The 60,948-nt window shown below is 41.9% G+C and overlaps 1 protein-coding gene across 1 annotated transcript; it reads left to right on the plus strand.

Moving 5' to 3' along the window:
- The first annotated feature begins 18,948 nt into the window (after positions 1–18,948).
- On the plus strand, positions 18,949–60,547 carry LOC124283090 (protein FAM114A2-like). Its single transcript, XM_046719116.1, is given in 14 exon segments — positions 18,949–19,030; positions 22,274–23,096; positions 23,644–23,731; positions 26,232–26,342; positions 26,931–27,169; positions 28,376–28,658; positions 28,941–28,958; positions 28,961–29,095; positions 30,748–30,836; positions 32,372–32,455; positions 32,713–32,852; positions 56,495–56,567; positions 57,947–58,003; positions 59,028–60,547. Coding segments are annotated over 13 exon segments (2,220 nt in total). The 5' UTR covers positions 18,949–19,030; positions 22,274–22,292; the 3' UTR covers positions 59,127–60,547.
- Positions 60,548–60,948: the final 401 nt, after the last annotated feature.

Genomic DNA, 60,948 nt, shown 5'->3' on the forward strand with positions numbered 1-60,948 from the left:
TACATTACTATCCCCGATCATAGGACACTATCGTAGTTTCCGATACTTTTTCAACTCCCTGGGGACTGTACAGCCATGCTGCCTGTTAGGCGCAATGAACTAAACACTCACATTGCCAGCACATACTCACAGGTACTCATTTTACCAAAATCTATTAATTCTTTCCTAAGTTCGCGGCTATCAAGCTTGGCATGTGCAAAACTGTTACACCTTCGCTGTGACCTTTAAAATGACCACAAGGTCACTAAATTCAAGTGGTGTCCCTAAATCTCGTCAATAAACCATGGTACCAAATTTGAACAAAATCCATCATTTCTTTCTCGAGTTCTTTCAGTAAACCGAAGGGGGAGTCATTTGAACAAGCGATTGTAGTTTCAAATTGCCTTTTTGTGCAGTTTAATATCTAAGTTTGATTCTAGCCGACTTCTACCAATCTCAAACATACAAAATGTTTCTTGCATATTTTGTTTCCTGAAGTTTAATTTGTGATGCATTTCATTGCTAGTCAGCTAGGCTATTCCATTTGTCCGAACCACAACATACGGAGACAGATCATTTAGCAGACCGGGTGCTGTACTCTGGAATTGATTACCTGAAAATGTCAGAAAATCGGAAAATATCAACAGTTTCCGATCTTGTCGCAAAACCATCCTTTTCAAACCAGCATTCGACTAAGCGCACATGAGCAGGACTCTGGATATGTAGCGCTATACAAATGTCTAATTTGATTTGATATACCCGTTAGAAACCCACCCCACTTTATATTTATACATATCAAAACCTCAAAAGATATTTGCGAAAAGACATGATACAGAGGACAGTTTATATCGATTATATATCAGGACGAATATCATTTTCGTCATTTAGCTAAGATTTGTCAATTCTTTCTTGGGTTATCGCGCTAACAATCTTTATATTGTCAAAACAGTCAGATTTTTGCTGTGACCTTGAAAATTATCTCAAGGTCACTCCATTTCACTTGTGTCGGTGAATCTCGCCAATATACCTTGGTACCAAATTTGCACAAAATCCGTCATTTCTTTCTTGAGTTATCGCCCTAACAAGCTTATTTAATGTATGAAATGCAACGAAAAACAAACACCCGCGTATTTACGAGTGATTAAAACTGTTATTACAATTTACGTAAATATTTATTACATTTTACCGCAACGAAAATTATTACAATTTACGTCACTTTTTATTACAATTTGCGTATTACAATTTACGTCAATTTTTATTACAATTTACGTTTTTATTACAATTTACGTCGTAACATGGCCTAATACCAGTTTAACCCATCTTGTCCACACAGCTGACTGCATACCTCATGTTGTTAAACTTTCTCAGCCTATATTGTCCTAACACTCTTCTTACATATTCAACACGTAACATGACAACATGATATTTGTTACTTATTTCATAATTTGTCAAAAGTTCCGTGGAGTATGTCCTGAAATCATACTATTTAACAAATGGTTTAGTTTGTTAGCTAGAGTAATTTGAACTTTATCTTCACTCAATCCCTCGCTCACTAGGAGTTATCCGTTGGATTCATGAAGCTTTGTCATGTGGCGGTTTACTGTATTGTTAAACAATCTTGCTTTATTGTCTGGTCCAGACTTCAATATTTACAGACCGCCGCCATATAGCTGGAATATTGATGAGTAAATCCAAAATGGTATGGACTATTCTGGAATTATTTAGACTATCTACGTGGGCAAGTGCATCTGTGTATTATCTCATATTACATTAGGACCAACGGGTGTGTAAGATAAATATACTGCAAACAAAAAGAAAGGGAACACCCTAAATATCGATAGTCATATATAAACTTAAACGTGGTGAGGTCAATTATCCTCTGAGGTAAATGCAACGTTTTGTGTGCGTAATTGGCACTTTAAACTACATGTTAAAACTTGCAGTGAAGCATCTGATTCAATATTCGTTAAGGGTGTTCCTATGCTTTTTGTTTGGAGTATATATTTCACTCTGGATATTCAGGGTAGGCATGTGTTGGACACACACACGCCCACGTATATTGTTTTAATCGTTATACCATAGCTCACTCACTGTTTTAAACTTAATATCTTGTTCCAGGCTCGCCTACGTGTCCAACGGTGAAAGGTTATCAATACGATAGACCTAGCAAGTTTTGTTTCAAGGTAGGGACAGCAACGGAAACGTGGATGGAGTCTGTGCGTCTGTGTGAGTCATGGTTTCGCCACCATCTAGCCACTCTGGACTCGCAATCGAAAAACGTGGCTTTGAAAACGTTCATGCAGAAAAACTGTAAGTTAATGTTTAGAAATGGTTAATTCTTATCATTGAATCATAGAACTACAGCTTCATAGTTGGTGGACCAATACGATTATCTAAAATTAGCAGCAAGCAATGAGATTGAGTACCCAGTATCCGGCTTCCGGCTTAGAATTGATCTTCAGCAACCCATGCTTGTTGTAAGAGGCGACTAACGGAATCGGGTGGTCAGGCTTGCTGACTTGGTTGACACATTCCATCGTATCCCAGTTGCGCAGATCAGTGTTCATGTTGTTGATCACTGGATTGTCAGACCGCCGCCATATAGCTGGAATATTGCTGCGACGTTGTTTGTTATTTGTATACACAGACAATGAAAGCATGAAAAGCATGAAAAGAATGATGAATATTTTGATATATTTCCGGGGAAAAGTAAATGTGTGTATGGGATAACATATGGTCGCAAGGAGATGTTAAACTGCTTCAGCGTTTGTAGAAATTACGCAAGTCTGGATTGACTTCAGCTACTGGGTTCTTCAAAGTACGGTATGGAAAAAATTGCCCAGCACATATCACGTGACCAATGACCAAAGTATAACACAGATGCCAAGCATCGAAAACTGTTTAACATCCAAAACATGTCAAAATATATATTTTAAAAACCCATTTATCTGCCTTTAAATTGTGCTTGTCATCTTAAGTCTTGCTGGTGACATGTTAATGCAGAATCGAATGACTGGTACTTGTTTTGACTTGCCTGTAATGATACACCGTTAATACAAACCTTCCATTCCGGAAGAAGGATGTATATAATTTAGGTGCATTTGCCTCATATTTTGTTAATCAGGATATTAGTCACTCCGGATGACCGAACGTATTAAAGCGCATTTCCACGCGCATCTCTTTGCAGTTGCAAATAGCAGCGTCTGGACTGGAGGTCAAGCAATACACGGATCTGAATGGAGGTGGCCGGACAATGTGACGTTCTCGAACACAAACTGGGCGCAAGGCCAGCCTGATGGATCTGCCTCCTGCTTAGCGCTGTATAACGGTTTTGATCACAAATGGGATGACCTGATTTGTACGTTTCAAATCATATCCGCATGCGAGTTAAGGCTTGAGGCCTTACCGTCCGTTCAGCTGCTGATGACACGCTGTCTATGTAGGTGCTTCTAAATACGTAACTTTTTTTTTTTTTTTTTTTTTTTTTAAATCTTTTTATTTGTTCCCATAATTAAGGTACAAGCATATAAAGTAAAGCAATAAATGCATAAATACATGATCAAAGTTCATTGGGTTCAACACAAATGTTAGGTCAACTGATAGCATAGAGAGAATATACTCCAGTAACAATTATTCCCCTTTCATTAAAGATTACGTCAGAAATTAAATATTGAGAATAAAGGAAACCATTTGTCTGAAAATTGATCAGATTTATTGTTCCTTCTGGATATGAAATTTTCAACCGTATAAATGTCTTTCAAAATTTTTAAAAAATTATTAACTTTTGGAATTATTTTCTTCAAAGTGCAAGTATATATATATTTTTTAGCAGATAAGATTATATGATTTAGTAATGGCTTATTACCCAAAATTCCAAACCAAACCAAGGTCTTTGTTATTTCAAATTTCTGTATATTTTGGATTATCCAGTTTTCAAGTTCCTTCCAGAAGGTTTGGGTTACAAGACATTCCCAATATACATGACATAAAGTTTCACTATCAACATTACAAAGGCTACATACTGCATTGTCAACCAGTTTCATTTTCATAAGTTCTTTTTGTATAAATAATTCTGTGCAAAATTTAAATTGAAAGTCTAAAAGTTTTACATCTTTCACATTCCTTCTGCAAATATTAAAAATCATACGCCAATCAAAATCAATATCGTAAAATAAGTTTTCCCATTTTAGGCAAATATGAGGTTTAAAATTGTCAGATAAGAGTTTATCATAAAATAATCTTGAACCTTTTTCGAATCCATAAAATCTTTATAAAGAAAGTTATCATCCAGATCATTGTTATATATATTTCTGTATTGTTTTATGGTCAATTTCCATGATTCAGGTATGATATAGAGAACATATCGAAGATCCATATATGTACCTCTAATATCAAATTTGAACTTCAGATCTTCAAGAGACCTAAAACCATCTTCATTACAAAGGTCCTTAATTGTTAAAATTCCAAATACGTAACTTCCTCTGAATTGTTTTACAATTATGTTTAATAAACATGCCATACTGGCATACAGAATGACAACTTAACATGTAACACTGTTTTCTAGATACGTTTAAGCATGTTATACTGCTCTCTTGTCCTCTGTTGGTTACCCAGCCATGTTGGAATTTCTGGTAACACAATAGCCGATTCTGCTGCTAAGGCAGGGCTCAACAAATCTGTAAAATACCACTTCTCATCCCGTACTCTGATTACAAAACATTAATTAGATCTTACATCCGTGATCTAATGCAAAAGAAGTAGGACACCCAAGTAGGTGTAAATTAATTACTTGAAATATAACCAAGTTTGAAGAAATCATTGTGCGCCGGTGTTTTATAACTGGTGGTTTAAATTAACAACTGAGATTGGAAGTGGCTGTACCCTGCGGGGGTAAAACAAGTCCCAAAACATTCAAATTGAATTTAAATTTACCAATGTTTCAAACGTAGTATCGGTGGGATTTTAATCGATTGAGTATTATCGCCAGCGGCTGAACTGATGCTGTATATGAAACTAGGGTCAATGCAGGCAGGTACTGCAAGGCCCATGGACCCTACTTTGGCGATATACGGCCCTTTTTATCTTGTATCATTTTCAGTAGTGATACATTTTATTATAACATGCTGGTTTTATAGCAAATCTGTGATACTCTGGTGGTTCTACTGTATTGCCATAACATACCATACTGTTCTTTCATTACGTGTAAACATGCCATATTGTTCTCTCATTATGTCTAAACTGGTCATACCGTTCACTACGTGTCTAAACACATCATTCTGTTCTCTCGTTATATCTAAACATGCCATTGTGTTCTCTCGTTATGTCAAAACATGCCATAACATTCTCTCGTTATGTCTAAACATCCCATATTGTACTCTCGTTGTGTCTAAACATGTCATTATATTCTCTCATTACGTCTAAACATGCCATTCCGGTTTCTCGCTATGTCTATACGTATGTCATACTGTTCTCCCGCTATGTCTATACGTATGTCATACTGTTCTCCCGCTATGTCTATGCGTATGTCATACTGTTCTCCCGCTATGTCTATACGTATGTCATACTGTTCTCCCGCTATGTCTATGCGTATGTCATACTGTTCTCCCGCTATGTCTATGCGTATGTCATACTGTTCTCCCGCTATGTCTATGCGTATGTCATACTGTTCTCCGGCTATGTCTATGCGTATGTCATACTGTTCTCCCGCTATGTCTATACGTATGTCATACTGTTCTCCCGCTATGTCTATGCGTATGTCATACTGTTCTCCCGCTATGTCTAAACGCGCCATACCGTTTACTCGTTATGTATAGACATGGCATTGTTCCTTGTTCTATCTAAACACGCCATTATGTTCTCTCATTATGTCTAAACATCCCATACTGTTCTCTCGTTTGTCTAAACATCCCATACTGCCCTCTCATTATGTCTAAATATGCCATACCGTTCTCTCTTTATGTCTAAACACGCCATAATGTTCTCTCATTATGTCTAAACATCCCATACTGTTCTCTCGTTTGTCTAAACATCCCATACTGCCCTTTCATTATGTCTAAATATGCCATACTGTTCTCTCTTTATGTCTAAACATGTCATAATGTTCTCTCATTATGTCTAAATATGCCATACTATTCTCTCATTATGTCTAAACATGTCATAATATTCTCTCATTATGTCTAAATATGCCATAATGTTCTCTCATTATGTCTTAATATAGACGGTCATAATATTCTCTAATCATGTCTAAACATGCCATAATGTTCACTTATTATGTCTAATTAAGCCATTCTATTCTCTCGTTACGTCTTAACATGTCATAATATTCTCTCGTTGTGTCTAAACATGTCATAACATTCTCTAATTATGTCTAAACATGCCATACTGTTCTCTCATTACGTCTAAACATGCCATAATGTTCTCTCATTATGTCTAAATATGTCATAATATTCTCTAATCATGTCTAAACATGCCATAATGTTCACTTATTATGTCTAAATATGCCATGCTATTCTCTCGTTACGTCTAAACATGTTATAATATTCTCTAATCATGTCTAAACATGCCATACTGTTCTCTCATTACGTCTAAACATGCCATAATGTTCTCTCATTATGTCTTAATATAGACGGTCATAATATTCTCTAATCATGTCTAAACATGCCATAATGTTCACTTATTATGTCTAATTAAGCCATTCTATTCTCTCGTTGCGTCTAAACATGTCAATATATTCTCTCATTACGTCTAAACATGCCATACTGTTCTCTCGCTATGTCTATACGTATGCCATACTGTTCTTTCGTCATGTCTATACGTATATCATACTGCTCTCTCGCTATGTCTATACGTATGTCATACTGTTCTCTCGCTATGTCTATACGTATGTCATACTGTTCTCTCGTTATGTCTATACGTATGTCATACTGTTCTCTCGCTATGTCTATAAGTATGCCATAACGTTCTCTCGTTATGTCTATACGTATGTCATACTGTTCTCTCGTTATGTCTATGCGTATGACATACTGTTCTCTCGTTATGTCTATACGTATGTCATACTGTTCTCTCGCTATGTCTATACGTATGTCATACTGTTCTCTCGTTATGTCTATAAGTATGCCATACTGTTCTCTCGTCATGTCTATAAGTATGCCATAATGTTCTCTCGCTATGTCTATACGTGTCATACTGTTCTCTTTATGTCTATACGTATGACATACTGTTCTCTCGCTATGTCTGTACGTATGTCATACTGTTCTGTACAGCAACACATTATGTAACATGGCGTTCATTACATCCATGTTCAGTATGAGAACTACATGTGAGACCTAAAGGCTTCTGTCCACTGTTTGTTTTATCAACATCTGATGCCTACAGTACAAATCTTACAGTTTATGTTATTTATCTGTGTCTATTCGTGTCTCTGTCAGATGAGAATCAAACATGCCCGTCTCGTCAGGGCTACAAATACTTTCCAAATGGGGACCTTTGCATCAAGCCTCACGCCATGGCAGTGAACTGGACCATGGCCAACTCCCTGTGTCGGGCACATGGCGATCGACTTGTCAAAGTGGATTCTGAGTGGAAGGCTGCGCATATAACATCATTTGCTGAACGTCATCTGGGTAACTATTGTCATTCACAGAAGCAGTTGGCTAGCCTACATTTTTGTTCTCTTCCCTTTATGTCTGAGTGCAATGTTACAACATTTGAGTAGAATTCTAGCTGCCCCCGACGTGCGATTAAATATGGTGTAATACACGCACGCACGCACACATACACACATGCGAGTAGTCTTCGTGTTAGCCGAAAACACAGGGTTCCGCATGTTTACACAAATTCATGTTTGCTAAATCAAGATGGTGTAAGAGTGACGATTACGAAATGAAATCAACTGTAATGTTTCAAATGACTTCTCGCCTTGAAGGGTTTGTCTTTCAGTGCGTCATCGCCTCGGTGTCATCAGTTCTTCCCTCTTGTAACCGTTCCTCCTTCTGCTTCTATACGGTCAGTTAGATCGTACTTTTCAGGACGCCAGGTGCACTGTACGTTATAGTGACATACCGTCTCCGTGGCCTGATGGACAGAACTTTTATCTGCCGGACGCCAGGTGCGCTGTAAGCTATAGTAACATACCGTCTCCGTGGCCTGATGGACAGAATGATTATCTGCGGGCGCCAGGTGCACTGTATGTTATAGTGACATACCGTCTCCGTGACTTGATGGACAGAATGTTTATATGCAGGACGCCAGGTGCGCTGTATGTTATAGTGACATACCGTCTCCGTGGCCTGATGGACAGAATGTTTACATGCAGGACGCCAGGTGCGCTGTATGTTATAGTGACATACCGTCTCCGTGTGGCCTGATGGACAGATGTTATGTTTGGCATGTGCAGGACGCCAGGTGCGCTGTATGTTATAGTGACATACCGTCTCCGTGGCCTGATGGACAGAATGTTTATCTGCCGGACGCCAGGTGCGCTGTATGTTATAGTGACATACCGTCTCCGTGACCTGATGGACAGAATGTTTATCTGCCGGACGCCAGGTGCGCTGTATGTTATAGTGACATACCGTCTCCGTAGCCTGATGGACAGAATGTTTATCTGCAGGACGCCAGGTGCGCTGTATGTTATAGTGACATACCGTCTCCGTGGCCTGATGGACAGAATGTTTATCTGCAGGACGCCAGGTGCGCTGTATGTTATAGTGACATACCGTCTCCGTGGCCTGATGGACAGAATGTTTATCTGCCGGACGCCAGGTGCGCTGTATGTTATAGTGACATACCGTCTCCGTGGCCTGATGGACAGAATGTTTACATGCAGGACGCCAGGTGCGCTGTATGTTATAGTGACGCCACGACTGTTTATCACGGTGCGCTGTATGTTATAGTGACATACCGTCTCCGTGGCCTGATGGACAGAATGTTTATCTGCAGGACGCCAGGTGCGCTGTATGTTATAGTGACATACCGTCTCCGTGGCCTGATGGACAGAATGTTTATCTGCCGGACGCCAGGTGCGCTGTATGTTATAGTGACATACCGTCTCCGTGGCCTGATGGACAGAATGTTTACATGCAGGACGCCAGGTGCGCTGTATGTTATAGTGACATACCGTCTCCGTGGCCTGATGGACAGAATGTTTATGACATGCAGGACGCCAGGTGCGCTGTATGTTATAGTGACATACCGTCTCCGTGGCCTGATGGACAGAATGTTTATGTGCAGTACGCCAGGTGCGCTGTATGTTATAATGACATACCGTCTCCGTGGCCTGATGGACAGAATGTTTACATGTAGGACGCCAGGTGCGCTGTATGTTATAGTGACATACCGTCTCCGTGGCCTGATTGATAGAGCGTTTATCTGCCAAACGGAAGGTTGGTCATTCGATCCAAAAATAAATGTTCTTGGTTGATAACACGCCCTGCGGGGAGGAAAAATGGAATGACTGGCTTGGGTTGAGTACACGGACTGATTGACAGCAGTTCGAGTCCCATGGGGTACTGGTACTGCTGTCAATCCCTCTTCAATGTGCTTCGCCGGGTGGCCCTCGAGGACTTTAAGCTTTAAGACTGCTCTGTACTCAAGCTTATCCATAGTGACAGGATCAAGCTGTTATTTACTCACACAAGACACAAAGTCAAGTTTCTATTCATGGACTTCTCCAACATATGTTTAGGAAACTTTTTTGCTAATAACCCATGCACACACATGGTACCACTCACCAGTGGTGTAAAATACATTAATTTATTTCAGACTTTTTATTATATCGATATTTATCGATAATCGATCAATATATAGTTAAACATTATCGATCTCTATGATTTATATCGATAGCTAGTCCTAATGGACAGTGCTGATGTACTAACAGACAGATTTTCTTGATTTTAATTGATTTTCTTGTCGTATTTATCTTCATTTCGGTGTGATATAGATTGAATATTTATTGAAGTATTTCTTGACATTAATTCATTGACCATTTCCTATGCAGGGAGTCGTGTCTTCTTTATTGGAGGATCCAGACAAAACACGTCATCCATGGCCAATTCTCCTTCTGAGGACTTCGTGTGGACGGACTGTTCCCCCTTAGGTAGCAGCTTGTGGCGTGTGAACGAGCCCAACAGTCACAATTCCAGAATCGAAAACTGCGTGCATATGAATGATGAGAAGTTGAATGATATTTCATGTGCAATTAAGTACGGGTTTATTTGCGAAAAGACAGGCGAAACACAGCTTGTGTCTGACGCTTACGATGGGAGCTGTCTTGGTAAGAACAACAACTCGTAATCTGAATAACACAACTCATAATCTAAAATAACGTAACCACTTCAAAAGTTTAAAGACAACATGATTCTGTCTTTGTGCATGTTAGAGATATTTTATAGATGATTTGATATTTGAGTGAGTTGGGTTTTACGCCGCTTTTAGCAACATTCCAGCAATATCACGGCGAGGGACACTAGAAATGGGCTTCACACATTGTACCCATGAAGGGCATGGAACCCGGGTCTTCGGCGTGACGAGCGAACGCTTTAACCCCTAGGCTACCCAATCGCCCCTACTTTACATGAAGCTTTATGTACTCGGAAAAGAGATTCTTTTAACCAGGTGTGATTTGTAAACGTTCACACTACACTAAAACTTCGAAGTCTAATTCGCTAAATCATAAAGATTTTTATTTTTTCCACAATCCGTTACTACGGAAACGTTGCAGTATACTTGTGTATATTCCCAGAACTTAATCAGAATGATAAGCAAGACTGTTATCACAAACCGTTAGGCAACTGAAAGGACCACGAACTTTAACATTCTTTAAATATTCTAAGAATCGACAGACCCCTTTAACCCTGTTACATATTAGATGTTGGTTACCACGCATGCATAACCTTAGATGACTTTTCGCCCTCGCCACGTATCTATAACAATTCTGGATTAACCAGCGGCAAGTATTGCCTTGACAAATTATAATTTTTATATGAGTTCCTTAAATTTGTGGGACCGCCTCCGTGGTGTAGTGGTTAGAGCGTCCGCCCGGAGAGCGGAAGGTCGCGGGTTCGATCCCCGACCGCGTCATACCAAAAGACGTTGAAATATGGTACTTGTTGGTCCCTGCCTGGCGCTCGGCATTAATGGGTACAACAAGGACTGGTCGGCTCGGAGTTAGTATAATGTGTCTGAGTGGGGTATTGATGCTTCACTGCGGCATGGTATCTCAGTGGGCTAGCACTATAAAACCAGCTTAAGTCTGGGCTAATGCAAGCAGCCGCACATACACATACACACGCATGCACGTCGTCATATGAGCGAAATATTCTCAAGCACGACGTAAAACCCAATTTCACCTCACCTCACCTTAAATTTGTGCCTCTGTCTTTCCAGACCAAAGATCGAGATCATCCAGTTCTTACTCTGTGGATCTTCAACCATCATCTTTGTCGGGTGGTGATGGAAGTATTTCCGTATCTAGTGACGCTGGTATTACACCTCACCAAGGTGCCAGTTCTGTGACGGTTTCTACACCTCCCATACCTGTTACTGTATATGGGACCTTTTCCTCAACATCAGCAGATGCTGTGAGCCTGGTTTCCCCAGACACTGCCTCTTCAACACCGTCCACAATGATGGTTCCCGCTACACTAATACCAAAAGGTTCTGATTCCAGTGTGACTATCGGTAAACCACATTCATTATTCCTATGCTCAGTTTTAATAAAGTTAAAGATAAATCTTTTTCAAACAATTTCAAAATAAGAAATATATTTAATGTATATTTGAATAGCCATATGATACAAGAAAAAAAACACATTTCAGCCATAAGAAAAGTACCCAGACTGTTATAGCTTCCATGTGTGAGGTTGTAGTCTGAAATACATCCATACATTGTATGTGAATATACAAGAGTTGTTCTATTTGGAACAGGAACTGGTTCTATCCCGGTGTCTCCTTCTGATCTCGCCACCAGCAGTACCACTTCTGCTGTTGCTGCTACTGCTTCTACAACTACTATAGCAGCTGGTCACACCATTCTTACGACAGCACCTGGTCTCACTCCAGTTTCGGCAGCAGCTGGCCTTGCCCCTCTTACGACGACAGCTGGTCTCACACATTCACCTACAACACCATCTGGCAACACAACTACTGCCATGGCACCTGGTTTCTTACCTACTACCACAAGCACCTCTGCTGCTCTGCCTACCACATCGATAACGTCAACTTCGGCGTCTCCTGACGTGACTCCCCCAGGTGAGTGGAACATCAGCTCCTGGGACAAGGACTGGGTTTTAAACTTTGGACCTTGGAAGTCTGACGGAGTGTCGGGCAGATGGAAGAGACTGGTTTGTCGGTGTGCCTGCGTTCCGAAACGTCTTAAGACTTTGTCTCCATCCGGTGTTGAAGCGGTGAAGGAAACTATAGAGAGGAAACTTTTACTGGACAACAAGAACCTAACAAAGAAAGCGGCAAAATACAGCAGTGCGAAGGATGACAGGATATCGGCACGTGGCATGGGATACAGCGTCATATGCTTGATAAGCGTGCCCATCACCCTCATTGTCCTCGCCGACGTCCTCACGTGCCTCTGTTCGGTGCATAAAAATAGAAAATGACCTGCTCGCGAGGTCGACATCATCAACGAGTGTTGAATTGGGATTTTAAGATGTATTTTTATGTATTATATACGTTTTGTAAATCATCAACAGATCATAATAACTTGTTCAAATCTGACACACGTCTTGTTGTGGAGCGCAGTAGTGCAGTGGTAAGGCGTCTGCCTATCACGCTGAAGGCCCGGGTTCGATCCCCGGTGGAGGCATCTAGGTTCGGGTCCCGAGGTGGGCACATTTGCGTAGTATCCTTGGACAAGATACTTGGATCCACATTGTCTCAGTTCACCCAGCTGTAAAATGGGTACCCGTGAGGATGTGCTGGCAATGTGAATGTTAAGTTCATTGCGCCTAACAGGCAGCATGGCTGTATGCTCCCCATGGAGTTGAAAAAGTATCGGAAAGTACGATAGTGTCCTATGACCGGGGATAGTAATGTACGTAGCGCCGTGAGCAGGCAATGTGCCTGGATATGAGCGCCATATAAGCGGACTATTGCTATTATTACACAAGTCATTGTCACTGACCGAGGTTCACTACGACACACAGGAAACAATCGAATGTCAAGGTGAAGGTCATCTGTCCATCACTGTCTATAGCCTCTGTGAGAGTCCAGAACTGTCTCCTCATAGAACCAGTGAGATTATGAATTGTGGCCTAGGGGATCCTCACCCACTCTTCCTGCAGTCTTGTACCTTTGGAGATCCTGTGGCTTGGGGTACTGGGGACCTACTTACCAACGTATCATCATCGTCAGACAAACAGGGGGTACTGGGGATCTACTCTAATAACGTATTATCATCGTCAGACAAACATTGGGTACTGGGGACCTACTCTACCAACGTATCCTCATTATCAGGCAAACAGTGGGTACTGGGGACCTACTCTACCAACGTATCCTCATCAGACAAACAGTGGGTACTGGGGACCTACTCTAATGGGTACTTGGGGACCTACTCTAATAACGTATTATCATCGTCAGACAAACATTGGGTACTGGGGACCTACTCTACCAACGTATCCTCATTGTCAGGCAAACAGTGGGTACTGGGGACCTACTCTACCAACGTATCCTCATTGTCAGGCAAACAGTGGGTACTGGGGATCTACTCTACCAACGTATCATCATCGTCAGACAAACAGTGGGTACTGGGGACCTACTCTACCAACGTATCCTCATTGTCAGGCAAACAGTGGGTACTGGGGACCTACTCTACCAACGTATCCTCATTATCAGGCAAACAGGGGTACTGGGGACCTACTCTACCAACGTATCCTCATTATCAGGCAAACAGTGGGTACTGGGGACCTACTCTACCAACGTATCCTCATTGTCAGGCAAACAGTGGGTACTGGGGACCTACTCTACCAACGTATCCTCATTGTCAGGCAAACAGTGGGTACTGGGGACCTACTCTACCAACGTATCCTCATTATCAGGCAAACAGTGGGTACTGGGGACCTACTCTACCAACGTATCCTCATTATCAGGCAAACAGTGGGTACTGGGGACCTACTCTACCAACGTATCCTCATTATCAGGCAAACAAACAGTGGGTACTGGGGACCTACTCTACCCAAGATTTGTCATCGTCAGACAAACATTGGCCTACTTGGGACCACTCTGCCCATGAATGCTCATCGTCAGCACTAGACAAACCTACTCTGCCCAACATAAAACAAAAATGAAGCAAAATCGACCTAATCTGTCCTGGTCTCTTATTGAGTTTATCAGCTTGAACTTGACATTTAAGGATTCTTTGAAAGTTGAAAAAAGAACCCCTCAGTTGTACCGTTGGTGGCGCCACCATTTGTTTTCGATATTCTTAAATACAGTGTAGGTATTTGGAGGTACATTGTTGGTGATTGATAATGTGCTTAACATACATTTATGATTAATTGCATATACTGTACTTCCCTTTACAATGCTACCCTTTGTACGTTTGCAAACATGGCATTTTGATCTAGCTGGCATTATCACCAGTGGTATTATAACCCGGATGTACTGTAGATAAGCCGCCATTGTGCTAACGCGTCGACCCGAAGCCTCCATGGTCACATTCACGTATACTGCTGGTAAGACTGGGGGATGCTCGTAGCTTACAATCAACAACATCCTCATAGGGTCAGTTTGAAGGACAGGCATGGTGAACTGGGGACATATTCTACACAGGATTTCCCCTCAAGCACCAGCCTTTGAAAGATTTGCTTCGCGTTCTTGCGGGGTAGGTTAAAGGGTTTACTCCCAAAAGTTAGACGTCCCAAAAGTCATACATCCCAATTGTCAGACAAATCAATTAGGCGTGACTGCGATTTCAACTTAGTCTTACCCACTGATATAATGAACCTGTCCCATACACTAACGAGATGGTTTTCACATTTGTACAGAAGTACTTTGATCAGAATACTAATGTTGACTGGCTTACTCAGTCACTGGGTTCTCCAAATGTGTTTTCACAATGTTCAATTGTCATTATCCATAATCTCTTCCCTTTGTGTTTGGATTAGTACATTTGGACTAGTGTAACAGTGCAGTGAACCTCAGTGCAACCAACCATAACCTTGGTTGTTTTAACGCGTCTAACTTTAGGGACGTCTTACTTTTGGGAGGACACCGGTTAAAGCTTAATACTTTTAAAAGTTTATGTAATATTACGAGTGGGTGTCTCTAATGCCGCAGTCAACAATATTCCAGCTATATTGTGGCTATTTACAACCTACTGAGATGCAACAGGGAATGGGATGTTGTATTCCAGACTAGGTTGGTTGGTCGGTTTGTTGTTTAACGCCGCACTCAGCAATATTAAAGCTATATGGCGGCGGTCTACGCAACTGGGATACAATGACATGTGTCAACCAAGTCAGCAAGCCTGACCACCCGATCCTGTGGTTCGCCTGTTACTGCAAGCATTCGTTGCTGAAGACTAATTATGACCCGGATATTCACGGGTCCCCCCAGCTAGGAGTTAGTATATTGTATGATATATGTTCAGTTGGATAACAGGATGTTAACAATCCACCGCCTAGGAATGTTTACTGAGTAGAAACTCAAACGAACTTCTGTCCTTTCTTCATTGATGTTCAGACTTTTATCAAATTTAAAATAAACAAAATATGTAACATTTATTATCATTATTATTACATTGCAAGTTGAAGACAAACATTTACATGTATGTATTTGTTTCTTTGGGTAGCATTTTAGAAGTGAAGTGCAATGGTAGCTTTTTATGGATAACAATTTCTTTTATTTGGTATGCGCGACGTTTCGACAGAGATTTATGTACCCTTGTCAAGCAGACATGTAACTCGAGAGAGAGGATGTATATACTTAGAACAAACCGAAATATGAGTCTCATTAACCTATTCAGACAATGACCTACTTTTCAGCCTATCCGAATTTTCTCGTGTGAAAGTGAAAAGACACACCACAAGCAACTATGGTTACACTGAATTCCAATTCCTTGTTTCATAAGAAAATGGTATTTACAAGTAATTTTTAATGTTAAACTTTAATAACATCGTATTTCTATATTTTATGTCGAGGTTTAGGCAGCATGACCTTAACTAAGACGTCACAGACTGCCCCTGTTTGATGAGGTCGTAAAATGATTCACAATTCACAACTCACTGGTTACACCTGTTATGTGTTTTTTTTGCGCTTATTCAATGCGGTTTTGTAATGCACAATGTGATTGATATAATATCAAGTCCGTACCAGACCGCCAAACTTTTCTAGCGGCAGAGCCTCGTTTTGAGATTTCCACGATTTCCGTTTATCAGTGCACGCTGTACGACAGAGCACGCTGCACGACGTGTTTGCAAGGATTAGAAGGAGCCTAGTGTTGCAATATACTAGTGCTCAGATGTATCAAATAATGGTGATTAATATTTATGTATCCAGTTGAATGAATTGGTCTCAAAATTATGGACTGGTTATTGCACGAAGTTGCGTAATAAGAATAAACCCAGTCAGCAGGAAACGAGACTGTTGTGTAATCAATGTATTGACTTGATAACAAATATAGGCGAGATTTTTGTCGGATGTAACCTTTTCATTTGAGGATATGAATCTTACCTGATAAAAGAGTAAGAATATACTCTGATACGTCATGTTCTTCAAATACACAAATTGACATCCAAACAAATCTGGCCTTTGTGTGTACCACATCTAAATGCCGCTTAAAGACTCAATAATTAAAATAATTAACTAGAAAATGTGTATACTGAAGCCAGAGAAATGTGAAAGGGATTAGAAGTGGATTCCAGAGATGTACCAAATCAAGAGGACAGATAGAAAAGAGACGTTTGAGAAGTGCGCCATACTGAGAAGTAATATCCTTGATATCGGTTGATGGGCTTTTGACCTCAGATATGAATAGCTGTGTCGCACCTACGAAATCTACTGGACAAAAATAGTTAGGGATATATGTACATTTTGAAATTATGAATAATGATCTATTTATTCATTGACACACTGATAAAATATAAATCATAAAAATACCAATATCCCTAACTTATTTTGTCCAGTATATAAGAAGTTATTGTCCATAAATTTTGTAGTGACTGATGTGCTACATATACACAGCGTTCTGGGGGGATCTACAGAGTACCATAACCCTGCATGTGAGGCTTTCCGATATATTCTGGCCCAGGGGAGCTGGGGAATCTTCTGGTGTCTTTTTCTTGTGTATAAGGGGAGCTAACTATTCCCTATCATCTCACATTACATTATGCCTACTTATTTTTGTGATAGTTCAACTTTAATTGATGTGTTGGGCGCAATAGACCCTACTTCCGGTCCCAGTCGCCCTAAACCTATACCACCACCACCTCACATTACATCTCAAGTCACAAGTATATAAGTATTATTAGTACATATTCAGGCTAGGCCTATTTTGGAAACTTGTTGAAGTGAGGTGAATATTACCACCTCTTGTCTTTTAATGGCTAAAATCACTGCTACTGTCTTTGAATTTGTATTGCCACTGTAATACCTTCGTATTAAATTGTACACATAGTTAATTTTATAGAATACAATTTTTAATTACGACCAATCACTTTGTTGTTTGTTGGTTTGACACCCAGTCCTCCTAAGGACTAATTCCCGGTTAACTTCCAGTTTCAACTTGGGAATCAACACGTTGGTTTGGTTTGCTGTTTAACGCTGCATCCAGCAATATTCCAGCAATATGGCGGCGGTCTAGATATAATCGAGTCTGGATCAGACTATCCAGTGATCAACAGCATGAGCATCTAACTACGAAATTGGGATACGATGACACGTGCCTGACCAACCGATCCCGTTAGTCGCTAACTTATTTACACCCATTTCGCAATTCATACACCTTTTCATTCATGTGTCCTTTTGATGTTATTCTTTATGCATTGGGGGGCTGTTGCATTTAATTAATGCAATTTGAGATGAGTGTTTTTGTTGGTACAGCACAAATTTGTTTATTGCTGCAGAAGTCAAGTACATTGGAGCCTTTCTCGCGTTTATTTTGTGTTGACTGTCTGGATAGTGTGAGGAAGGTAGCCGTTCAGATTGACGAGGTTTCGATCTACGCACGGTCTCCTTGTGACCAGATATTGGCACAGTTTTCTGGTACCGTATCATTCTTTTTAATCATATGTTTAGTCATATGTAGCAACGTTTATTTATTTATTTATTTATTTTCAAAATTGTATTGAAACTAATATATTTATATAGCCAAAATACTCCCGAGAGATGTTATTTCCGATATGCAAGACAAAATCATTTTTGGGAAGTTGGTCTGCAAGAAGTGATTTTTTCTGGGCTTCTATTTACTTGAATTCCCCGGCCGCGTCATACCAAAAGACGTTAAAATATGGTACTTGTTGGTCCCTGCCTGGCGCTCGGCATTAATGGGTACAACAAGGACTGGTATAATGGTATACAAGTTAGTATAATGTGTCTGAGTGGGGTATTCGTGCTTCACTGCGGCATGGTATCTCAGTGGGCTAGCACTATAAAACCAGCTTCAGTCTGGGCTAGTACAAGCAGCCGCACATACACATACACGCGCATGCACGTCGTCATATGAGCGAAATATTCCCAAGCACGACGTTAAACCCAATTTCACCTCACCTCACCTCTATTTACTTGAAAGAGCGCTCATCAAATTAGGAGCAGCATAGACACCGATTTTACGTACGCTTCTAAAGGTAAAATGTCTTTTTGCCGAGGTGTTTATATCGCGTAAATTGGACAATCACGTACATATCGTAAAACCAGGCATTGAACATTCGAACACATGTTAAACACTTCCAACTCTTTCAAACAAAAATGTTTGCGCACAGATGTTATCAACCATTTTATGGCATTATTTCCACTTCCGTCTGCTATACGCATGCGCGTTCAAACATCAACAAAGTCACATTTTGCCAGTTGACGTGGCTGGAACAAATATTGAAAAGAATCTGGTGAGTTTTAGGAGGCAGGGTGGTCATATTTGTCTGACAGTTTCATTGTTACAAGTTCTGCATGTTAATGTTCGTGAAACACAACAGGGAAGTTCAATAATTACCTGCAAGTGCTCGTCCACATATCTAAAAATAGAAATTAGTTTGTTGTGTATGTCCAGCGTTCGCAATACCCATGATGTCACCGTGCCAAACGCAACTGCAGATTTAGTCTTTCCTTTTCGCTGGCTGAAAGGAAGTATCGTAGTGAAACACCCCTGAAATTCTGCTGCTTATAGTTTTTGGTGATGACAGTGTTGTGGTTGTAATGACTTATGTGTCGTTGTTGTGTACGATAGGACTGTGTATCATCAGAGTCAGAGACCAGAGGTCCACATAATAGATTATATGGTCTCTGGTATCCAATACCCCTAAAACTAGTGATTGTGTCGTGGGGCTTACATTACTGCATTGTGGTATAGTTTCATCAGTGGACTATGATCTAAAGGATGATAATACTGATATGCTAAATGGTTTTGTATCCAAATAAGACTACACATGACAGCAACATTAATGCCTCCATTTACATGTTAACAGCTTTCAGTTCATGACAGCTTTGTTGAAATTATTAATATCATTTAGGTTTATGCTTCTCTGCTGCTTGACAGTGGTACATAAATCTGTAATGAAATGTCATACAATATAAAAGAAGTTGTTTTCTAAGATGCTTCGGTGAAAGATCAAAGTCGTTGACATTACTTTATCAGACGATAATGTGCACTTTTTGCATTACATCACAATGTATTGGAGTCACTGCGCCATTCTAGTCTGCCCCCTCGAAATCGAACACTTTTGCATTACGTCACAATGTAACCGACGTCACGATGTATGTCAGTTGTCATCGCCTCGTACAGCCTCATACAGTAACCTACCCCGTTGCATCCCGTTTCTTGGTTTGCAGTTGCTTCACTCAGCTAATATCACTAGTGGAAACATTACGTTTATGTTTTCCGATGGATAAAATGTCTCAGTTTGACCCACAATTTTACAGCGACACGGTAACGTTCGCAATGTTTACATTCCCACAATGCAATCGTGGAATGTCGCATGACTGGTCAGCTTCATTTGGATGTAGTGATCTAAACATATGTTGGTAGTACAAATGCGACGTTCATATTGCCCCATATGGTTTACGTTAAGCACAGATCTGGTTAAAATAACTTAGAGAAGATATTTAACCCGAACGTAAACCTTCATCAAACTGTTTATCATTTGGTTTTCTGGTAACGTTCGTCTTAACGTAGGGTGGCAGACAAGTCAATAGAACAGTGCGTCAGTTAGCCCTGTGCAGGGTTCTTAATTGAGGTCACCGACACTGTCGTTTGTTTTCTGCCTTAGATTAATCGTAATTTTCCTTAGAAGGTCTTAAATTTGGCATCTTAGGAAAGAAATACAGTTCGCTCTACCATCATGTATAGTGTAATAAAGCACACTTTCGCCCTGAACTATTATAACGTTAAAGCACTCGGACGCAAGCATATGATGATGTTACATCACTGCCGGGCATGGTTACAATGGTGCAGATGACACCTCAGACATCCCCTGTTTTGGTGTGATGTTTACAGATGAGTCTTGTTTGCACCTGTCCTCATCAGATATGCGCCAACAGGTGTATCGACATGCAAATGAACGCTACGCAGAGGCATGTGTAATGGAGAGAAATTGCTATGTGGCAGATCTGTTATGGTATGGGGAGGCATCACTGCTCGTAACAGAACGCAATTGGTGATTGTGAACGGCAATTTGAATGCTATGCGGTACCGTGAATGAGATTGTCGCACCCGTTGTCATTCCCTTTGTTCAACGTCATGGCCCTGGGATCGTTTTTCAGCAAGACAACTCACATACAGCCCGTGTTGTCCAACCATTTCTCCAACAACAACAACTTAATGTGTTTCCCTGGCCTGCAGTATCACCAGATCTTTCGCCAATTGAGCATGTTTGGGATGACATTGATCGCCACCTTCGATGTCTGCCAAATCCCCTGTAAAGCTTCATGTTCTCCAAGTAGCGCTTGTCCACATATGGAATAACATTCCCCAGGTCTTTCACGCTCGACTAATCTCATCCATGAGGCATCGTTGTACAGCTGTGGTTCAGGCCAACACGTTATTGAAGTTGTGACTTTCTGTTTTTACCCTTTCAACTTGTGGACGTACCCTATGGTACAATAAAAACATTTCACATCGTTCATGTGTGCAGACAAATGCATTTTGTTTTATGCAATACCATTGCCTTTCGATGAATGTGTTTGCCATTTATCAATGCAATGCACAGTTTCTTTTGGGGTTATATATATGGTCTCTGGTGTAAAGAACATTATGATGTTATTGTTATTATTTTCATATCCCAGTTTAAATACTGTAATAATCGAAGTCTGGACACAGACTTTCCATTGATCAACAAATGTTTTCTTTTTTGTAATTCAAACCGAAAACGTCAAAACTGTAATGCCATAAAACTGACCAAAATCCGTTAATCCCTGACTAAGCAACCATAATTTTTTAGATGCAAGCACATGGGTTATGAAGACCATTCTACATGTATCTTTAACGGACTCCATCTAGAAAAAAGGATTGAAAGAACATTATGACGCTTTTGTTATTATTTTCATGGTTTAAATTACAATCTACACAGACTTTCATTCACAACAAATGTTTTCTTTTGTAATTCAATGACAAAACGTCAAAACTGTAATACTATAAGTTGTATAAAAACGAAAATAGAATCCCTGACTATGCAACCTAAGTTTGAGATGGCTGTTATCAGAACCATAACATATATGTTTAGGTACTTACCATGTAGAAAATAGGATAGACATGTACGATTAGTGGCACTTACTGTCAAACACTTCAGCTCCCAATATATCGCAATATACATATCATAATATATTGCAATACAATATATTTGCCAATAGACAGCCCTAGAGAGCATAAATTAGGGCTATAGCATTACAGTTAGAAATATGGTTGAGGAACTGTGTGAATGAATATATGGTGTGCATGCATGATTTATTTTTATTGTAAGAGGCAACAGACACAATGACATGTTGCATGGTGATTTTTTTATATTCATGTCATTTGAGTTTGAAGGTGGTGGGTTAGTGGTGTGTAATGTTAGTGTGGTTTATGTACAACACGTTACTGATATGTGGAATCTGTGTTTGAGTCTTGGCATGACAGTGTCTTTATTTGATATATTCAGGTTGTGTTAGTGAGGCGCCATGTCTGACACGGATGATGAGGCAGCATTCGCTAGTGCTGATGAAGGGGATCAGGCTGAGAAGGGGGGTAAAGCAGAGACGAAGGGTGGCGATGCCGCAGCAGCTTCTGTCCCTCCAGAACCACCAAAGAAAGATTCCACGAGGAATCAAAAGAAAAAGGGAAAAAAGGGTGGAAAGAAAAATGCCAACAATGACTCCCAAAAGGATCCTGGAAGACAAGAGTCAGGCTCAAAGAAATCCTCTAATGTGAAGGCTGAGCAGAAGAGTGATAAAGCACAGACTGGTATTACAGGAACCGAGAAGAGTGATAAAGCACAAACTGGTAAAACAGGAACCGAGAAAAGTGGTAAAGCACAAACTGGTAAAACAGGAACCGAGAAGAGTGATAAAGCACAAACTGGTAAAACAGGCACTGAGAACAGTGGTAAACCACAAACTGGTAATACAGACACTGAGAACAGTAGTAAGGCTCAGTCTGGGAAAACGGAAACAGGAAAAGAGAAATCAAATGTTGAAGAACTGGAGCGTGTGAAACCTGAAACAAAGGATCTTGAATCTAAGTCCAGTGGAGGTGATAACGGAGATGGAAGGGGAAGTTCAAACCCAGCTGCAGCTGAAGGGGAGACAACTGTTGCTAAATCTGTCGAGGAGTCTGTTCCTCAGGAAGGCAGGACTAGCGGTACACCTGAGAAAACACCTGCCCCACCACCTCAGGTCGCATCCCCTAACCCTCAGAGCATCCCCCGTGCTCAGGCAAATGCAGGGAATAAAGAGGACGTAGCCGAGGTGCAAGAAGAGAAGCAGGTTTGTGTGACTGTTTTCAGTTGTCTTTCTCACTGACCCAAGAAAAACATATTGAGTCATTAATTTCCTGGGTCACCAAACTGCCTATTTTTATGAAATTAGATGAGTTGTTTTAACATGTATTTATTTCTCATTGATTTGCCAAAGTATCAAAGCATCATGGTGATCACTGTACCGTGAAAAGTAACATACATTTTGTAATGATTATTAGGAAGTTTTGACAAAGCAGACATAAATTGAAAAGCGCTTTCTGAAAAATAGGTCAAGTTCACACTTGTTTTTATCTAATTTTGGCCCCTGACTTAATAGTATCAAGTTGCCAGCTTTGTTTTTCTGAGTAACCAAGTGTCGAATGCTTGAAAAAGCAAAATGTTCCTAATTTTGAGATGTATGATCTACCGGTATACACCAGCGCCTTCAAATCAATCTGAAACTGAGATGTAGGCAAATATACATGTGGTGAATACATAATATAGTGGTGAATCATGTAACATGTTTAAATAAGTATCACAATTTATGAGACATGAGATTGTTGCTATGGTTACAGGAGTCTGGAAGCTGGGGCTGGGGAGGTTGGGGATCATCATTGCTGACAGCAGCATCATCATCAGTGTCCACCTTCACAAGTCAAGTTGGTGAGTTGCTGTTGCGATAGTGACATGATACTGTGATGTCATTGTGGTGTGATGCAGTGTCATAGTGATGTCATAGTAGTGTGATGCAGTGACATAGTGATATGATAGTGGTGTGATGCAGTGTCAGAGTGATGTCATAGTAGTGTGATGCAGTGACATAGTGATGTCATAGTAGTGTGATGCAGTGACATAGTGATGTCATAATAGTGTGATGCAGTGTCATAGTGATGTGATGGTGGTGTGATGAAGTGACAGTGATGTGATAGTGGTGTGATGCAGTGATATAGTGATGTCATAGTAGTGTGATGCAGTGACATAGTGATGTCATAGTAGTGTGATGCAGTGACAGTGATGTCATAGTAGTGTGATGCAGTGTCATAGTGATGTCATAGTAGTGTGATGCAGTGACATTGTGATGTCATAGTGTGATGCAGTGTCATAGTGATGTGATAGTGGTGTGATGCAGTGACATAGTGATGTGATAGTGGTGTGATGCAGTGACATAGTGATGTCATAATAGTGTGATGCAGTGACATAGTGATGTCATAGTAGTGTGATGCAGTGTCATAGTGATGTCATAGTAGTAGTGTCATTGTGACATAGTGATGTCATAGTAGTGTGTCACCCTCCCAGTGTCATAGTGATGTCATAATAGTGTGATGCAGTGTCATAGTGATGTCATAGTAGTGTGATGCAGTGTCATAGTAGTGTGATGCAGTGACATAGTGATGTGTGTGATGCAGTGTCATAGTGATGTGATAGTGGTGTGATGCAGTGTCATAGTGATGTGATAGTAGTGTGATGCAGTGACATAGTGATGTGATAGTGGTGTGATGCAGTGACATAGTGATGTCATAGTAGTTTGATGCAGTGACATAGTGATGTCATAGTGGCATGATAGTACCGTCTAATCTTACCTTCATGTAAAATACCTAAATTTCATTGGTCAATGACGCTTTCACAAGTTTCCATCAATAGGCAGACGTCATTTTGTTTACATGTCATATAGTCAACAATATTCAATATAAAATAAAATGATATTTTGAACATTTAACATGGCGGTAAGATAAATACGTCATCCCTCGCCTACCTGCTCAGGTAACACTGCTACAAAGAGACGTACATCAGACCATATTACCCTAGAGAGAAGCATACAACTTATAATAGTGGTGTGATACAGTGTCATAGTGATGTCATAGTGCCGTGATACAGTGTTATAGTGATGACAGTGCTGTGATACAGTGTTATAGTGAAGTCATAGTGCTGTGATACAGTGTTACAGTGAAGTCATAGTGCTGTGATACAGTGTTATAGTGATGTCATAGTGCTGTGATACAGTCATAGTGCTGTGATACAGTGTCATAGTGCTGTGATACAGTGTCATAGTGCTGTGATGCAGTGTCATAGTGCTGTGATGCAGTGTCATAGTGCTGTGATGCAGTGTCATAGTGCTGTGATGCAGTGTTATAGTGATGTCATAGTGCTGCGATACAGTGTCATAGTGATGTGGATAGTGTCATAGTGATGCAGTGTTGTGCTGTGATGTCATAGTGCTGTGATGCAGTGTCATAGTGCTGTGATGCAGTGTCATAGTGCTGTGATGCAGTGTCATAGTGCTGTGATGCAGTGTCATAGTGCTGTGATGCAGTGTCATAGTGGTGTGATGCAGTGTCATAGTGGTGCGATACAGTGTCATAGTGGTGGGATACAGTGTCATAGTGGTGGGATACAGTGTCATAGTGGTGCGATGCAGTGTCATAGTGGTGCGATACATTGTCATAGTGGTGCGATACAGTGTCATAGTGGTGCGATACAGTGTCATAGTGGTGCGATACAGTGTCATAGTGGTGCGATGCAGTGTCATAGTGGTGCGATGCAGTGTCATAGTGGTGTGATACATTGTCATAGTGATGTGATAGTGGTGTGATACAGTGTCATAGTGATGTATATTAATGGTGGGGATCGTGCATGAGGAGGACAAAAACATACAGTCTCACCGTTAAGGTCTAGAGTGTTATACTCCACACAGGATACACATTTTAAACATTAAAAAGCATTTGCCATGATGTCTTTTTGTTTCTATGTCAGGAGAAGACACCTAGTTCTCCGTTCTTGTTTCAACAAAGAGTTTTTAACAAACACGAAACTACTCGGATGGCCATGGTAATAATCTGTTTATGTTGCTATAGATACTGTGCAGTACCCAGTACCCAATGCTTGTAAGTGTTGCAAATGGCTTGGAGGGGTGCTGATCGCTTGGATCGTTGTTTATGCTATCGAACAGCAGTTTGCCTGGCATGGACATGTTTTCATTGTTTTTAAACATTGTATTGTTCAGTTTCAAAGGTGAAGCCCGTACAACATACTGAGCATGTTGAAGGCAACACAATTTTTCGTAACTTTGAATAATATGCTACTCGGTGCTGATCTAGATTTGGTTATTTACAAGCCAACATACAAGATACTGGTTGACTGGCTGTGTGTTTGATTGTGTGTCCAGGTGAAGGCTTCCACACCATCGTGGAGTCTGTGGAGTCTTCTCTGGGTGCACCACCACCAGAGGAGATCGCCAGGCTTGAGGAAGAGGGGAAGTCACAGGCCAGAGAAGAAGGTATGTCCTCAGTCTCATGATGTAATATCACACACAGCTTAGGGAGAGCACTACTTGCCAGTGTTAAGTATCCAGTGATTCACTAGTGAATTAGGGGGTAAAATCATAATGATGATTGATTCATCCCACCTGAACGATTATTAGAATTAATCAGTTAGTTGCACAATCAATATATTTATCCATCACAACATAGATTATCTGTACATCTCTAGTTTCAGTACACTCTTGACCCAGACCAAGGTAAAATTACCAATGTGACTTGATTGTACTGCAGTCTTTTTGAGGTAAAGTTGAAAGTCGATTACTCATTGCAAACTTATAAGAGAAACTTGTATTCCATAAAAAGGGATATATCTGGTAGGCATAGGGTCTAAGTGCATATTACATTATCCATTATTCCCCATCATTTCTGCAGATGCTACAGATACATAGGTAAACATGTATATAATATGTTTGATCTTCAGGATGATCGTCTGGAGGAAATAAAGACGGGGATATTATATGATTATCATACAGGCGGTCATGGTATATGGTTTTACTGTCAGGTAAACAGGTCACAGGAAACTTCAGTATCGGCTGTGTTTTCAGATGGAGATGCAGATGAGAAGGGGGCCAAGCAATCTGGTGATGGTGAAGTCCAGTCATCGGGAGGCAGTGGCAGTAGTCCACCAGCTGTTGTTACTGAGCCCAAACCAATGGTGAATGATGGAGAACAACCAGCAAGGGTGGACAGCGGTCAGCCTGAGGAGGAGGAGGAGAAAGGGGGTGGAGGGGGATGGTTCTCCAGTTTTGGAGTTGCAAGCCTCACCAGCAAGATTCAAAACACAGTGAGTGATCAGTCCTGTTGTAGATTTGATACTTTATAGCTAAAGTCAGTCTCACGTTAATGATACCCATGAAGATCCAGGTTAGAATATTGATCTTCAGTACCTCATGCTTGTCGTAAGAGGTGACTGATGGGATCAGGTGGTCAGGCTCGCTGACTTGGTTGACACATATCATCGGTTCCCAATTGCGTAGATCAATGTTCATGCTGTTGATCACTGGATTGTCTGGTCCAGACTCGATTATTTACAGACCGCCGCCATATAGCTGGAATATTGCTGAGTGTAGCGTGTTCAATGTCTGTTATTGATATATCCACTGAAGGTTTGGGTGTATGTGCCTCCTTCCCATCCTCTTCACCTAAAGGAGGGAAGTTTGTAGTGTTGGGAATTGGTTGAAATCTCACAATTGATGATTGGTTCAATACCAACGACCAATCATCGAAAAAAATTGGTTAGCGTCATTTTTTAGATTTTCCTATTCAGCTTGTAGTTGCAGATATGTATAAAGAATAAACATTTGGTTCTCCGTTGTTGTTTTTGTTTTATTTAGAAACTGCACACATTACATTTGCAAATTTCATATCCAGTGTAAAATGATTCAGTTCCAGTGTAACATAAACTTCCCAGATTCTTCAAAAATATTCGGGCGTCCCAGATTCTTCAAAAAATATTTCTGGTGTCCCCCCACCGCGGATATTGCAGTCATGACTTTCAAAAATATTCAGTCATGACTTTTCAGAAAGTGAAGGGAGTTTTCTAAGAATAAAACACGTTTTCCAGCCCTGACAACGTCCTAGATATGTTCCATCATCAAGTGTTTCAAACTCTATTACAGCGGTTCCAAAATCGTTTGTGTTCGATTATGAGAAAATGTGATCGATTGCTTGGTCGTTTGGCCACTGCGACCAATCTTCGATTATTTCAATTAATCGGAACACCACTAGAAGTTTGCAGGGCGGGTTTTGAACACTATGACAAGTTATATGTTATTAACATGTCTTATGGCAGAAATATGTATGACCACCTCCCACGGGTCACCGCCTGAAATGCCTCCCTTCAGGCCGCACATCACGTAACTGAGGAACACTCTCTTCAAAGAGTTGAAAACCCCTACGGGTTTGGCTAAGTTTGTATGAAAGCACTTTACCCACTGATTCACAGAAATTGTTATCCATTCCAGTATGTAACTGAAGTGTTTACTTCCAGGGCAAGTCTCTGGTGTCAGGCTCCCTAGATGCAGTGGAGGCTCTTGCTACTGGTGGCATTGACGTCTTGGAGAATATTGGCAAGAAGACCATCAATGTGTTGTCAGACCATGACCCTGGTTTCAAGAAGACAAAGCAGGTGATGTTTGATGGCAGCAAGAAGCAGAATCTGTCGTCGATGTTGCGAGAAGCAAAGGAGCGGGCAGAGCAGCAGGCGATACATGAGGAGGAACAGGAAGAAGCTCGGAAGCACAACTACGGAGCACTGTTTGAGGACTTCCAGGGTGAGGAGAAGGGTTATTGTGCTAAATGAGGCTGTCAGCAGTATTCTAGTGATTGAAGAAGTGACATTAAAACTCACCCCCAATGTGCTGTAAAACAAATCTAGTTGCAAAGTGAGCACATCTTTTCTATATTTACAACAGACATGTCACTGCAGGTTCATCCATTACAAAGAACTATATACAGTATGATGACTTTATGGCTTTTCACCAGATGACTGGCGAGTCATAATGCTAGATTCTGTAACGAGTGATAACAATTGTTCTGTATCATCCTTGTTACAGGCATGGCCCACCTGGAGGCGCGGAGATCCTGTCCAACCAGAGCGAGAAGAAGGTGCAGGCCCTCCTGTCATCTCTGCCAGACGACACCATCCGGCAGCTGAAACCACAGCTCATTGACATCAAGAACATCTTCGAGCTGGATGACACTGACTACGGTATGGATCTGAACCAGCAATTCACTGGCCATTCTAAACATGAGTTCTTTGAGAGGCATTTTAGAAATTGTGAAGATGAAGGAAAACTAAATTCTAAGATTTTGACTATCCATAGAACTTAGTTTTCCTTCATTCTAAACATACATTTAAACAAGTGTAGCTAACACATTTATGGTCCATAATATGTCGTTCTGCAAAATTATAGGAAATTATATATAATATCAGCAATAACTTGGTTATGTCTGAGAAATTACAACTCTCGTTATTTTTGTATTAGAGAATGTACAGAAGTTAAGTATGCTTTCAAAGGACATAAGGAGGTTCAGTGACATTAGTTATTATTTGTATTACAATGTCATGGCATTCCATAGTAATGTGTTGAAGTCTCACAGATGAGAGAATCATCTAGATATTTTCTGTAGAAAATTAGTACAGTATTTGACAGTGTTGATAACTTGATACTTCCAACTTCTACCTGCTCTCCACCAAGGAAGACCAAGTAACTTTTGTGGCCTGACAGATCGGTCCTCTTCCCCCATTCAGAGTAGCCTTTGCTGACACCATCACTATGTTATCTAATGGAGAAATTATTAGATTCTGTTTCTGATTAAGCTATCATGTTTCAACTGCCCTTGACTTTAACAATATCTCATAAGAATTAAATCGTATACTACACTAAGTTGTCTGTCTGCAATACAATCTGATAATCAGCCAATCGTATACTACACTAAGTTGTCTGTCTGCAATACAATCTGATAATCAGCCAATCGTATACTACACTAAGTTGTCTGTCTGCAATACAATCTGATAATCAGCCAGTCGTATACTACACTAAGTTGTCTGTCTGCAATACAATCTGATAATCAGCCAATCGTATACTACACTAAGTTGTCTGTCTGCAATACAATCTGATAATCAGCCAATCTTATACTGCACTAAGTTGTCTGTCTGCAATACAATCTGATAATCAGCCAATCGTATACTACACTAAGTTGTCTGTCTGCAATACAATCTGATAATCAGCCAATTGTATACTGCACTAAGTTGTCTGTCTGCAATACAATCTGATAATCAGCCAATCAGATACTACACTAAGTTGTCTGTCTGCAATACAATCTGATAATCAGCCAATCGTATACTGCACTAAGTTGTCTGTCTGCAATACAATCTGATAATCAGCCAATCGTACCACACTAAGTTGTCTGTCTGCAATACAATCTGATAATCAGCCAATCGTATACTGCACTAAGTTGTCTGTTTGCAATACAATCGTATACTACACTAAGTTGTCTGTCTGCAATACAATCTGATAATCAGCCAGAGAAAATCAATTGAACTTCCCAATCTACAAGAAGGGTGCTTGGATTCTTTCAGTACTTTGATCTGACCATTCTAAAGTGATATCTCCTCATTCCTTTACTGGTACAATGTGTGAAGCCCATTTCTGGTGTCCCCCGCCGTGATATTGCTGTGATATTGCTAAAAGCAGCGTAAAACCATACTCACTCACTCATTCCTTTACCACCTCAATTCAGAATTTGATCCCTAAAACATCCCAAACAGTGGAGGACATTTTGTAAGTCACTATAGGATTGCATTTTATGTGTTGACAAGCGGCAGATGGACGACCAATCACATATTTATGTTGACAGAGGAACGTCAGGAACATGAGTTCTTCAAGCTGATCACCGACCACCTGTCTGAACTACACCTGGGCACAACACCAGATAAACTCAATAAGGTGCACAATTTTATGTTGCATTTGGCTGAAATTCAGGTTTAATGATTTAAGCATATCGATATATTCTTAAAGGTCACATGCAACGTAAAACACAACTTTGCAGATTCTGATACCTTTTGGTATGGACTTACCGAAACAAATCGTCAAAAATGCAAATTCAACTTATAAAGTTGAAAAATAACGCGATGAAAAAAACCGTGCAAAATCGGAGTTCGATTCACTAATTTTCCCCCGACTTTTCGGGAGAAAACTGGTTTCAACAGCTGGGCTGCGCCCATAGCACGTCGCGCAGTGAAATAGGTTCACGCAGCTTGGGCCGGGTTGTCCGGTGAATACCGGTGAAGGCTTTGGTGTGAGCTATTTTTCTAATGTTTTGTTGATATCTCACAGGCGAAGCTTTTATATGTTATGACAGTAAATTAACTGTTTATATAATTTCATTTGTCTATTTCACCACACGTTCTTCTTACCAAGTCACTTTCTCAGTTCGATACTTAAAAGCAATGCCATTATTTAGCGTTGACAGAATTTCTAACTGTGATATAGATATGTCGTTGTCACAGACAAAACTCAATGTCTTGTTTTATTGACACCTGTGTGTCTGCCTGCCTGTCTGCTAATGACAATAGTCAATACACAGCTGCTATCACTGACAACATTCAATTTGAACTTAACACCAATCAGGCTATACACCATAAACAAAATGCATTGATTTATGGCCTGAGTTCGGTCTCTGTCACATTATGTAATTACACAGACAGGCAGGTGTGATACTTGAACACATGACATGTTATGATGTCTTTTGATTGCAAAATGTTATACACAAAAAATGAGCATGTATTTACAAAACCCAACATCTCTTTATATACAAACACAATGAACCGTGAGGGAATCTGCTAATGAACCAGCCATTACACTTGAGTGCACACCCACCCGCTCTGACTGGGTTCGGTATCCCGGCTGCTTCGTTTCTTGGGAAGTAAACCCAAGTACACAATATTGCACTTTTGATTTGCGATTGTACGCTTATAATTTTGTTTATATGTTTTTTCATAACCAGCAATGTATATTATATGTCATGAATAAGTGATAATTGTGTTTTAATTATGTTTGATTTTTTGGTTGCATGTGACCTTTAAGGATCCATACAAGAGAATTATCTAGATCTACTGTGAGGCTGATATTTATCCTCCCAATCTGCTGAAAAGCAATCCCAGATTGGGAAGCAGCATGCCCCAATTCATGTACTTATGGATCAAGTTACTAATGTGATTACTTTGTAGAAGTGGCTGGTGTTTCACTGTTAACTTGACCTGTAGATAAAGAGGATGTAGAGATTTGATTTAATGCAATGATAAAATATCAGTGAATTTTAGAAAAGAATAACTTAAAATAATCCCAGTTGTGAACAAAATAACAGTTGATTGCCAACTTACCTTACCAAAGGGATTCAGTTTGGGATCCAAGATAAAACCCTGTGCATACATAACAAGCTTCCTGGGATGTGTTTTGAACCTACTTGTCCCTGTGTGCAGGTCCAGGAGAAAATCCGAAAGTGGATCATCGACTTTTACGCTGATCCCCCAGAAGGAGAAGAGAAGAAGATAACAGAACCAAAAGTAAGACCAGTTACCATGGTTACCATTCACACAAATCATATAATCTCCCAGATAATATTAAGTGTGTCTTACAAAGTAGAACCTGCTTACCTGTGGCGAATCATGCTAATGAGATCATAACTGATCATTAGGAGTTTTGACAGATTGCCTGAATTCCCAGGCATTTCTGCAGTTTCCACAACCAGGGTCCTGTTTCACACACCCAAACCTCTGGTCACGTAATCTTATCACTACTATATTAGCATTGTGTGTTTCAGGAGATATTCCACACTGCTATAGAGGCTCTGGCAGAGCTGACAGCCAAGTCTGTTGAGCAGTTCCACAAGGCTGGGGAGCTGATTCTGCTGCAACAAGACACCGACACTCCCTACCAGAACCGCTCCAAGAGTCTTGCCAGGTACGAGTTGTTGGTTACAGTCCCAGTATTCTAACTACTAGTATATGATGTCAGTCTATGTGTCGCGGGTTCTGGTCTTGAGATGTCCCAAGGACAATAATTGATGAGACGGGGAATGTCGCTTAAGATATGCACCAGTTTATTGCCTGTGAAATATGAACATTACAACATGAGAAAGATGATGTATGCGTCCGACATGGTCGGATGGTGACATGAAAGTCGTATATATCTTATATGAATACATCGGCAATAAACAATACAATTATAGATATAAGATTGGTATATAATAGTTATGCTATAATTGTATAATTGATAAAATATATATGACGTCACGCATAAGCGTTTCGTCCGGGATATTTACAATTGATGTGACGCCACGCATTAGCTTATCAGCCAAAATTATATACAACTGATGATTTAGTATACTGTAGATATAAAATCATAATTATTGATCATTCACACACTGTCTTACATGCAATGCTAGTGCTTTAAGTTAGTAAGTGATCCACGCGAGAGAAAGTTTACAATACGCGGTCGCGATTAATTACTAACTTAAGATATATGTTATTACTATGTTGATGACAATAATATATATACTAGCAATGATATAGATGTAGAAAGAATATATGTAGAGAGGGTGCTTACCTGTGAAATATGAACATTACAACATGAGAAAGATGTTGTATGCGTCCGACATGGTCGGATGGTGACATGAAAGTGTCACACGTCACAGGCATGAAACGCATCGAGATTTGGCGGTTAGCCAAATACGGGTGGCACGCATAACTCTCTACATATAGCCAGTGGAGAAGCAGCCCTCTGTTGAAATAAAAGGAAATAGAAGGTTGTCGGCTACATATTCCCCCTTTGGAAAATGGTGTCCTCAACATTTATAGAACAAAGGACATGGTCAACAATGAGAGAGGAAAATGATCAAACAGGGATATTGATGAAAATATCCCCAACTGAATTAGTTGCTTTTAATGACATCGCATGCTTTTGAAAGGAACACCAAATAATGGAAAACAAAACACCTGGTACTCCTATGAAAGTCAGAAGGTTTCAATGATCAGGAAATCATTGAAAGAAACTGACAAACCAACTGAACAAACCAACTAAACTATGTACAAGAACTTCAAACAAAAACTTCTTCCTCTTCCGCTTCGCTACTTAACGACGGCCCCGGAAGTTTGTCACCCACTGATCACTCTGCATCCAGGCTGGACAGGTTCTGAGTCGGGTAGGCCTCCCCGACTCCAGAGCCGCCCATCTGGGCAGGTGATGCAGGCTGAACGCTGATGACAGGAGGGGTTGCATCTTCTGGTTCCACAGCAGTACTTGAGGGCGGCGCTGAAGTCGACCTTTCCGAACGGAAATACTGGCAGGGGATAACTGTATCAGCTGCTGGCTCTGTGGTCTCTGGCTGGCTTCCAGAAGATCCTGAGGGTGGACGAGAAGCATTAGCAGCACTTGGAATCAAATTCGTGGCTCTGGTTTGACTCCTCAGTCTTGGCAGCAGTATGATCTCCTCTTCATCCTGACTGTCTTCTTCGGATCTGTCTGAAGCTTGAAACTCCTTCACCAAGTGATACCCGATTCTTTGCTTCTTCTAGATTGGCGTCGTTCTGTCCTGGGCGGTCTTGTTGGAGGGAAACAGATTCCAGTGGCAGGAGCATGTTAGCGTGGAGAGTCTTCATTGGCCCCTGGCCACTCTCTTGCTTCAAAGTGTAGACGGAATGTCCTCGCTGGGTTGTTTCACAATGACATAGACGTTTTTCCCCACTTGTTGGCAAGCTTGTTCCTTCCTGTAAGTCCGACAAGTCGCACCAGAACACGATCATTTGGTTGTAGAAAGGACTCTCTCACTTTCTTGTCGTAATGTTGTTTGTAGCGTTGTCCTGCCTTCCTAGATTCCTTGGAGGCTATGTTGTACGCAAACTGTAGCCGCTTCTTGAGGTTGTTAGCGTATTGAGTACAGGTAGCTTGTCCTTGTCCAAGGTCGAATCCAAGAAAGGCGTCCACTGGGAGTCGAGGGTGTCGTCCAAACATGAGGTAGAAGGGAGGTACTCTCGTGACTTGTGGCATTGTAGGAATGAACGAGAGCAGGTACATAAGTTTTCCAGTCACTCTTCTTCTCTTCATCCAGGGTACCCATCATGTTCATCAGTCTGGTTGAAACGCTCCGGCCATACCATTACCTTGAGGGTGATATGGCGCCGTTCTTGTCTTCTTTATCCCAGTAAGTTGGCAGAGTTCTCTGATGATGTTGCCCTCGAAGTTCCTCTCTTGGTCACTGTGGAGTTTAGCCGGAATCCATAATGTACTAGAAAATTGTCAAACAGTACTCTCGCTGTGGTCTTGGCTGATTGGTTACGAAGCTGGGATGGCAATAGCATCGCGAAAGTAAAATGATCCGTGATCACAAGGATATTCTCGTAGCCTCCTTTGGATTCTTCAAGCTTGAGATAGTCCAAACAGAAAAGTTCCATGGGCTGTGAAGTGTGGATGCTTATAAGTGATGCCGGCTTTCACAGTGGTTTTGCACTTGCGCCGGACACAATTACCACAGTTCTTAATGTACTTCTCAACATCCTCAGACATTCCAGTCCAGAAAAACCTTGATCTCACAAGATGGAGAGTTCTGTCGCTGGGCCCTGGTGTCCTGAGTTGTCATGGAGAGACTGAAGTATTTCCTGTATCTTGTTCCTTGGTAGAACTAGCTGATGTTCAATACCTTCGATGTTGTTAATTCGCCTGAACAAGATCCCATCCTTGAGAAACAACTTGTCCCTGTCCTGAAGTAATCTTCTCACTGTAGGATCCTCAAGTGACCGCTGACGCTGTGAGCTTAACTCCTTCCTTGATGAGATGGATTACACGCCCAAGATGTTGATCACTGAGTTGTTCCTTCTTCCAGGACAGTGATGTAGGGGTCAATGGAATTATGTCATCTGGGCAAACAACTTTTTCATCACAAGATAAGCTTTCTGCAGCAATGCAGGAGGTGCAATGAACTTGGCAGATGGCCTTGATAGATTGGGGTTCGATATGAGACTCCTTGCTGTCCGAAAGTAGTCTGGCCTTCTTGACAATCCATCGGCATCCATGTTGGTGTTGCCTGCACGATAGGTAATGATGAAGTCGTGATGCTGAGAGAGCAGCGAGCCACCTGTGTCCAGTGGCATCAAGCTTGGCTGATGTCAAGACGTGGGTAAGTAAGAGGGTTGTTATCTGTCTTGACCTCGAACTTGTTTCCATACAGGTACTCATGAAACTTATCCGTAACGCCCATTTGAGTGCTAAAACTCAAGCTTGTGTGCAGGATAGTTCCTCTCGCTTCTTCCTGAGTCCTCTACTTGCATATGCATTACTCTCATCTTGTCATCCTGCTTCTGGTAGAGAACTGCTCCCAGTCCATCAGCACTGGCATCAGTGTGGACCTCAAGGGGAGAGCGTTAATCAGCATACGCTAAGATTGGCGGTGACGTGAGGTGCTGGATCAGGACATCAAAAGCTTTTGTTGCTCATCATTCCACTTCCAGTTAGGATCAGGTTTAGAGCTTCGCCTCTTCTTCTTTGGTTGGTCTGTCAAGAGATCGTTGAGGGTCTTGCAATCCGAGAGAAATCCTTCACAAAACGCGGTAATACCCAGTGAAGCCTAGAAATCTTCTAACGTCATGCACATTGGTTGGTACGGGCCAATTCTTTAGTGCTGATACCTTCTCTGGATCCGCTCTCTATCCCGCTGCAAGATACAACATGCCCAAGGTATGTTACGCTTATCCCTGAATAACTCACACTTGGAAGGCTTTAGCTTGAGGCCGCTTGTCTTTCAGTCGTTGGAATACTGCTTCAAGACGCTCCAAGTGTTCCTCAAATGTAGTTGAGAAGATAATGATGTCATCCAGGTAAATTAGACACTCCTTGAGGTTGAGATCTCCCATACATTTCTCCATTAGACGCTGGAAGGTGGCAGGTGCATTGGTCAGTCCGAACGGGTATTCGATTGCATTCATAAAATCCGAAAGTGGACCGGCTGAAAAGGCAGTCTTGTGCTTGTCTTCTTCTTTTAGTTCCACTTGCCAGTATCCTGAGCATAAGTCCAACTTAGAAAACATGGATGCTCCTGACAGACAATCTAAGGTTTCATCGATCCTGGGGATGGAATAAGCGTCCTTAACCGCCTGTTGGTTAATCCGGTGAAAATCCAGACATAGACGAGAGACTTGTCTTTCTTCCTCACCAGAACTATGTTAGACGAGAAAGGACTACTTAGACTCACCTAATGGCTCCACATGTCAACATCTCATGAAGGTGTTCCCTGACTTCCTCAAACATTCCAGGTGGAATTCGCCGGGTGAGGTTCCTTGAAAGGAGTATCGTCAATGAGGTTGATCTCATGTTGCACAGCTGTGGTGTGTCCCAAATCAATGAGGCTCTTTGACATGATGCAGTTCCATCTTGAAAGCATAGTCAAGGCTTCGGCCCCTCTGTCCATCGGGTGAGACAACTGTCCGAGAGGTCAAAGTCCACTGGTGAGGTATGAGTCTCCTGGATGGTGTTGGTCTTTGTTGGCAGAGCATCGACAGGTACTTCACTGAGCACTCGAACCCTCGTGAAGCTGACAGAGTCTGGTCTTGGCGGGTATACTGATGATCCTGGCTGACATGTTGCAAATGCTAACAGGAACCCTGGAGGAGTTACCTCGCTTACCTATTTCAACGAGTCTTGGGTAAACTGAGAGTCCTGTCCGAAGGTCAGAGTCCAAGTCATGGTGTTCGGTGATAGCTGTGGCTCTTCCAGGCTGATGATGCACAAGTCCAGCGATGGTCATCATCTGGTTTGGTTGAAGGTGGATCGGCGTCTTGTTAGTAGATCTTACTTGTCCAGTGATTCCATTAGCTTGCGAACGTAATGCAGTAAGCCAAGAGGCTGGTATGGTGTTATCTACAGGTACCAAGAATCTCTCCACAAGATCTATGACGTTGGTTCCGATCACTAGTGGTACTCGCCTGTTGTACTCTGTGTCTCTGGTGACTAGTAGAACAATGTCCAACTCCTTGTCAATGAAGGGGATGTAGATCTTGGCCTCCAAATATCCTGAGTATGGAAGGATGTTATCGCCTGCACCCATTACTTCGATCTCAAAGTCCTTGAGCTGTCGTAGTGGAAGATGAGTAAGGCATGACGCGTGGTATCCCTCAGATACAGTTGAAACCATAGATCCTGGATCAATCAAGGCTGGACAGTTGATTCTTCTCTATGTCGATAACTGCCTCGTTGGCTTTGCCGACCATCCGGCCGATGTAAATCTGATAAGGGGCTAGTAGTTCCCTCAGCCTCAGCATGCCCCGCAGCAGTAGGCTGGATTAGTTTAAAGAATCCTTATCTTCCTTCGAGTATACTTGACCTCGACCACGTCCTCTTCTTCCTCTACCTCGAGTCCGTTGTGGCTGAAGGGAGTACTGTTGTTGCTGGGTCTCGTGGGTTTCCAATGCCTTCAGTCTGTCCAGAATCTGCTGGAGAAGATGACTGTCTGTAGACGGTTTCTTGGATGCCAATTCCAACTTCTCAAGCCTTTTGTAATGTCGGACAGCTGTCGAAAGCACTTTGATCCTGAGGAGAGGAAGTAGATCCTTCTAGTGGTTGTGAGAATCCTAATGTTTGAGGTTGGTGCTGACTACGACTGGGTCTTGGCTTGACAGGCTGGCTGTTGTTGATTTCCTGTTCAATCAGTCGAACGGTCTGTAGTAGTGTGTGAAATCCATCGACGAAGTAAAAAGCATGACGTGTTGCATCCTTCAATGCCAGATTCCTCAACCCTGTCCAGAACCGATTCCGTAGCATGGCCTGTCTTGCTTGTGTATCCAAGTAAGACCCTCTATCGTACACACTCTGTAGGATGTCCTCAAGCCTGATTCCCCATGAAGCCACTGTCTCCTAATCCTTCTGAGTTGCCTGATGAAACTGTTGAAGAAGCTGTTCGGCCGTGATAATGGTTCCGTGAGGGCCCCCTCCAAACGCTGTAGAATATCTGTGACTGTAGCATATTCTCCTAGAGTAACTAACACACGAGCGGCATCTCCTCTGAGTGACTTCCCACAGCTTGCATAAGAGTTGAAGATGTAATGCTGTCATCCCTCATCAAGCAACGAATCTCAAACTTCCAGTTCTCGAAAGTTGTCTCCCCTTTCTGCACTGGCTCTTCACCTGAGAAGGCTGAAATCCTGAGTAGCGGCTGAAGTGTAGGCCATGGTGCAGGTGGATAGGTTGAAGGAGGGAAAGGAAACGATCCTGGTGTTGGGACATAAGATGGAAAACTAGGTGTGGAAAAGTTTCTTGAGTGTGGTGTAGAAGAAGTGGGTACGGAGCGAATGGTGTATTTCCCAGTCCCCTGAAGATAGGTCAACATCCTGGCTTCGTCCTCTTCGGAAATACCCTCGGACTTGATCTCCCAATCTTCACCACCTTGAGCCATGTTGTCCTCGATCCGTGATATAACGAGTGAAAGGTAAACACCAATGACCAGCAAAGAAAAGTATGAAGCGTTTACTGGTTTATACAACCACGAGTAGACCCAGCAGGGTAACTACGGTAGTAACATATAAACTATGCTGATACTATTACGCTAGGTAAAGTATCTGCTGTGCACAAACAGTAAACAAGGAATAGCAAACATGGAGGGAAGCATGAATGTATCTGTGATAGAATATGCTCTGATATTGCAGAGTGTATGATACTGTGTGCGGTATACCAAGGTGTGAAGCAAGAGCTAAACGCAAGCGCAACTCTAAGAGTTACTACGGTAATAAATGCTAAGGGTGTGCAGAGAGTATAAAACTTGCACAAGTGTGCAAATGCAAACTTGAGCACCCAACAGAAACAAACTTACCCAAGGCAAAAAGCAAACAACACCATGAGAAAGAAACACAACGCCAGTTGATACGAAGCAAAGGGGAGGCAATCGCCTATAGCATAGGGCTTAGGAAGCACTATAAGATAGGAAAATGGAAAAGACCCTAAGTATATTATCCTAACAGTTTATAAGATTAACAAACGCGACGAGATCGGGTAAGGACGCGAAATGTTAACGCGAGTGCATGGCTGTATAATTAGTGCAAATGAAAATAACTGACGATACACACAAGCAAACATAAAATGTAAACAATCAACTATTGCACTAAGTCAAGTCAACACACTAATATAATACTTAAGCATGCATTGTCGCTTTTACAGACAATATAGGTAGCTTGATTATTTATAAATATAACTAATATATCTAACAAATTGAATTAATCTAACCAATTACACTAATCTAACTAATTCAACTAGTCTAACTAATTAAACTAATCTAACTAATTACACCAATCTAACTAATTAAACTAATCTAACTAATATGATGAAGTCAAGTTATGTAAATATTGCACAGTTATGTGAAATTCAATGCATTCATGCAATATTATGGCATGTAGACAAATGTCAATAGTATGAATACAACTGATCCATGAAATCAATGCTATGAATATAGCAAATTCATGGATATAAATGGAATGTCACATATAAAATGCACTTTAGCAGCTGAATGTCTCCCAATGTCTCACTGATGATCACTGATATCACACGTTTATCACAGTCTTGTTTAGAGTGTCACATGTATATATGGATATCACAGATAAGGTGTAGAATATATAAGATGTAAAGTGTCTTATCACAGTCAAATAGAAGTTGATATATACACACACGAAATCACTGAGCGCAAATCTCACGTATCTGACGATCCTTGAAGATGACGTCCAGGTGAGCTGTACCGTGAGGGTGTCGTGGATGATATCGTGGGTTGTTCTTGGTTCTGCTTGGCACTGGTTGACGGCGATGTTATGATGAACCCCGTCTCTGTTCGGGCGCCAATTGTCGCAGGTTCTGGTCTTGAGATGTCCCAAGGACAATAATTGATGAGACGGGGAACGTCGCTTAAGATATGCACCAGTTTATTGCCTGTGAAATATGAACATTACAACATGAGAAAGATGTTGTATGCGTCCGACATGGTCGGATGGTGACATGAAAGTCGTATATATCTTATATGAATACATCGGCAATAAACAATACAATTATAGATATAAGATTGGTATATAATAGTTATGCTATAATTGTATAATTGATAAAATATATATGACGTCACGCATAAGCGTTTCGTCCGGGATATTTACAATTGATGTGACGTCACGCATTAGCGATCAGTTAAAATTATATACAACTGATGATTTAGTATACTGTAGATATAAAATCATAATTATTGATCATTCACACACTGTCTTACATGCAATGCTAGTGCTTTAAGCTAGTAAGTGATCCTTTAGAAAGTTTACAAATAAGTGATCCAATTACTAACTTAAGATATATGTTATTACTATGTTGATGACAATAATATATATACTAGCAATGATATAGATGTAGAAAGAATATATGTAGAGAGGGTGCTTACCTGTGAAATATGAACATTACAACATGAGAAAGATGTTGTATGCGTCCGACATGGTCGGATGGTGACATGAAAGTGTCACACGTCACAGGCATGAAACGCACGAGATTTGGCGGGTTAGCCAAATACGGGTGGCACGTACAACTCTCTACATATAGCCAGTGGAGAAGCAGCCCTCTGTTGAAATAAAAGGGAAATAGAAGGCTGTCGGCGACATATTCCCCCCCTTTGGAAAATGGTGTCCTCAACATTTATAGAACAAAGGACATGGTCAACAATGAGAGAGGAAAATGACCAAACAGGGATATTGATGAAAATATCCCCAACTGAATTAGTTAAGCTTTTAATGACACGTATGCTTTTGAAAGGAACACCAAATAACGGAAAACAAAACACCTGGTACTCCTATGAAAGCTCGTAAGGTTTCAATGATCAGGAAATCATTGAAAGAAACTGACAAACCAACTGAACAAACCAACTAAACTATGTACAAGAACTTCAAACAAAAAAAACTTCTTCCTCTTCCGGCGCTTCTGTTACGAACGACGGCCCCGAAGTTTGTCACCCACTGATCACTCTGCATCCAGGCTGGACGGGTTCTGAGTCGGGTAGGCCTCCCCGACTCCAGAGCGTCCATCTGGGCAGGTGATGCAGGTTGAACGCTGATGACAGGAGGGGTTGCATCTTCTGGTTCCACAGCAGTACTTGAGGGCGGCGTTGAAGTCGACCTTTCCGGAACGGAAATACTGGCAGGGGGGATAACTGTATCAGCTGCTGGCTCTGTGGTCTCTGGCTGGCTTCCAGAAGATCCTGAGGGTGGACGAGAAGCATTAGCAGCACTTGGAATCAAATTCGTGGCTCTGGTTTGACTCCTCAGTCTGGGCAGCAGTATGATCTCCTCTTCATCCTGACTGTCTTCTTCGGATCTGTCTGAAGCTTGAAACTCCTTCACTCGAAGTGATACCGATTTCTTGCTTCTTCTAGATTGGCGTCGTTCTGTCCTGGGCGTGTCTTGTTGGAGGGAAACAGATTCCAGTGGCAGGAGCATGTTGCGGTGGAGAGTCTTCATTGGCCCCTGGCCACTCTCTTGCTTCAAAGTGTAGACGGGAATGTCCTCGTTGGGTTGTTTCACAATGACATAGACGTTTTTCCCCCACTTGTTGGCAAGCTTGTTCCTTCCTGTAAGTCCGACAAGTCGCACCAGAACACGATCATTTGGTTGTAGAAAGGACTCTCTCACTTTCTTGTCGTAATGTTGTTTGTAGCGTTGTCCTGCCTTCCTAGATTCCTTGGAGGCTATGTTGTACGCAAACTGTAGCCGCTTCTTGAGGTTGTTAGCGTATTGAGTACAGGTAGCTTGTCCTTGTCCAAGGTCGAATCCAAGAAAGGCGTCCACTGGGAGTCGAGGGTGTCGTCCAAACATGAGGTAGAAGGGAGGTACTCTCGTGACTTGTGGCATTGTAGGAATGAACGAGAGCAGGTACATAAGTTTTCCAGTCACTCTTCTTCTCTTCATCCAGGGTACCCATCATGTTCATCAGTCTGGTTGAAACGTTCCGTCATACCATTACCTTGAGGGTGATATGGCGTCGTTCTTGTCTTCTTTATCCCAGTAAGTTGGCAGAGTTCTCTGATGATGTTGCCCTCGAAGTTCCTCTCTTGGTCACTGTGGAGTTTAGCCGGGAATCCATAATGTACTAGAAAATTGTCAAACAGTACTCTCGCTGTGGTCTTGGCTGATTGGTTACGAGTTGGGATGGCAATAGCATCGCGAGTAAAATGATCCGTGATCACAAGGATATTCTCGTAGCCTCCTTTGGATTCTTCAAGCTTGAGATAGTCCAAACAGAAAAGTTCCATGGGCTGTGAAGTGTGGATGCTTATAAGTGATGCGGCTTTCACAGTGGTTTTGCACTTGCGTCGGACACAATTACCACAGTTCTTAATGTACTTCTCAACATCCTCAGACATTCCAGTCCAGAAAAACCTTGATCTCACAAGATGGAGAGTTCTGTCGCGTCCCTGGTGTCCTGAGTTGTCATGGAGAGACTGAAGTATTTCCTGTATCTTGTTCCTTGGTAGAACTAGCTGATGTTCAATACCTTCGATGTTGTTAATTCGTCTGAACAAGATCCCATCCTTGAGAAACAACTTGTCCCTGTCCTGAAGTAATCTTCTCACTGTAGGATCCTCAAGTGACCGCTGACGTGCTGTGAGCTTAACTCCTTCCTTGATGAGATGGATTACACGTCCAAGATGTTGATCACTGAGTTGTTCCTTCTTCCAGGACAGTGATGTAGGGGTCAATGGAATTATGTCATCTGGGCAAACAACTTTTTCATCACAAGATAAGCTTTCTGCAGCAATGCAGGAGGTGCAATGAACTTGGCAGATGGCCTTGATAGATTGGGGTTCGATATGAGACTCCTTGCTGTCCGAGTAGTCTGGCCTTCTTGACAATCCATCGGCATCCATGTTGGTGTTGCCTGCACGATAGGTAATGATGAAGTCGTATGCTGAGAGAGCAGCGAGCCACCTGTGTCCAGTGGCATCAAGCTTGGCTGATGTCAAGACGTAGGTAAGAGGGTTGTTATCTGTCTTGACCTCGAACTTGTTTCCATACAGGTACTCATGAAACTTATCCGTAACGGCCCATTTGAGTGCTAAAAACTCAAGCTTGTGTGCAGGATAGTTCCTCTCGCTCTTCCTGAGTCCTCTACTTGCATATGCGATTACTCTCATCTTGTCATCCTGCTTCTGGTAGAGAACTGCTCCCAGTCCATCAGCACTGGCATCAGTGTGGACCTCTCCGAAAGGGAGAGCGTAATCAGCATACGCTAAGATTGGCGGTGACGTGAGGTGCTGGATCAGGACATCAAAAGCTTTTTGTTGCTCATCATTCCACTTCCAGTTAGGATCAGGTTTAGAGCTTCGTCTCTTCTTCTTTGGTTGGTCTGTCAAGAGATCGTTGAGGGGTCTTGCAATCCGAGAGAAATCCTTCACAAAACGGCGGTAATACCCAGTGAAGCCTAGAAATCTTCTAACGTCATGCACATTGGTTGGTACGGGCCAATTCTTTGAGTGCTGATACCTTCTCTGGATCCGTCTCTATCCTGTTGCAAGATACAACATGCCCAAGGTATGTTCGCGATCCCTGAATAACTCACACTTGGAAGGCTTTAGCTTGAGGCCGTTGTCTTTCAGTCGTTGGAATACTGCTTCAAGACGCTCCAAGTGTTCCTCAAATGTAGTTGAGAAGATAATGATGTCATCCAGGTAAATTAGACACTCCTTGAGGTTGAGATCTCCCATACATTTCTCCATTAGACGCTGGAAGGTGGCAGGTGCATTGGTCAGTCCGAACGGCATTGATTGCATTCATAAAATCCGAGTGGACCGGCTGAAAAGGCAGTCTTGTGCTTGTCTTCTTCTTTTTAGTTCCACTTGCCAGTATCCTGAGCATAAGTCCAACTTAGAAAACATGGATGCTCCTGACAGACAATCTAAGGTTTCATCGATCCTGGGGATGGAATAAAGCGTCCTTAACCGTCTGTTGGTTAATCCGGCGAAAATCCAGACATAGATGCAGAGACTTGTCTTCTTCCTCACCAGAACTATGTTAGGCGAGAAAGGACTACGAGACTCACGAATGGCTCCACATGTCAACATCTCATGAAGGTGTTCCCTGACTTCCTCAAACATTCCAGGTGGAATTCGTCGGTGAGGTTCCTTGAAAGGAGTATCGTCAATGAGGTTGATCTCATGTTGCACAGCTGTGGTGTGTCCCAAATCAATGAGGCTCTTTGACATGATGCAGTTCCATCTTGAAAGCATAGTCAAGGCTTCGTCCCTCTGTCCATCGGTGAGACAACTGTCCGAGAGGTCAAAGTCCACTGGTGAGGTATGAGTCTCCTGGATGGTGTTGGTCTTTGTTGGCAGAGCATCGACAGGTACTTCACTGAGCACTCGAACCTCGTGAAGCTGACAGAGTCTGGTCTTGGCGGGTATACTGATGATCCTGGCTGACATGTTGCAAATGCGAACAGGAACCCTGGAGGAGTTACCTCGCTTACCTATTTCAACGAGTCTTGGGCAAACTGAGAGTCCTGTCCGAAGGTCAGAGTCCAAGTCATGGTGTTCGGTGATAGCTGTGGCTCTTCCAGGCTGATGATGCACAAGTCCAGCGATGGTCATCATCTGGTTTGGTTGAAGGTGGATCGGCGTCTTGTTAGTAGATCTTACTTGTCCAGTGATTCCATTAGCTTGCGAACGTAATGCAGTAAGCCAAGAGGCTGGTATGGTGTTATCTACAGGTACCAAGAATCTCTCCACAAGATCTATGGCGTTGGTTCCGATCACTAGTGGTACTTTCGCCTGTTGTACTCTGTGTCTCTGGTGACTAGTAGAACAATGTCCAACTCCTTGTCAATGAAGGGATGTAGATCTTGGCCTCCAAATATCCTGAGTATGGAAGGATGTTATAAGCCTGCACCCATTACTTCGATCTCAAAGTCCTTGAGCTGTCGTAGTGGAAGATGAGTAAGGCATGGCGCAGCGTGGTATCCCTCAGATACAGTTGAAACCATAGATCCTGGATCAATCAAGGCTGGACAGTTGATTCTCTCTATGTCGATAACTGCCTCGTTGGCTTTGCCGACCATCCGTCGATGTAAATCTGATAAGGGGCTAGTAGTTCCCTCAGCCTCAGCATGCCCCGCAGCAGTAGGCTGGATTAGTTTAAAGAATCCTTATCTTCCTTCGAGTATACTTGACCTCGACCACGTCCTCTTCTTCCTCTACCTCGAGTCCGTTGTGGCTGAAGGGAGTACTGTTGTTGCTGGGTCTCGTGGGTTTCCAATGCCTTCAGTCTGTCCAGAATCTGCTGGAGAAGATGACTGTCTGTAGGCGGTTTCTTGGATGCCAATTCCAACTTCTCAAGCCTTTTTGTAATGTCGGACAGCTGTCGAGGCACTTTGATCCTGAGGAGAGGGAAGTAGATCCTTCTAGTGGTTGTGAGAATCCTAATGTTTGAGGTTGGTGCTGACTACTGACTGGGTCTTGGCTTGACAGGCTGGCTGTTGTTGATTTCCTGTTCAATCAGTCGAGCGGTCTGTAGTAGTGTGTGGAAATCCATCGGCGAGTAAAAGCATGGCGTGTTGCATCCTTCAATGCCAGATTCCTCAACCCTGTCCAGAACGATTCCGTAGCATGGCCTGTCTTGCTTGTGTATCCAAGTAAGACCCTCTCGTCACACACACTCTGTAGGATGTCCTCAAGCCTGATTCCCCATGAAGCCACTGTCTCCGAATCCTTCTGAGTTGCCTGATGAAACTGTTGAAGAAGCTGTTAGGCCGTGATAATGGTTCCGTGGGGGCCCTCCAAGCGCTGTAGAATATCTGTGACTGTAGCATATTCTCCTAGAGTAACTAACACACGAGCGGCATCTCCTCTGAGTGACTTCCTCACAGCTTGCATAAGAGTTGAAGATGTAATGCTGTCATCCCTCATCAAACAACGAATCTCAAACTTCCAGTTCTCGAAAGTTGTCTCCCCTTTCTGCACCTGGCTCTTCACCTGAAGGCTGAAATCCTGAGTAAGCGGCTGAAGTGTGGAGGCCATGGTGCAGGTGGATAGGTTGAAGGAGGGGAAAGGAAGCGATCCTGGTGTTGGGACATAAGATGGAAAACTAAGTGGAAAAGTTTCTTGAGTGTGGTGTAGAAGAAGTGGGTGCGGGCCGAATGGTGTATTTCCCAGTCCCTGAAGATAGGTCAACATCCTGGCCGTCCTCTTCGGAAATACCCTCGGACTTGATCTCCCAATCTTCACCACCTTGAGCCATGTTGTCCTCGATCCGTTGATATAACGAGTGAAAGGTAAACACCAATGACCAGCAAAGAAAAGTATGAAGCGTTTACTGGTTTATACAACCACGAAAGTAGACCCAGCAGGGTAACTTCACGGTAGTAACATATAAACTATGCTGATACTATTACGCTAGGTAAAGTATCTGCTGTGCAACAAACAGTAAACAAGGAATAGCAAACATGGAGGGAAGCATGAATGTATCTGTGATAGAATATGCTCTGATATTGCAGAGTGTATGATACTGTGCGTGGTATACCAAGGTGTGAAGCAAGAGCTAAGCAAAGCGCAACTCTAAGAGTTACTACGGTAATAAATGCTAAGGGTGTGCAGAGAGTATAAAACTTGCACAAGTGTGCAAATGCAAACTTGAGCACCCAACAGAAACAAACTTACCCAAGGCAAAAAGCAAACAACACCATGAGAAAGAAACACAACGCCAGTTGATCTGAAGGAAACAAGGGGAGGCAATCGCCTATAGCATAGGGCGAGGGAAGCACTATAAGATAGGGGAAAATGGAAAAGACCCTAAGTATATTATCCTAACAGTTTATAAGATTAACAAGCGCTGACGCAGACGCGGAGGCGGACGCGGAAATGTTAACGCGAGTGCATGGCTGTATAATTAGTGCAAATGAAAATAACTGACGCATACACACAAGCAAACATAAAATGTAAACAATCAACTATTGCACTAAGTCAACACACTAATATAATACTTAAGTATGCATTGTCGTTTTTACAGACAATATAGGTAGCTTGATTATTTATAAATATAACTAATATATCTAACAAATTGAATTAATCTAACCAATTACACTAATCTAACTAATTCAACTAGTCTAACTAATTAAACTAATCTAACTAATTACACCAATCTAACTAATTAAACTAATCTAACTAATATGATGAAGTCAAGTTATGTAAATATTGCACAGTTATGTGAAATTCAATGCATTCATGCAATATTATGGCATGTAGACAAATGTCAATAGTATGAATGCAACTGATCCATGAAATCAATGCTATGAATATAGCAAATTCATGGATATAAATGGAATGTCACATATAAAATGCACTTTAGCAGCTGAATGTCTCCCAATGTCTCACTGATGATCACTGATATCACACGTTTATCACAGTCTTGTTTAGAGTGTCACATGTATATATGGATATCACAGATAAGGTGTAGAATATATAAGATGTAAAGTGTCTTATCACAGTCAAATAGAAGTTGATATATACACACACGAAATCACTGAGCGCAAATCTCACGTATCTGACGATCCTTGAAGATGACGTCCAGGTGAGCTGTACCGTGAGGGTGTCGTGATGATATCGTGGGGTTGTTCTTGGTTCGTTGGCACTGGTTGACGGCGATGTTATGATGAACCCCGTCCCTGTTCGGGCGCCAATTGTCGCAGGTTCTGGTCTTGAGATGTCCCAAGGACAATAATTGATGAGACGGGGAACGTCGCTTAAGATATGCACCAGTTTATTGCCTGTGAAATATGAACATTACAACATGAGAAAGATGTTGTATGCGTCCGACATGGTCGGATGGTGACATGAAAGTCGTATATATCTTATATGAATACATCGGCAATAAACAATACAATTATAGATATAAGATTGGTATATAATAGTTATGCTATAATTGTATATTTTTCCTTATCCTGACTCATGCTCTTTTGCTTGTCCCCTTCCTCTTGCGAACATAGTGGAACACTTGTATCTCCTTAATTGAAGCTCCCTTCAATGTAAAATCACTAATTGGTACTCACCCACGAGTTACCTCCCCTGCCGTAAGCGCGGGAACAGGTGTCGCCACCCTCTGGCCTCATGCTTCACTCTCTCCTTCTTCGCCCAGTGAGCAGGATGTGAGAGCGCCTGTGTCTCCTTACACACTATATCCTTTGGTTTTCTTAGTTAGTTACCTTTTATAGTTTACTATAAAGGTATAGCTAGTATCCTTCAGTTATTTGCATTAATAATTAATCATTATTTCTACTGTTTATTCCATTGAGTTAAGTGATTGTTCAGCTAGTTTTACATTGATGAAAAACTGTACTATTTGTAGATTACGTTTTCCGCTCATGCGGATCATGTGGTATGCCCTAGTTGTACTCGCCTTGTCGCGTTTGACTCACGTTGCAGTTACTGCATAAATTTAACCAATTCTGCCTTTGATAAATACCATCTTTGCGTCTTGAGGCGTGTTGCAGATAGGTCACGCAAACTAGGTGTAGACATGGCCGATCGTCCGGATTGCCCATCCAGTCAACTGCTGTCGAGTGATCCCCTCCCGTCTGGTGTTCTGCTTGAGACCCCATCGGTAGAGGGGCGTGGGATGCAGTCCGTCACCTCTAAGAAGCGACCGGCCTCTCCAGACATCCAGTCATCGCAGACAAAGTCCAGAGGGCCTCAGCGTCTTCTCAGCGCCAGACTTAGTGCCCCAGGGCAGCGTCTTCCTCCAAAGGGAAATCACGAAGTCATCGAGAACTTTCTCAGGCGAGATCGTTCCAGCAGCAGAATTGGGCCTCTCGATGACCAGCCTATCATCATACCCGACATATGCATACAAGAAGCGACCAGTGACAGCGACAGTGGCGTCAGCAGAGATCAACAAGCAGCCTGATGCCTCTACACTGATGTCAGGCGAGATCGCTGAGGGCCCCACAGCTAACACAGCAGAAAGGGCACCATCTACTACGTCGCCAGATCATCCCAAGCGATCTTATGAAACAGATCATGATTATGATGGAAGGCCACTATAGACTGGAGAAGCAGCCATCCCAGGGTCGAGGAGCCGAAGGCTCCAACGTGACAGCACCCCAGGGCACCATCTGTCAACGTAGCAGCCACGACAATGCAGCCTTCGAAGGAAGTCACAGACCACCTCGACGAAGGACCCAGATGTACAGCCTTCGCGAAGGCCTTACGTAAAGCGGGGAAGAATCATCACCTCCTTCCCGGTCATACTCAGATATGGAATCTGATCACCCAGACCACGCATGAAGCCTTGGCGAAGGTCATATCATCATTCCCAGGACCGGACATCTGAAGCTTCCGGCGAAGTTGTGAAGGACACCTGAACCCAGATCGTCTTCATCTAAAAAGATCAGCAAGGGACTACACAAGAGCTTCGGCGAAGCTATCAGTCCCCTCATAGGTCGCCAAGAAGGTCAACCTATCGATATAGATCACCAAGGCGATCACCTCGCCCGATCACCACGTCGATCACCTCACAGGTCTGCACATAAGCCTACAACTAGATCTCCACAAGCGTCAAGCGATATAGAGATAGAGCCACACAGCCCTACATCAGAAGAGCAACAACCTCTTATCTATGATGATGGAATGGAAGATGATGGAGGAATTATTTTCTCAGATGCAGAGATAAGATATTGGATGGTCAATAATCTAGATCTCTCATCACCTTCCAAGAGTGGCAATAAAGAAGCAGACTTATCTGATGAAAGAAGATGGCGCAGATGCTATTACACTACCCCAATCGACCCGATTAGGCGGTACCTCAGAACCTAGATACAGCATTTAACAAAGCCACAAAGGTTCAGGCATACATCTGCCAAATTTCAAGCGCCAAGAAGTTCTCCACGCATAATATGGAACCCTTCTTCAAAAGCCAAGACATCGATGAGAACTATAAGCTGATCTCCGATGCCAAGAACAAGTACTACAAGATTGATGATGGAAATTGGTTCAGATAGAAACCATGGCGAGGCGTATGTTCTTCGGTCTAAATAGATCTAGAACAATAAATGAGACACTTATCTCCAGATTTGAACCACGACCTCTGAAGATGACAGAATGATTTACTTTCGGCCCTACTGATGCAAAAAGAAGGACCAGCAGTTTTTAACAGATCATCTGGCGTCTGTCTCAGCAGCACTGACCTTAGCTTCGTCGTCAAGGCCTCCTAGCTTCCTGCAACTGGGGTGAGAACTTTACAGCTCCACTATATACAGCCCGTGGTCTTCCCCATCCATATTTGTGGAGGAATAGACACAGTCTCCAAAGAAGTCACCAAGGATTCTAGAGAGTCCTGATGATTAAATCGATGGACCACGCTAGCCAGTGTCATTCGACAGACTTCACAAAGATACTCAGGGAGATCTAAATTCACGGGCCTACAAAGAGCTAGAGACAGGAAGATTGCCAGTTCCAGGGGAAGAGATTCTTTTAAAATTAAGCCCATATGGCAACTATAGAGGAGGGTCAGGGCGAGGCAGGACACCCAGAGGTTCCCGCAACTATAAACGCTGAAAGACAGGTTCGAACGACTGGAGTCTTCCACCCCAGCCGTTCCAGTACAACCGTCACAAGTGGGTGGGCGTCTTCAACTACACTGGGAAAACTGGGGAATACTTCAAGACACCTATGTCTCCAACATTCTTCAGCGGTTTAGAGTATCCCACTACAGGCCAAGCCTCCACTAACAGTCAACCCTCACAAGTTCGAGGTAGAGGCACAACAACTACTAAAGTTAAGAGAGGCGGTTACATTACTCCTAACCAAGCAGGCCATAGAAGTAATAGAGCAAGGAAACATCGAACCAGGTTTCTACTCCCCAGTTTTCCTAGTACCCAAGAAGAACTCCAAGGAGAAATACAGACTCATTTACAACATGAGCTTCTTCAACAAGACTTACTTAAAACACACCACCCAGGTTCACTATGATACATCTACCGCTAGCTTCTGGCAGATGATTAGCCCCATGGACTACATGGGCAGTATAGATCTACAAGATGCTTATCTGCACATCCCAATACATCCTTCAATCAGGAAATACCTTCGGTTTTACGGCTAAGGCGGGTTACATTACCAGTGGAAAGTACTCCCATTGAATAGCATCAGCCCCATGGTTATTCACGAGGATAACGAAACCGATTGTTACCTATCTACATCGTCAAGGGCTACGCGAGAGTGCGTTCTTCCTCGACGACGGGATACAAGTAGATCAAGATCCACAGCATCTCAAACTACAGTTAAACTACATCATAAAGCTACTAACACAGCTGGGATGGTTAGTAAACTTACACAAAGTCGGACCTAGTACCATCGCCAAGATCTGCAATTCCTAGGAATCCGATTTATCACCAATCTCAACCGTATAGTCGTACCAGAAGACCGTTGGCTCAAGATCCAACAGATCATTCCACCAGCTCTACTGTCACCGCTACCACTTCTTCACAATGGCAGAGCTTACTAGGTCTTCTAACATCAGCCCAAGACTTGACAGTCATAGGCAGATTACAGTTACGTCCGTTACAGGTCTTCGTCAATACACATCTCGGCGACCTACAACCATTCAGTCTACCGATACATCTCAGACCTCATCTATTATGGTGGACAAAGAAATCCGAATGTCTCGAGAGGGATTTGTTTAGCAGAGCAGGAATTCAAGACCCATCTATATGTAGATCAGCGATGGCTCCAAGGTTGGGGAGCTCATCTCTCCAACCGACGACATCAGGGTTATGGACTCAGCTAGAAAGCAAACTCCACATAAGCGCATTAGAGATGAAAGCTGTAATCAGCGCCATAAGACATTGGAGCAACATTCTACAGAATGCGCACCTGATGATACATACCGACAACTCGACAGTGGCGTTTATGTGAACAGACAAGGCTCAACGAGATCGCCGAACCTTTTGAATTTAACCTTTCAACTGTTCGAATTAATCCAAGATCTAAATCTACATGTCAAAGCATGCCACATTCCCCGAGCCAGGAATATACTAGCAGGCGCACTCTCGGCCACATCTACCGTCACCCGACAGAATGGATGCTCAATACAGAGATATTTGCACAGATAATCAAGCAAATAGGAGCTAGCCGCTAGTAGATCTATTCGCCACAAGGTTCAACAATCAACTACCGACATTAAATTGTCACCAGTGCCAGACCCACAAGCATGGGCAACAGGCGGCTCTAAGCATTTCATGGGAAGGCCTCAATGCGTCTGCTGTTTCCGCCCCCAGCAATAATACCTCTAGTATTACAGAAAATCAACCAAACGCAGAGCCTACAACTCACTTTGGTCGCTACCCTATTGGCCGGCCAGAACGTGGTTTCCGCCTTTAATACAAGATATCGGGTCAACCCGGCACTAGAACTACCCAAGCGCCAAAACCTGTTAATACATCCTCACACCAAACAGGTGCAGAGAAACCCAGAAGTATTCAAACTTCATTATGGACTGTATTAAAATGTGTTTAAATAAGAGAGGATATTCTACCAGGGCTATAAAAGCGCGGTCACGCTATGTTTACGATATTCTTAACGATACTCAGCAGCGTGGCAATGCGATGACAAGTGGCAAAGTTTAGAAAATTATGCAACAAACAAGGGTTTTAGCGAGATGCTACGATCCTCAAGTGGCAGACTATTTGTGTTACTTACGGCAAAACAAACATTTAAAAGGCTCGACATTGTCTCATATCTTGCCGCGCTTAGTTCTGTGATTTCTATGAGAACGGGTGTTAAATTAACAAGAACACCAGAGTTACTGGCCTTACTACGTGCTTTCGATTGGAGGACCAAAGCGGAAATTCCACGCTGCAGCTTGGGATCTGAATGTAGTTTTACGACACCTCACAAAGTGAGGATTATGAACCATTGGAATCGAACAGCGTTTGAATTTCTCTCACAGAAAACAGTCTTCCTGTTATCGCTAGCCACGGCAGCCAGAATATCTGAAATTCATGCTCTAGATTATGAGAGGATACAGTTTGATGAAAATCAAAGACAGCGCACCTGGGATTAAGATGGGATTTCATCGCCAAAAATCAACTACCAGGTCAACCAGACAGGTTATTTCACATCCCTGCGCTATCCTCAATTCTTGGATCTCAAGATACATTGGACTTATCTCTATGCCCAGTATGCACGAGCTCTCATAATCTATTTGCGTCGTTTCCAAAACAAAGCGAAGATCGCCAGAAGATTGTTCATCCCGTTATAAGCCTACAAATCAGACAGAAGTCTCGTTACCACCATATCAATATGGATAAGAACTGTCATTTCTGCAGCCTATAAGGCAGCAGGACTGGACCCTCCAACAGCATCAAATCCCCATGAAATCAGGGCATTGGCATCCACCCTCGCCCTTCATGGTAACTGTTCATTGAATACAATTATGGAAGGATGCTTTTGGAAATCTAACATGGTGTTTGCTAATCACTATCTCAGAGATATCACCACCGAGGGCGTCTCTGGCATTCATCATTTCGGTCCTTTGGTCCTCGCTCAGCAATTGACAGTCCCTCGTAGATGGCGTTAATATTCACCCCCACGTAGATTATTAGATATATGATACATATATTCACTAGCTTATAACTCCATGGAGTTCTAGGGCTATGTACATATTTAGCTTAGGTTATTCAACCTTAAGCTCATACTGAGTTATATTCAGTGTACAGCTACGTTAGAGTAGCAGTTTATATATATATATTGATATATCAGTATATTAGTAAGGTAATACCCACTTATAGTGTATATATCTATGGCTTATTATAAGGAAATATCCTAAGTCTCAATGCCTTATGAAGTTCCCGCGAGGGTTATTACAATATCACTTACTTAAATCACTAATTAATCCAAAGTATTCTGTTTACCCACCACCTCTCCGATTGGATTCTACAAAACAAAAGAGCATGAGTCAGGATAAGGAAAAATATGTAATTTTTGAGTAAAATTGATATTTTATACTTATCCTGACTCATGAGGTTAACTCCTCCCATCCTCCCCACATAACACTTTGGATTTCCCTGTAAATTCAAGTGTTGGGCTCGCAAAATCAGGAGAGAGTGAAGCATGAGGCCAGAGGGTGGCGACACCTGTTCCCGCGCTTACGGCAGGGGAGGTAACTCGTGGGTGAGTACCAATTAGTGATTTTACATTGAAGGGAGCTTCAATTAAGGAGATACAAGTGTTCCACTATGTTCGCAAGAGGAAGGGGACAAGCAAAAGAGCATGAGTCAGGATAAGTATAAAATATCAATTTTACTCAAAAAATTACATAATTGATAAAATATATATGACGTCACGCATAAGCGTTTCGTCCGGGATATTTACAATTGATGTGACGTCACGCATTAGCGATCAGCCAAAATTATATACAACTGATGATTTAGTATACTGTAGATATAAAATCATAATTATTGATCATTCACACACTGTCTTACATGCAATGCTAGTGCTTTAAGTTAGTAAGTGATCCACGCGAGAGAAAGTTTACAATAGCGGTCATGCGATTAATTACTAACTTAAGATATATGTTATTACTATGTTGATGACAATAATATATATACTAGCAATGATATAGATGTAGAAAGAATATATGTAGAGAGGGTGCTTACCTGTGAAATATGAACATTACAACATGAGAAAGATGTTGTATGCGTCCGACATGGTCGGATGGTGACATGAAAGTGTCACACGTCACAGGCATGAAACGCACGAGATTTGGCGGGTTAGCCAAATACGGGTGGCACGTACAAATCTCTACATATAGCCAGTGGAGAAGCAGCCCTCTGTTGAAATAAAAGGGAAATAGAAGGCTGTCAGCGACATATGGATAATGTAGCCTAGACCAGACAATCCAGTGACTGACATCACATACAGTTAGGAGGCAATAACATACAGCAACCAAGTCTATGAGATCGACCACCAATCCTGATAGTTGACTCTAAGGACAAGCATGGTTTGCTGAAGAACAATTCTAGTCCAGATCTTCAGGGGGTTGCCAAGTAGTAAACTCTGATCTGCCAGAGGTCAGACTTGTGTGTCGACAGAAAGGGTAGCCATCACACTGGTGCAGTGAATCGCTGGTCACACATAAGGTCAGTCACTTACACTTACCAGATTTGTCATGTGGGTCAGTGGGTTTAGCTGCACTTTCAATCACTAGCTCAGTTAAAGGATCCCGGGTGCTGCCACATAGAAGGGACACAACTGTGCAGATTGCAGATCTTCCTCCTTACAGCACAACAATAGGGATAGACAGCCAAGGTTCAGTGCACTAACCACAGCAAACTTATGCTGTTTTAACTTCATTTGGATAGAATCTTGGACAACAGTTGGGGCTTCCACCAAAGTTTAGTGTCTTAAGATTGGAATTAGGACTGTATCATATTTTGCTGACCCCCTCATTTTATATAACATTCTTTTATTATGGGGCAAAATTAGATTGGGAAAACGTAAACAAACACAAGATTTAATTGTATCTCAATTTGACAGGGTTTGTCTTAGTTTTGTTGTGTTTATTTTGCAGTTTGACCCAGGTTCTTTGCACAGAAATCTCAATTCTCTCCACCAAGTTTACTCAGTGTCTACACAAAGTCAGTGTAAGTACCCATCAGTTGGTTCCTGGCCACCGGGGAAATGTGGTATTGTATGTCTTCATGTATTGAGAATGTAATGTGGATTCTTTCTACAATCTCATTTATATCTTGGTGAGGTTGTACAAAGGACCTTAGACTGTCATAAGTCAGTGTGTATGGGAGTTACGATCACCTTGGCGCTAAGATCGCTTTGATTTTATTAAGATTTATCAATATATTATTCTTGATTATCAAATTGATCTGAACATTTTATATTACATTCATTAGGTTTGTGTGATGCAGGGACTTTTTTTTTTAATCAATTGTCTTAGATCTGATACTGTGATTTTAGATGCCAAGGCTAGAACATTTCCTCTTGTGAAACACACCCTGCTTCAGTTATACCACCTAACGTAACAGTGAGTAGGTTTGACTCCCTCAACAGTGTATCAGGTACAGTGAAGCCTCGTTAATCCGGACGGTTGCGTTTCTCAGTAAATTCGTCCGGATTGCGAATATTCCGGACTACTGAATCAAGACCCAAGTTGCTTCCCTAAGAATTACAAAAACGACACGAATCTGGATAAAACAAATAAGCATTTAATGTAAAGCTTAATTCATCACATCAATAATTTTACCGAGTGACATCCGCATGTTGATCCGACGTGTCTGATCACGTCCTTCCTCAGCACAGATGAGGTAATGTCTAACAAGCGATCTATTGTAGTATGCCTTGAATGTCCGAATTATTCCTCTAATTAAAACAACAACCCACTTGGCCAGTTAATTAAGTAAACATCGCCGGGCGGTGTTGTTACGGTTCGTGAACACGACTTACAGCGTCCGGACTGTGAAGCAATTTACTGTTTATTTTACTGATTGGTGACAGCTACTTACTGTCCGGTTCCGGAAACCGAATTTCCGGATTATCGAGGCAAATTATATAGGCATAGATTGGTAACAAGCTGAAATCGCCCGGGAGGCGAGACTTCCGGATTATCGGAGTCCGGACTAACGGGGCTTCACTGTATATGATTGCATGACATGTGGGAGTACTACCAGATATGGCTGAATGGTGGACAGCCATGATGAATAGCAGTCTGAGATTCAAACCCTCATCCAATCAATCCCAGAAATATTTATCTATGACCACTGACCTACTATATAACCATGGTAACCAACCTCCATCCACTTTTGATGCAGGGTTTCACAGTTCCATGTGCCTGCATCATACAATTGAATGGTTTCGGGTCGAGCAAATAAAGGATGAATTTCCTCAAACTTAAACCATTCTATTTGTATCAACTGTGAGCTGCTGTAGGATGTGGATCCTCCTTGAGTCCAAGATTGAGGTGTTTGTATGTTGGCAACCGAGTATTTATTACTTAATTTGTTTTCACCAGGAGGATCTGGAAGACGCTACTGTTGTGACACCCCTCGTCACCAACGTGTATCTGGAGGTGAGTGGCAGATGCTGTAAAACATGTCCTCATTCTCATCAAGTAGCATTAAGTAGACCCCAGATGCTAGTGACAAGGTGATGTGTCACATCAACAGTAGGTATAAGGAGTTGTTGAGAATGACCTACACATGGAAACAGACACGTTGTAGCCTGTTGGCCTTGTGATGTCATTGGATCCTTTTTCTGATCATGTACTCGGGGCGGTAGCCTTGTGGTTAAAGCGTCCGCTCGTCACGCCAAAGACCCAGGTTTGGGTGTAATGTGTGAAGCCAATTTGTGGTGTCCCCCGCCATGATATTACTGTAATGTTGCTAAAAGTGACATAAAACCATACTCACTCACTCACTGATCATGTACTCAGTCTCCCTCCTCCCCACCTCTCTCTCCCTTCTGTTCCCTTGTCTCCCCATCCTTTTCCCTTCCTCTCCCTACCTTCCCTTTCCTCATCCCCCCTTCTCTCCCTCCCTTCTCTCCCTCCCCTCTTCTCTATTAGCCATATCATTCCCTGACACCCCACACCTCCTCCCTCACAATCTTACCTCTCCCTACCTTCCCTTTCCTCTCCCCTTCTCTCCCTCCCCTCTTCTTTATTAGCCATATTATTCCCTGACACCCCACACCTCCTCCCTCACAATCTTACCTCTCCCTACCTTCCCTTTCCTCTCCCCCCTTCTCTTCCTCCCCTCTCCTCTATTAGCCATATTTTTCCCTGACACCCCACCACTCCTCCCTCACAATCTTACCTCTCCCTGCCCTCCTTTCCCTAACTCTCTTTTCTCCTAAATTTGTAACTTTCTCTTTAACTATACTTTCTCTCTAAACTCTTAAGCATAAGTGATTTGAATGGAACAAAGGCTCATTTCAGATTTAGTCAACTGAGATAACAGTACTGTCTGATCCGCCAGTGTCTCAACTTGATGATTCGCAACAATCAGATGTGAAGGGCAAAGTCACATGTCCCTATGTATTATCTAAACTGGAAGTAATAAGATAAGAATCCACCTGACTGACTCTTGTTACAGGCCTCCAACTCGTCCACGTACATACAAGATGGCTTCCAGCTTCTTCTGCCCGTCCTCCAGCAAGCTGCTATACAGAACTCGCCTGTTGTCAAGTCCTGATGTGCCGGAACCTGTCTGGCTGTACATATGTCCATAGTAGTGCTTTAATGTCATTGTGATACATGGCTGTACAGTGTACATAAGGATGTCATGTCTTCATGGAGCTGGCAGTACAAACCCAATACCTGTTGTACAGGATCAGTACATTCTGTAACATATTGTCACTATTTATGACTGCAACACAACATTGAGTGTGTTGAATCAGGTGAACAGAATTCTGAGATGTTAAATTAACTGAACCTGATTCCTGCACAATGTTTAGTAATAATGATAATAATAATAATAAGTCATAAGGCCACTTGTAAACTGATGTAACTATACACCTTGTGAACATGGTCTTAGCACATAAAAACACACTTTCAATGAATGTCAACATTGCCGAAATATATGCATCTATAGTTGGGATTAAAGGTTGTTAACAGGGGATTAAAAGTGTTGAATGTAGGGGCACATTTGGAAGGAGAGTGTTTCATAACCGACAGTACAATGATCTGACACCAACAGTCTTTAACTTGTAGGGAGGTACTGTAAGAAAGAACTTGTCAACTGAAGGAAGACTCCTTGAAGGTTAATGCACACTAGTGAGGGTTTTAAGATACATTAAAATTGATGGAGACGATTTTGGATATATGTATACATGAAATATTGTATAGAAATTCATGACTATGGGATTGGTTGATTTTAGTAGGACAAAGTTGGTTTACAAATGCAATTATGGTGTTGATCATGATGAATGATATTGTTTTATTATTTTTGGTTTCATTTGTGTTAAACTATTCATTATCATCCAAATAGATTTACATATTAATATAGATATTTTCTGTATTCCTGTTTGTTATTAGTAGGGGGTGTTATAAAGTTGCATTAGCAACGCTTTTACACAGTACTCGAAAATACATCAAGATAATTTCAGGATTTTGAAGAAATATACATGTCATTCTGCCTATTGTCATGATGAAAGGATTGTTATAAAGTAGGTAGGGAATGATATTTGCCATACAGAGTTTGTAGCAATGTGTGGAGAAATACTTATTTCTCATGAAATAGATGATTTTGTATGAAGTATTTCTAAATGACAGTTTAAAATTAAATTATAACTGGTTTGTCCATCTTAGGGTCATGCATCACATCACAGAGGGTTCATGGTGTTAAACCTTTAAGGTGTTATGGGATTTCATGAAGGTTTTATGTTCCTGCAACCTGTATTGTGTTCACTGTTTAATCAGGATAATTACCAATTCACATTTCAGTCTTCAAAGGCCTTGGTATATTTCTTTCTAAGGCTCTTGATTAAAAATTGCTTGATGTAAACATTGTTAAATTCAAAGCTAGATTGGACTTTAATATTCATCAGTTATTGGTTTTCACTTAACACAAAGTGACGTCCAAAGTTAATGTATATCTGTATAAATACATTCATTTAGATGTCTATTTTTGTGGCATTGTTTAATAATCATGATCATAAATAAGTACTGTTTTTTGTGCGAATCTTTTAATTTCTGTTTTATGAAGGCCGCTTAGCAGTGCATGTTGGTTAAGAATGTTGCTTTATCTCAGGTATCTGGAGCATATCAGATTAATAATGATGTACACTGGGTCAGAATAGGACTAAATAAGAAGATGTTCTAGAAGTTATCAGTGTTAGAGGGTTGTAAGAAGGGGTGTACAGTATACTGGAAAGTCTACATTCAGATGTACAGCAACTGTTTGTACTTATAATATGTAGATATAAGGAAATGCCTGTTAATACTTGTTACACCCAGTGTAATAACATATATATTGTCCATACCCTGTTTGTGTTTGATAATAGTTTTAGTTGAAT

This window comes from Haliotis rubra, unplaced genomic scaffold, assembly GCF_003918875.1.
Source record: "Haliotis rubra isolate DU_JTF1 unplaced genomic scaffold, ASM391887v1 Scf31, whole genome shotgun sequence".
In the NCBI taxonomy this organism is placed as follows: Eukaryota; Metazoa; Mollusca; class Gastropoda; order Lepetellida; family Haliotidae; genus Haliotis; species Haliotis rubra.